General features: G+C 43.4%; 2 protein-coding genes and 1 pseudogene across 7 annotated transcripts in view; 2 read left to right on the top strand and 1 right to left on the bottom strand.

Annotated features, from left to right (window-relative positions):
- KALRN (kalirin RhoGEF kinase) overlaps positions 1-6,705 on the bottom strand; it is a 694,375-nt gene extending 687,670 nt beyond the window's left edge. For all 6 annotated transcript variants that reach the window (XM_088024799.1, XM_088024801.1, XM_088024804.1 and 3 more), the window contains exon 1: positions 6,633-6,705. In XM_088024799.1, coding sequence (XP_087880925.1) covers positions 6,633-6,705 — 73 coding nt within the window. The remainder of the gene's footprint in view (positions 1-6,632) is intronic.
- Positions 998-1,066, top strand: LOC114199430 (U4 spliceosomal RNA; annotated as a pseudogene).
- A 52,699-nt stretch (positions 6,706-59,404) lies between the features above and the next one.
- ROPN1 (rhophilin associated tail protein 1) lies at positions 59,405-71,235 on the top strand. The gene is made up of 5 exons (XM_028091331.2): positions 59,405-59,520; positions 63,368-63,485; positions 64,788-64,949; positions 70,512-70,687; positions 71,169-71,235. The coding sequence occupies exons 1-5, from the start codon at positions 59,405-59,407 to the stop codon at positions 71,233-71,235; spliced, it is 639 nt and encodes a 212-aa protein (XP_027947132.1).
- Positions 71,236-72,089: the final 854 nt, after the last annotated feature.

Raw genomic sequence — 72,089 nt, 5'->3', positions numbered from 1 at the left:
ACACCCCCATAGCACAGTACACGGCCACAGCAGGCACCCCATAAATATCTGTCAAACAAATGATTGAATGAAAGAATAAAAGACAGCAGAAGCCCAAACCCTAGCCTCCTGATTCCTGAATTCCATCATGCACCTCTCTGGCATCCTCTCCCACCCTCTAGCCAAAGCCCCACGCAACACCTCTTCTGGAGATCCCCCAGCCTCTGCATAAGCATGTTCACTTAATAATTAAAAAAGCAGGAACATCAAGGGCAACTAGCTAGAATGTCTTGCGCTACCACTGTGTGTCAGAAATGGCCAGATGCTTTTTATACATTTTTCGCATTTAATCCTCCCAACCTGTGAAATAAGCATTCTTAGTCCGATTTTGCAGAAGACTGAAAATGAGAGAGATTAAACAATTTACGCAAGATTCTACCCCTGGTTAGTGCCAGGCCTATCTGATCCAAAGCCCATGATCTTCGGGCTATACCAGGGTTTCTCAACCGCAGCACTATTGACATTTGGGGGCTGGAAAATTCTTTATTGTCCTGCACATTATGAGATGCTGAGCAGCACGCTAGACCTCTACCCACGAGATGCCAAGTTGTGACAATCAAAAAACTGTCTCCAGATATTGCCAAATGTTCCCTAAGGGACAAAATTGCCCCCAGTTGAGAACTACCAGACCATAACCATACTGCCTACCTCCAGAAGCAGAAAGAAGTTTGTCAAGTAAAAGTGTTAATTCTCCAACAGCTGAGAAGGACCCCATGGTCATCTGTTCTAGCGTTTTACTGATATTTATAGTCAGGGAGATTTTTATCACCTTCTCACCTTTATCACTTTCTCTAGCTTCAGTTTATTCTAACACCTCTTCCATTCCCCCAAAGGATGATCAAACACAATTGGACAGAAGGTGCCAAAAATCAAGTTATTGACGACTGGTGGCACAGGATGAGGCTTGGATGCCACTGATATGTTCTAAAATATATTAATGTACAAATAGCCTGTATATAGCTTTGCGCAGTGGCAGTATCATAGCCAATGAGGTTTATCTGAGGCGTGATTATTGCTAATAGAAATAGCCTGTATAAATACATTAGAAATATTAACAACATTCCATCTCTAGGACAACAAAGTCCGCTCAATACTCCCCAAGAAGTTCCTGGAAAATGATGTGACCTAAAGCTCAACTCATGATGGACGGAAGTGAAGAAGAATCAAAAAGGAACAATAAACATTGAATCAAGCATCATTCTGGGGCATTAAGAAGGTGTCAAAAAGAGACATTTTCCTTTGCTGAAAAAGAAACCATTCCCCTTCAGTGCCTGGCATTGGACAGCGGAAGCGGTGATATTTACTCTAAGAATTGCATGCAATGGGTATTATTCCAAAAGAACATCTTCTTGATGACCTGGACATTATGATTTCCAGTTCCTCTGTTCAGGTGGGATGAGGTTATCATCTGAGAGAGAAATTTGAAGAATCATATAGTGAATACAAACAACTGCTTATATTTTACCATGTTTGTTTTACCTATATTAGGAGGAGGTGATTTGTTTTTGTTTTTGTTTTTGATGAATCACAAGCTTTTGTAAAAGATCTTTTTCCTTACCTGCAAATAACAAGTAACTTCGATGGGGGAGACAAGCCTTATGTGTATGAAAGGCCCAAAAACAATACAATACCACTGATGAAGTGAGCAAATGAGTATAAGCAAGTGAGTGTTTTAGGAATTCAGAGGATACAGTTGGTCCTGTGAGCTGTGAAGGCTCCCAGAAGAAGGAGGGGTGGCTCAAGTCTTTAAAGAATGAGTTGGATTTGGAGAGTGGGGGGTGCAGGGATAGATGATGCGCTTGGGAAGTGAGAAGAGCAGCCTGGCTGGAGGTGAGCTATGAAGTACGGACTTGACCCTGAAGACACTGGGGAGTCACTGTAGGTTCATAAACCAGGCAGCAATGTGATAAAAGCAGTGCCATCTGCCTGCAGGTGCCAACCTGGAATGGGGGTGAGAGAGCAAATTCCATGGGACAAGAAAGGAGGCCATGGGCAACGTAAGAGGTCCTGGACTAGAGCCAAGGCTGAAGATGAACAAGGGCTGATGATGAAAGATAATTCAATAGGGTTTATTAGAGGAGACAAACTCCTCACAGACAATACCAAGGTTTTAATTATCATGACTAGGAGAGGGGAGATGCCACTTACAGAATTAAGGAACACAAGAGAAGGAGCTAGTGTGGGGATTTGGAAAGACACACAGAGTTGAGTCTGAGGCTGGCTGAAGTCCAAGGGGCAGCAAAGACGAGATGAAACTGTCTGGACTCACAGGACCGAAGCCCAACAGAAAGGTAGAGGTAGAAGATATTTCCACATCAATCTCTTTTCACTTATCCTCTTAACTCTTTTTCCCTTTGAGTCTCAAAAAAAAGTTTTCCCCTCTGCTCACCAAAACTAAGCTCTTGTATTTGTTAGGGAACCTACTTTTGTCTCACCTCTCCAGATATCTAATGCAACAATTAATCTAGCATCTTCAGTGTTCCCTGCCTATAAGCTTTCTCCCCTCCACCTACAAACCTCTTCTGACTCCCTGGCAAACAAAGGAAAACTCCTTTTCTTGATACTAACATTTCTTTTGACTGGAGCCCAACCTCTTTTTCCTTTCACTGATAAACTGTGCAAGTAATGGGTTCCTACCCACCACCCCACAACCCTAATCTGAATGTCTCTTCTAATACTGTGCTCCCAAGAGTGGTGGCCTGTGTTCATCACACCCAGTGACACTTACCCAGCGCTCTTCTTGCTCAACCTGTCTGCAGTCTGTCTTCACTTCAGATCCCACGTGGACTCCCCGAGGTCTCCAGGATCAAGTCTCCTTTGTTGCCATGTTACGAAGAAGGGGTTTTCCCCCCAAATTCTAACTTTAGTCCTTCCCCTCTTCCTCCACTCCCTCCGTCTGACAGCCAAAGTTTCAGCTGCATCCAGCCTTGACCCAGAAGGCTTCCAAGTCCACATTGCCAGCCAGAATCTCCTGCCTATGCTCTTGTCTTGAGTCCCATTTTTTCCACAAAAAAGCTCCACCTGGCTCCATCGGTCATCTCTAGTTCACGACCTCCAAAGCCAACATCATTATCTGCCCCGCAAACTGGTTCCTATCCTCAGTCAGACCATGTCAGTTGGCACACTGTTAGTCCTCTACACTCTCAACTCAGCTACTTCCATTTCCTCAGAGACTTACTTTTCTTCTCCCCGCACCCCCACCCTCAATAGCTAGTTTGTCAACAAATCTCCACATTTCTACCTCTGAAAATGTCTCTCAGAGCTGTCCCTGACTCCCCATCCTTTTTGCCACCAACCCAGACCACGCTCCCTCCCACTCAGCTCTGAACCACTGTCCTATCTCTCTGGATTCTCTCTCTTTTCTCCACTTCATCAATCATATTACCCCCAGATTAACCTTTCCAAATACCACTTTGTTCAAGAAGTACCCTGCTCAAGAACCTAAAATGACTCCCTACTGACTCTGAATCAAACCCAAATCCTCTTGGGCTTCCCAGACTCTTCCTATCTGGCCTGGCCCCACTCACCTATCCCTACATCCTATCCCTCCCAACTTACCCCTTCTCTTTGGTGCCCAGGAGCCTCAATGTCAATGTCCCAAATTCCTCTCCTCTGCGCCTGTTACCCATGCTGCTCCTCCCACTCTCTAGCCCCCTTCAAGGACTACCTTTGATTCTACCTCGTCTATAGTTCTGTCAACTTTTTATCTTATAGAACCATAATGTTTACTAATTAATCTCCAAGTGAGCAATAACTGTCAAACTCCCTTTTTAAAAGTTTTTCTAGATCAAAGACCACTTTGAATATTTCTTTTGTATTCCACAGCACCCTGGACAGCAGAAGGCTCCTAGTAGGAGTTGAAAGGTCCTTGATGGTTTTCTATTCCAACTGGTTTCTATTCCCAGTTCCCATAGTTGGCCTCCTCTACATCATAAAAATGATCAATAAAACTATTGTGATGGAATCCGCCAATATATAAGAATAGTGGGCTGGGGTGCGTGTGTGTGTGTGTGTGTGTGTGTGTGTACAGGGACTTGAGATTTAGGGAATCTAGCTTACTCAGTTGGTCAAGAGAACTGAAATACCAAAATAATCAGAGGAGGACAAGTAAGGGATCAAAATGACAGAATTATTCGAAACATGCCTTAGTAGAAGCACAGTACGCCAGGGTTTTGGCAAAGCAATTGCAAGTCTGGTCCTTATGCATGTAAAATTTTCCTCCAGGAAGTAAGGTGTAACTTTAGTGTTAGGGACTTTGAAAATGTGTTTGAAGTTTTCTCAGTTGTTCAACTGAATAAATGTATAATCTGTCTGGCCTACCAGTACAGTGCTATGTTCCAAAAAGATGGAGAATCAGAAGGGAGAAGGTTACAAAATATGGCCTTATTCCAGGCTTAAGAATCCTCAGCAAGAGCCCAGGCTAGCAACTAGAGGAGGAAAGATCAGGAAGCAGAGCACAGAGGACCCCTTTGGGGATGGGAGGGAGGCAGTCCTAGACCCAGCCATTGGCAGTATACACCCCCACTTGCAACTTGTTACAGGTCATCAGTTATTTCCAGCCTTATTCATTGAGAATTTAACCTTTCTCTGATTCTAAGTGCACATCAGAACCCCCCACGCGCGCGTGCGTGCACACACACACACACAAAGGCTGCCCAAGGAGGAAGGAGAATATCCTCAACAGGAGTCCCACAGGAGACAGACCCCAGGTCTGCTATTTATTCTGTGTTCTGAGCCAGGGCTAGACAATGTGTTTTGAAAGGCCCTGGGAAAAGTGACACATTGGACCATTATAGGCCATTAACACCATTAACACTGTGTGAAATTATCAAGCCTCCAGAAACTGAACTCAGCTCCAAGGACCTGGGACAGAGAATGGACAGGAACTAGTATTTAGATGGTAAGGAGGAGTGGTTGCCAAAAGATGAAAGTGGGGTCCAGAAAGGGAAGGTGGGAAGGCTCACACTCCAAGAGTTTTTTTTTCCCCTAGAGCTAAGAAAAGACAGACTTTGGCCAGAGATGGGAGGCAAGGGGGGTGGAGGATGTCAGGAGAGACCTCCTGATGAGAGTTTCCGGTTATCACTTACGCCAGGGAACATCTCCCCTAGATGCCAGGTTATAAACTTAGGTCAGGAGCCTCTTTAGAATCCATGTTTTGGGTCCTGCGCAGTGTGTGAGTGCAAGAGACAGAGACCGATCAGGGTCGGGGGAGAGGGGATAAGAATGCATATATAGAATGCAGGTCTGGGGAAGAGGAAGGAAGGAGAGAAGCAAGGCTGAGCCCTGGGAAGCAGGAGAGGATAACAAGGGCTTCCTCTGCTTTTTTCCAGGCCCTGGCATCAGCTCCTGTCCTCCAGTTCTTTCCTTTTCAGACCAACCAGAAAATGAACATATGGGCCAACCAAGTCTTGACTTCTAAAGTCACAAGTCTCCCCAACAAAGTACCCCACCCTCTTCCCTAGAGATGACCTCTAGGGCAAGGCAATGAGATTAGGAAACAGATGGATGTGCAGAGAGCCTTCAGAGCTAACCTGACCCTTGACCCCACCAGTTCATGTCCTCTAATCCAACTTATGGAAAGAGAGGGCAGATGTGCAGCATCCCCGTAACTTATCGCACTCCTTGGGACAAAGATTCCAGACAAAATGGTTCCAGACGTGGGAGATGGGGAACTGGTGGAAGCCACAGGTAAACGGGAGATTGGGGAATCCCTGGCCGGCAGAGAAACAGGGCCACAGGTGGTGGGAGATGAGGGGGTCTGTTCTGTGGAAGGGGCTGTGGAGCCAGGGAACAAGAAGAGCTATAGACCTGGGGGGATGGGAGGGGGCAGGGGCCGCAAACAGCTGTAAAGACAGATCTGGGGGCTCTATACACCACAGGCAAGCAAATTTTCACTGGGTGTGATGAGGAGGACTCTAACTCACACTTCCAGGAATAAGTGATTCTTAGGAAAAGCTCATCCGTTCCCAGAACTGGAGAAGAGGAGGACACGGAGGAGGTCCGAGGCGCCCACTGCCCTCCAGTCTGCTTCTCAAGTCGGAGACGCCGGCTCCCCAAACGCACCAGGCATGACCGTCCTTGGTCCGCCCGGCTCCGGACTGTCAGTCAGCAGCGTGCGCGACTCCCGGTCCCCGCTGCCCCACTCTACGCGTCAGGGCCCCGGGCCCCTGGCCCGAGAAGGGGTGCCAGCCCAGGGCGGCCGGAGGCTGGCTGACAGGCGCTGGGGGAGGGGGGAGCCGAGGGAGGGGCCGGGGACGCCGGTAGCGGAGTCGCGCGCTGCAAAGTGATCCAACATCGCCCCATCCCCGCGCTCCGGGAGAAGGCGGCCGAGGGGACCGCCTCCCGCCTCCCCAACACCGACTCCCGCAAGTGGGGTGAATGCCGAGGGGTGCCTGGCTCCCAGCCCCCACCCCTCCCCAAAACGCAAGCAGCATTGCCATAACAACAAGAATCTCCGCAACTCCAGCCCGACGACGAGGACTGACCCCCGACACGCACACCCCAGCAACAGCCCTCCTTCCCCAAACTTGTCCGACACGCCGCGTCCCAGGCAGCAGCCCTCCCGCGGGCCCCCCGCGCCCTGTCCAGCTTACCTGTCCGGAAAAAGGCGTCCACGTCCGAGTCGGCGGCTCCTCCTTCCTCCGCTGCCCCCTCCGGGGGGTTCATGACTGAGGGAGGCGTCCGCGGGCAGCCGGGGCCGGCCGAGCCCAGGGCCGAGGGCTGCTGGGCGCCCGCTGGGCGGAGGGCGCGGGGCGCAGCGGCCGCGGCCGCAGACCGAGCGGACTCGCGGCTTCGAGGGCGGGCGGCTCGGGCGGCTGGGGCGGCGGGGCTGGGACAGAGGACGCCCAGCCTCCCTCAGGCGGAGGCGCGCGGCGGGCTGGGGGCGCCTGCCGCCGGCTCCCCCATGGTACCCCTTCCCCGCGGGCGCTGGCCGCCTGCTGTCTGGCCGGAGCCGAGCCGGGCCGGGGCCGGGGTCCGGGCTGCCTGGGCGCCCGCTCTCCCCCAGCAGCGGCAGCTGGCTCTCCTCCTCGCCCGTCTGCCTGTCTCTATTGTTCAGCCCTGCTCCACTCTCCTCTTTATTTTTCCTCCTCCCTCCCACCCTCCCTGTCTCTCTACCTCCTCCCTCCCTCGCTCTCTCGCTCGCTCGCTGACTCCCTCCCTCGCACGCTCTCTGGCTCCCCCTCCGGCTCCCGCCGCCGCCGCCGCCGCCGCCGCCGCCGCCACCGCCTCCCCGGCTCCTCCCCTGGCTCCCGCTCCCTGGTCCCGGCCAACAATGACCCGGGCGGCGCGGAGCTGAACTGAAGCTCCCGCCCGGGCCGGCCGCTCGCCGCTGGCCGCCCGTGGCGCGGACGCCTCCCTCCCCGGCGGCCGCGCGCCGGCCTCTCCCGGAGCCGAGCCTGAGCCGCGAGCTATTGTTCGTGGCTGCACTAGGCCAGCTTCCTGAGCCCCGCAGGAAAAGCCCCGGCGAAGGAGGCGGCCGAGGAGGGGGCGGGGCCGCCGGGCGAGTGCGGGGCCGCCGGGCTCGCCCAGGGGCTCCGCGGCCGCGGCCCCGCGCACTCCGCTCTCCGCCGGTGCCGCGGTGCTGCGGCCCCCGCGGCGGTCCTCCGCCCCACCCCGCACCCAGGTGTGTGAGGGGAACCCCACGCTGCCCGCCCGGCGCCTCTTCAGACCGGTCCCGGAGCTGCACTGACCAGTCCCTAGAGGCTGGACTTTTCCCCCTCCTTCCTGACAAAGCTCTCGCCTGTCTCCCTCCCCTCCTGAGCCTCTAGCATTTTCCTCACCATCTCGCCTTAGTTCCTCTCTTTTTTAGCCTTTCGTTTCCTTTTCCCCCTTTTCAGCGCCCCTTTAAACATCTCTGCCTGTCCCTGTGACTCTTTGTCCCGCTCATTCTCTTGCCATGTCTCCCTGCCCATCTCTCCCTCCCCCTGTCACTCTCTTCTGTCTCTCATTTGTCTCTGTCCTGCCTCAGTACTTGGCCCGTATCTCTGAGCTCCTCTTGGACAGCTGTCAAAACTCCCTAATCCCTGGGGGCCTTCTCTGTTTTGTTCCTCTCCCTCGTATGAATGGAGAGATCCAGTTGGCCGGGAGAAAAGGAGGTGTTACAGCAAGCTGAATTTCAATTAAAGTGGGGAGAGGGGCTAGGGCGGAATGGGGATGACAGCAGAAAAGAAAGCAGATGCTGTATGGGGTAATTAATGCAGTGATTGTATTGTGCCAATTGGTTTTTAAGCAATAATTAAACAATAATTACCCAGTATTCTGTTTATAGTTCTAGTGACTGCAGAGCCTACAAAACAGAGGCTCTTTAGACCTAAGTACTTAATGTGGTGTGTTGGGAGGTGTTGCTCCTGCCTCATCCAGGCAGATGGAGAGGCTGTGGCCTGACCTAATGTTTTAAACACACCTAATAGGAAAACCAGGTCCTAGTCTAAAGTTGATGGCCTGCTACCCACCAGCCAGAATCTCCTGGATCTATTTATCTCTAACAACCTCCTTGGTTCCACCTCTCTCTGGATGATCAAAGCACCTGGGACCTTTCCAGATCTACTAATAGGGTACTTCTAACAGCAAATAGAATGAATTATGTAAGTCTTTAGTGAACCCTTTCTAGCTCCCTGTACTCATCACTTTCTTTACTGAATGTCACACATTTTTTTTAAACCCACTGAAAATATAAGTACAGTTGCCTGTCTCCAGTCCTAGGTACATCTATCAGGTTCCATTTCTTAAAAATTATTAATAGTGACTCTGAGATCACTGCCCTGAGATCTAATTCATCTGGTAGAGTTATTAGATGAATTCATCTAATTCATCTAGTATCTCGAATTGCCTTAAAGCATCCTGACACCCCCTTGTCTACCACCTTCTCTGACAGTGAAAGTACTTCTCATTTGCCTTTTCTAAATTTTGCCTCCCCTTAACCCCATGCCTAAACCCTGGCCTATACACCCACATAAACACATGATGACAGAACTGTTATCAACAGCCACCGTTGTGATATTGAGAACTGGAAGCCTGGCAAGAATATTAGCTGATCCCAAGTTCAGAAGAAACATTACATGTTTAGAGGAAAGGTCATATCAAAGTCTCAATAAATGTGGACTAGAATGGGGGGAAACCTTATGTGATACCAATTTTTGAGAGGAAATTTGGCTATTTTTATTAAAATTTTAAATGTAGCTATATTATTATCAAAGAAGATTTCAGAGCAAAGAATATTACCAGAGATCAAGAGGGACATTTCAATTCATCAGATGGATGTAACAATTCAAAGAGTTTTTGCATTTAATAAGGGAGTTTCAAAATATATGAAGCAAAATGGATAGGACTATAAGGAGCAGTAGACAAATTCATAATTACAGTCAGACATTTTAATATCTGTCTCAATAATTGATAGAATAAAGAGACAGATCATCAGTAATTGGTGCACTCAACCAATTTAATCTGACTGACATTATAGAATACTCCACTCAATAGGAGCATATGCACATTTTTTTCAAGTGCACAGGTAATATGTAACAAGATAAACCATATTCTAAGCCCTAAAACAAGTCCCAAATTTAAAAGAATTAAAACCATGCAAAGAAGTATTTAAATTATACCTCAGTTTGGGGGGTTTTTTAATCATACAATGTATGTTTTCTGAGCACAATAGAATTAAATTAGAAATCAATGACAAATATATGGGAAATACCCCCCAAATGTTTGGAAACTAACATACTTCTAAATAACCCATGTTCAACTTAAGAACTTCAAAGGAATATTAGAAGGAGTTTTAAAGTAAATAAAAATGAACACATCATATAAGAACCTGTGAGGAACAGCTAAAGCAATATTTAGAGGGAAATTTAGAGTACTAAAATATCTACTTTGAAAAGAAAGATCTCAAACCAGTGATCTCCTGTTCTACCTTAAAAGCAAATGAAACCCAAACCATAAGAACAGAATTTTAAGAGCAGAAAGCAATGAAATAGATAACCGAAAAACAAAAAAGTCAATTAAACCAAAAAGTAGGTTCTTTGAAAAGATCAATAAAATTGATAAACCTCTAGTCTGACTGAAATAAGGAAACAAGAGAGAAGAATCAAATTTCTATTAGCAGGAATGAGAGAGGTGACATCACTACAGATAATGGAGATGTAAAAAGAATAAAAGGGACTATTATGAACAATTTATTCCAATAAATTCAACAACTTACATAAAATGGACACATTCCTTGAAAGACACAAACTACTAAAGCTTACTCAAGAAGGAACAGATAACTTAAATAGCCATATATCTATTAAAGAAATTAAATTTGTAGCTTAAAAGTTTCCCATAAAGAAAATTCAAGACCCATGTGGCTTTGCTGGTGAATTCTATGAAACATTTAATGAAGAAATAATACCAATCCCACACTCACTTTTCCAGAAAAGTGAAGAAGAGGAAATATTTCCCAACTATTTCTACGAGGCCAACATTACTCTTATGCCAAAACTAAACAAAGTCCAATTAAGAGAAGAAAAGAAAAAAAGGAAATTGTAAACCACTATCCTTCATGAACATAGATGCAAAATTTGCAAAATTCTTAAAGGAACTTTAGCAAATTAAATCCAATAATATATAAAAAATGATAATACAGGGGCACCTGGGAGGCTCAGTTGGTTAAGCATCTGACTCTGATTTTTGTTCAGTTCATGAGCTCAGGGTTGTGAGATCAAACCCCACATCAGGCTCCACACTGGGCATGGAGCCTGCTTAATATTCTCTCTCTCCCTCTCCCTCTGCCCCTTTCTCCCCCACTCAAAAAATAAATAAATAATAAAAAAGATAATACATCATAACCAAGTAGGTTTTTCTCAAGGATGCAAGGTTGGTTTGACATTTGAAAATTTACCAATGTAATGTACCATATGTAGGTTGAATTGCATCCCCCCAAAAGATAAATTGAAATCCTAATCCCCAGGACCTGTGAATATGACCTATTTTGGAAATAAGGTCTTTACAGATGTAATCAATTATGGATGAGGTCATTACAGTAGGTCCTAATCCAATATGACTAGGGTCCTTATAAGAGAAAAACTTGTAAAGGCAGAGACATACAGGGAAAACACCATGTGACAACAGAGGCAGAGGTGAGAATGATGCAGATGTATGCCAAGGAACGCCAAGAACTGATGGTCACCGCCAGAAGCTAGGAAGAAACAAGGAAGGATTCTACGCAATTTCAGAGGGAGGATGGCCCCTGCTGACGCCTTGATTTGGGACCTCTAGCCTCCAGAACTGTGACAAAATAAATTCTATTCTTTTAAGCCACCCAGTTTGTGGTATTTGTTACAGCAGCTCTAGAAAATTAATACACCATATTAAAAAAGAAAAACCATATGATCATCTTAATAGATGCAAGAAAAGCATTTGACAAAATACAATATTCATATCTGATCAAAGCTCTTAGCAAACCAGGAAAAGAAGGAACTTCCTCAACTTAATAAAGAGCATCTACCAAAAAAACCAAAACAAAACAAAACCCCTATAGCTAATACTGCCCTTAATGGTGAAAGATTGCTTTTCCCCTAAGATCAGAACAAAGCAAGGATGTCCACACTGACTCTTATTTAACATTGTACTGGATGTTCTAACAAGTACAATAACGCAAGAAAAGAAATTAAAGGCACCCAAGTAAGAGGTAAAACTGTCTTTATTCATAGACAGCATGATTGTCTATTTAGAAAGTTCCATGAAATCTATCAAAATGCCTCTAGAACTAATAATGTATTTAGCAAGATTTCAGGGTATAAGACCAATTAAAAAAATAAGTTGTATTTCTCTACACTAGCATTGAAAGTTTAGAAATTGAAATTTTAAAAATCACTATTTACATTAGCTTGGAAAAATATTAAATATGAAGGCTAATTCTGACTGAAGATTTGCAAGACCCATACATTGTAAACAACAATACACTGCTGAAAGAAATTAAAGAAAATTTTAATAAATGGAGAGGCATACTGCGTCATGAGTCAGAAGACTCAAAATGGTTAAGACATCAGTTTTCTCCAAATTGATCTGTAGATTTGTCGCAATCCCAATTAAGATCACAGAAGGGTTTTGCGAGGGGTGTGTTTTTTTTGGTTTTGTTTTGTTTTGTTTTTGTTTTTGTTTTTGTTTTTGGTATATATTGACAAGCTGATTCAATGCAAAGAAACTAGAAAAGCCAGAACAACTGACAAGAAAGTTGGAGGACTTACACTACTCAACTTCTATACTCACTATAAAATTGCAGCAACCAAGACAATGTGATTTGATATAAAGATAGAAAAATAGATGAATGGAATCGAATGGAGTCCAGAAACAAACCCACACACTTATGTTCAACTGATTTTCAACTGAATTTGGTGTAATAAGGATAGTCTTTCCAATGGAACCTAGACAAATGAAAACCTGTATTAGTTTCTATGACTGCTATAACAAATTACTTTAATCACAAACATAGTGACTTAAAACAATACAAATTTTACTATCTTACAATTGGGGAAGTCAAAGGTCTGAAATAGGTCTCACTGGGCTCAAATCAAGGTAATAAACAGGGATTTCCATTCTCCTAGAGGTTCTATAGGAGAATCTGTTTCCTTGCTTTTCCCATCTTCTAGAGCCTTTTCTTGGCTTGTGTCTCCCTCCTATTATCTTCAAAACCAGCAATACAGGCCAAGTCCATTCTACACTGCCATCTCTCTGGTTCTCTTTCAGTCCCCACCTCCTACTTTTAAGGACCCCTGCGATTACATTGGGCCACCCAGATAAATCTAGAATAATGTCCCTATTTTAAGGTCATCTGATTAGCAACCTTAATTCTATCTGAAACCTTAATTCCCATTTGCCATGTAACATAACATATCTACAGGTTCTGGGGACCAGAACATAGACATCTTTGGGGAAGGGTACTATTCTGCCAACATAATGTCCGTATGCAAAAGGTGAATGAACTTAGATCAGTATCCCACACAATATACCAAAAAATTAACTCAAAATGGATCATAAACCTAAATGTAAAACCCAAAACTATAAAATTTCTGGAAGGCATTGAAGAAAATCTTGGTGACCTTTGGGTAGGCAAAGATTTCTTAGATATGACACCTAAGTCATAATCTCTAAAAGAAAAAAATGATAAACTTGACTTCATCAAAATTAAGAAGTTGTGCTCCTTAAAAGATATTATTAAGATAATGAAAAGACAGGCCACTGAGAGAAAATACTTGAAAATCACCTATCTAGAAAAGAAAAAGAAAGAAAATCACCTGGTGAAGGACTATATCCAAAATATATAAAGAACTCTCAAACTCCCAAAATAAGAAAACAACCCAATTTTTAAAAATTGGACAAAAGATTTGAATAGAAACCCACCTTAGCAGGTATATGGATGGCAAATAAACACTTGAGAAAATACTCAACATCATTTGTCATTAGGGAAATGCAAATTAAAACCACAATGAGATGTCACAATCTATTAAAATGTCTAAAATTAAAAAGACTTGCTCATCTCAAATGTTGGTGAAAACGTGAAACAACTGGAACTCTCCTGCACTTCTGGTGGGAATATAAAATGGTGCAACCAGTTCAGAAAATAGTTTGACGGTTTATTAGTTAAACATGCACCTGCCATATGGCTCAGTCATTCTTGATATTTACCCACGAGAAATAAAAGCATATATCCATGCAAAGACTTGTACACAAATGCTCATAACAGCTTTATTTATAATAGCCAAAAACTGGAAGCAATCCAAAAATCCATCAACAGGTGAGAGGATAAACAAATTACCGTATATACACTACTCAGTAATAAAAAGGAATGAATTATTTCTATACCTACAATACATGGATGAAACTCAAACTAATTATGCTGACTGAAAGATGTCAGACCAAAAAAAGTACATACATTTATATAAAGTTCTAGGAAAGGCAAAGTGATCTATGCTTGCAGAACACAAATCGTTATCTGGAGATGACCAGAGGGGCAGACTGGGAGAGGAGGAGCAGGAGGGTGGGATGACAAAGGGGAATGATGAAACTTTTGGAGGTGATGGATATGTTCTTAGTTGTGGAGGTGGTTGCATAGGTGTATGCTCATGTCAAAACTGATCAAATTGTGCACCTTAAATACATCAAATTCCAGGGCTCCTGGGTGGCTCAGCCAGTTAAGCGTCTGCCTTTGGCTCAGGTCATGATCCCAGGGTCCTGGAATCGAGTCCCGTGTCAGGCTCCCAGCTCAGTGGGGAGCCTGCTTCTCCCTCTCCCTCTGTCATTCCCCCTGCTTGTGCTCTCTCTCTCTCTGTCAAATACACACATACATACATACATACATACATACATACATACATACATACAATTTATCAAATGTCAAACGTTTGACAATAAAGCTATTTTTTAAAATATTAATTTTGGGGGGCGCCTGGGTTAAGCGTCTGCCTTCAGCTCAGGTCATGATCCCAGGGTCCTGGGATCGAGTCCCGCATCGGGCTCCCCGCCCCTTGGGGAGCCTGCTTCTCCCTCTGCCTCCCTCTCTCTTTCTCTCTGTCTGTCTCTCATGAATAAATAAATAAAATCTTTAAATATATGTATATTAATTTTTGTTAAAAAGAATGTGGTAAGACTCTATGTGCTTACAAGGAAATAGCAGTTATCTTGTGGGGATTACATGGGATTTTCATGGCCTCAGAATATAGACATTATATTTAAATATTTAAAATTTCAAAACATGATTCTTTACAGTGAGGAGAAAGAGACTTGTCACCTGGGGAGTCTTTCTTACATGCAGCACAAGAACGTCAGGGTGGAGGGAGGAGGAGACATGTTCAGGTGCAAGCATTTAGAAAAAAAAAAAAAACAAACCTTACCTTGACAGACACTCCCTTCTCTCCACTCCTCTTTGAAGATTTAAGGGGGAAAAGAACAGAATGGGACAAGATGGAAGAAATATTTAGGGAGGGAGATGTGCCCAGAAGACTGGATGGAGGAGTGTGGCCTCCATAGCAACAGTCTAGGAGCAGGTGGTAAGCACGTCAAGGAGGGCTTGGCTATGGCACTGAAGCAGGAGAGTGTGGAAGTCAACAAGAAGGACGGAGCAATAGCATGTGTTGAAGGCTTATGTGTGGACTAGAGAGGCTATGGGCAGGAAAGAGGGAGTGGTGGGAAACAGGAGTTCAGGACACCTCTGGGCACGAGGCCACTGGAAGAATGATGGCACAACTAAGAGAAGAAAACTGAGGGAAAACGGGAAAGTTATTAAATAAGATATTACTTAGTCTAACCCCTCAGTTCACTGGATGAGAAAACCCTTAACTGGAGAGTCAAGTGACTTGCCCAAAGTCACATGGCAGACCCCAGAACTCATGACTGCTAGACTGTTTTCCTGTTCTCCAGGCTGCTTCCCTGGAACACATGTCCTCCTACCTGAGGAGTCTGAGGGGTGGTGGGCATCCAGGTGGTCATGTCCCACCAGCATTTAGAATGGTCAGTGGAGAGAGCCTGAGACGGCTTGGGAGCTGGAAATATTGATTAAGGAGCCAGGAGTTGGCTGAAGCAGCAACAGCAAATGAGATAAAAGGTTTTGTATCCATTTCCATTAACTTTCCCTCTTTAGATATATTATCCACTTGTATGTCCTGCTTTCTACTCAAATCAAATTTGCCTTGGAACCAGCACCTCTTCCCGACTTTCCTGACTTCATTATCCCAGGGTCACCGACTCGAACCCTGGGAGACTTGCTTGGCTCCCCTGCCTCCTCTACGTCCTGCATCCACACTGTCAGTAAAAGTTTTCCTTTGAAATGGCATCCCAGCCCAGCCCTTGGCTCTGTAATCTTGAATTTCTACAACAGCTTGCCAACTGGCTTCCCCAGGCAAGGTGTGGAAGTAACACCAATACCTGAGAGAAACAGAGACAAAGTCGTAGGAGCACGCTGGCCATGGGGACAGGGGACAAGACTGTGTTGGGAGGCGGATGGGTCCAAAATGTCAGATGCCACGGAGAAGGGCGGGGCAGGGAGGACCAGGGCATGGAGGCAGGATTTGGTCAGCGCAGGCTACAAGCAGCCTGGAAAGAGAAAGTGCAGGGCGGAATCTGGCTGCAGACAGGATGGGAGGCCATGGAAGCAGCAGAGCTGAATCATCGGTCCATGAAGTTTGGGCAGTGAAGAAAGAAAGACAGTATAGTTCAACAGGATGATCAAGTTTCCAAATGTTCATTTCGTTTCGGTTTTCAGAATGAAGCTAGCTATGCAGACTTGAAAGACAGCTGAGAGAAAAAGAGGGAGATAGAAAATTCTGAAGCTGGAAAACAATCAGAGTCCCTCTGAAACTGGAAGGGCGGGTGGCCTTCCCTGTTGCAGTGATCGGCCAGCATCCTGAGGGTTGGCCTGCATGGAGGAAGCTGGTGGAAGATATTTGGGCCTCAAATCTTGATTCCCAGCCCTCCGCCCATACGGCACAGGAAATTTCTAACACAAAGCTGCTTCCTTTGTCACACTATTTTCTGTTTGGAGTAAGCATAGGAAGTAATCTGTCCTTTTCTTTTAACAATTCCAAGGGAACGCCAAAACATCCCCTGCTCTTGGCCTTGCTTGATATACAGTTGTGACAGAACCAAAGTTCTTCCTGACCTCTAGTCTTAATCCTTCCTGCTGCAACTGAAGCAAATTCCCTCTCATCCTGTCTTCAAGGGGATGCCTGTGGTGGCCGAAAAACCTGCCTGGATGAGGAAATCTGCAGCAGGTAAAGTAATATGGATTTCTTCCAGATCCTAAGGAAGTTGTCCTCATAGATTGCACACCCACATTCCCTGCCAGCCTTGCCTAGACTGAAAAGGTGGGGGCACTCAAAAAGATTAAAGAACATGCAAATGCACCCGGATTTCCACTGATATTATAAGAGAAAGACCTCTTTAGTCATCTCAAAGATTCAGATCTGAGGAAGCCAGAAGGAATTCTGCCCCTAATAAACTGAAGCATATCTTAAGCTACCCAAGAAAAGTTATATGCACTTAAGTAGTCACCAGACACATAACCCAGTCAGCCCCAGGAGCCTCTCTGTGTCACTAAGTGGACTCAGTGAAGAGTAAAGTTTCCTCTCTGATGCCATCTCCAGAGGCTAGGAGGATCTGCTAAGCATCCCTTGGGGATATGTCTTATAGCAAGTATTTTTACAAGAAAGAAATCAAGATGTGGAAAAGAGAGAGAAACAGGTTAGGGTGAAAAAGGAATAAAAACAAAAGTGGAAGAGAGATGTTGATAAGAAAACAAGATAGGAGAGCGAGAGCAGTGGAGAGAGATGTAGGGCAAGGGAGAGAATCTCTTCCTGCTGTTCACTTAGAGCAGGATCTCATAAATAAAGTTTTATTCAAACACAGCCACACCCATTCATTTAATTAGTGTCTATGGCTGCTTTTGTGCTATAAGAGCAGAGTTGACGAGTTGTGACAGAGACCATATGGCCTGCAAAGTTGGGAACATTTATTATCTGGTCCTTTACAAAAAAAAGTTTTGCTGACTCCTGACTTAGAGTAATAAATAATGTCATGATTTCCTCTAATACTGGTAAACTCTTCACGGTTCTTCAACTGTTCTTAATGCTTAAAGTTACCTTCGAAAAACTATTATGCTGAAAAAAACGAAGGCTGGAGCCAAGTGATGGGAAAATTATTCAGAGCTGTAGCTTAGAGAATGACCAAAGCAAATTGCACCAAGCTACAAAAGAAATCGCAAAGCTGAAGAACAAATCTGACTCTCAAAGACGGTTATGGATGGCAAATATGTATGTGTAAAATACAATTTTAGCATTGCTAAATACTAATCATAAATCTATATACAGAAATATGTGTGTGTATTTCTGAGTATTACATTTCTGATAGGCATTTTTTTCTGACTAGTATTTAGCAGTACACAATTTCCAACTGTTTTGTGGTGAAAAGGGTTGATTAGTATGGTGCCCAAGGGAATGAAAGGAGTTGATCAGTAGAATATGTGAATAATAATATAAAATTAAAATACGGATAACAGGTGAATTTAGGGAAAGAAAATAGTTTAAGCGTTTCCATTATCATCTTCTTACATGACATGAGGGTACAAGTTTGAAAGTGCTGTTTTTTTATATCTCTATCCAACGTGCTCGATAACATGAGACTGAGGAGGACAAAGGCTGGGAGTAAAGGATGAATGCCACCTCACAGAATGTGAGACAGGGTCATCTAGACCGTTCTGGACCTTCTGCAGAGAAATTAAAGAGCCAGATAAAAACCCCATGTCTCCTGCATTTGGCTCATGTTTTTCCAATCTTATCTTCTTCAGATTACTCCTTTCCATACCCTCCAAAGCCATCCCAGTCTATCTTGTCCAGTCTACACACACACTCATGCTTCATCTCATACACAAGATTATACTTTTCATTCTCATTTATCCAGCAATCCCTGCCCTGTCCCCATCCCTAACTTTCTGCTCAAAGGCATAGACCCCGCTGGTTACCCACCCCAAATCCATGCCTCCTCACTAAGAGAACGGCCATATTATTCAGAAGAGCAATGTGCCCAGCTCAAATGCTCACCTGCCCCAGCTCCTTTGTAGGAGGGGTTGCCATGTAACCCATCTCTTGTCATGAGACACGACTCAGAGAGAGTCAGCTTGGGAGTTGGGGAAAATGTTTGCCCTCTTATACGACCCTCCCTTTCTCTCCCACATATCTTTCTCCTTTTTCTGTTTTCCTTTCCTTCCTTCCTTCCTTCCTTCCTTCCTTCCTTCCTTCCTTCCTTCCTTCCTTCCTACCTTCCTTCCTTCTTCCTCCTACCTGGTCCACAAAAAGAAGGCAGGAGGTAAAGCAGCCGTCTTGAGGCCAGGAGGCAACAAAGCCATAAGCTAAGGATGAAAGGAGAAGAGGAACCAGGGACACTGATGCCACCTTGGAGTTTTTGGACTTCTTGCTTTGTGAGAATAATATGCCTCCATTTAGTTAAAGTTCTGTAGTCAGGTTTATGTGATGAGTAGCCTAATGCAACTATTTGTCATACCCATGCTCTTCCTTCTACCTGGAAAGTTGCTTTCTCCTCACCACATAGGCAGTTTTTGATGTCCTATGTGTTCTTCAAAGCCCACCTTAAATCCCACCTCCTTTTGGAAGGCATTCTATGACATCTCTCTCATAGTCACATAGGGCACAACTGAAATCATTAAAATAGCACGCATGTATCAAGCCTGCTTCATGTCACAAATATTTATGTATGCTTATTCACAAACACCACTGCTAGGTTGAGAGCTGCTAAAGGCAAGGATCCTATTTCACTTATTTTGGAATGCCCTGCAGCACGCAGCACATTGCCCAGAGCTGTCACTCAGTGAAGGATTGTTTACTTTGATTGGAGAAATGCCCCTTCCTTCCCAAGTGTATATTAGGGGTCAATTTAAAACACCCGACTTCTATGTAGATAGGGTGAGAAAGTTACCAAATGGGAAAAGACTTTAGAAATCCTCGTCATATTTTCACCATGCTTTGACAGTTTTGAAACTGTGCAGCTTATTGCTGACTGACAGCCCAGACGTATAAACTAAGTTCAAAAGAAGGAACAGAAATGAAACGAAATTTAAAGCAAGCCTGAACCTATATATACCATCAAAATAGCATGCTGGTTTCACCAAACTCAACTTCAAATCTGTATCTCCTGAAGGTAGATTCCTATCCACAGAAGTTAATCTAGGGCGCCTGGGTGGCTCAGTTGGTTGAGCGACTGCCTTCGGCTTGGGTCATGATCCTGGAGTCCCGGGATCGAGTCCCACGTCGGGCTCCCTGCTGAGCAGGGAGTCTGCTTCTCCTTCTGAACCTCTTCCCTCTCATATTCTCTCTCTCTCAAATAAATAAATAAAATAAAATAAAAGAAGTTAATCTAATGTATTGCATTATGATTCCAATTACACTTCTACCACTACCATTTATTTATTTATTTAATTTATGTTGTTTGACAAGAATTTCTTGAGCATCTACTATGTGTGAAGCCTAGAGTGACCAATCATCCCAGTTTGCCGATGACAGAGGGGCTTCCTGAGATGCAGGACTTTTTAGTGCTAAAACCAGAGTCCCGGGCAAACCAAAAGAGTTGGTTTACCAAAAAGATCTGTGTTTGATGTTGAATAGAAAACAGTAAAAAAAAAAAACAGATATGGTCCCTGCCATAGGGATCTCTACAATCTAGTGGGCTTTTCTTTGGGGGCTGAAGGGGTCCCAGTAATTACAAAGAGGTTTGCACCCTTTAACTATACTTTCAAGTCATTCATGTTAGATTCTATTACACAGTAATCAGGTCCATCCAACACTTCCCAGGTGCTAACACACAAATCTCTCCGCACAGCTGGCTGTCCATGTGAAAGGAAGATGAAGGACTTTGGAATAGGAGAGTAAGCAGAAGTTCAGTTCATGAATGTGGTCATTGTTCTGCCAGCTGTGAATTCCAACCAACTTTAATCACAGCCTGAGCCAGTTGTCTGTTGTTCTTGGATCAGCAGGAATACTCTATCTTCAGGTTCTCAACCCTCTTTGCGACACTAATTTTGACCTGTTGGGTGGAACAGTGCCTTCTTTGGAAAGGGCCAGGAGATCTGAACCTTTCTGGGGGAATGTGGAAGTAATCTGACTGTGGCTTCTGCTGATGTGGCCATCACAGCTAGCTGGGGCATCACTTTTTTTCCATCATCGTTCCATATGCATTCCTCCTACAACTGGATGCTGGATTAAAAAGAAAAAGCTCTTCCACTCTTGGGTCAAGGGCCTATGGATGACTGAGTTTACCTTGTAGAAGGTCAACCCTTCTTCTAGATTGGGAGTATGAGTTTAACAATCTGATGGTCCTATCCCCCATAGTCACCACCCACTCAACAAGGTTGAAGGTCCTGGTTCCTCCACTCCAAAAATCAGTGGAATAGTTCTGACTCTATTGGGGACTTTTCCCCTTCAGTCCCCAGACTTCATTTCTGCTTGACTTTAATAACAACCACCAATTGGTTTTCTACAATTGGCTAGACACCATGCTAGGTATGTTTATATCCATTACCTTATTTAAGCTGCACAACAACTCAGAGTAGACATTGTTATTCCCACTTCCAGATGAGGCCCAGAAAGCTTAGGCAACTTTCCCTGGGTCACATATTATAAAGGGACAGAGTAGAATTTGAATCCTAGTCTGTCAGACTCTTCTGAGAGTTGGTTTGATGACCTGAAAAGGAACACATCTTGTATGCTTGAAGGTAAGTGTGAGAAGGGCTTCAGGAAGAAAAGCAATTTTGTGTCTGCTGATTTCCAAATCTTGCTTGCCCCTTCCTTCCCAAGTGTATATTAGGGGTCAATTTAAATGCACGTAGGACAGAGAACGCTGCAAATCAGGGAGGAAGGCTGGGCAAAAGCCCTGGTCTACTACTCTGCATTAGGTCAAATGTAAACTTAGTTTGTAACTATATACGAGTTTGTGCTTTGAAGCAATGAGGAATTAATTTAAAAACTGCCTAAGAAGGTTTTTTTAAGGATATTTTTTCCCAACAAACAAAACTAAAATGCTTAATTTCATTTCCCTGGAACTTTTTATGGCAAAGATGCTCTAAGTAGCCTAGAATTACCCTTTGGAAAGATACAGATCAGAGAAGGGAGGGAGTCCTCCCAGTCAGCTTTATCATTGAGGCACAACCCTGAGGGCCTCAGAGCCTGACTACATCACTGCCCTTACTACCCATCAATGCAGCGGTGGGATGGGGCAGGGATCCCAGAAAGAGCATTTACAAAGGAGGAAAGTGATGCCTAGAGTCATGTATCCCTAGCGTCCTGCAAACCACCTGATTCACAGTAGGTGTTCTATAATTTTATGGAATAAATGAACAAATAAATAAACTAAGTACTTTTTCAGAAGGTCACACAGCAGGGACAAAACTCCAATGTCCTAAATCTTAACTCCATCCTTGATCTACTTACATCATCCTCTAGCTGAGCCTGGCCAACTTTAAAGTGGATATTTGGATGTCGAAATGAATAGGGCACTGTGCCTGACTTAAGCAATATCAAAAATTTAATTAGAGATGAGGAAAAGATGGAAGTGGTGACGACCTCCTGTTATCCTGGTGCCAGGACCATTCGGTGTGGTTGGTTTGATTTCTAATGAGCATCTGCTCCCCCTCACCAGTCCCTTTCCACTCTCATACAATGCACAGTTCATGTTACAAAGTCAACAGTTCGTTATCATCTATGTGGTCATTCCCCCTGTTGTTGTCTCTCCCTGGTAATTGTTTAATCTGGCTTCCCCACCACATTTCTTGGCTGCCTGCTCCCTCCTGCCCCGTCAGTCAGGTTGTACTCAGGGAATGTAAAGGCATAGAAAGCATTTCAAAGTCAATTATAACTGGTTGGGTGTTTATCTACGGCTCTGGATTATCTCCATGCCCTATATAGATACACAGTATAGGCTGGTCGAACAACCATCCACAGATTAGGGAAACTCCTAAGATTGGTACTCAGCTCTCCACTGTCAGTGATAATAGAAGGGTGAGGAGTGTGGATGCACAGAAGATACATTTTTAAAAATCAAGGTACAATTTATACCTGTTCTAACTGTACATTTTAATGAGTTGTAAGGTATCATACATATACCTGTGCAACCATCACCATAATTGAGACAAAGCACATTTCCAGCATCCCAAAACATTCTCTTGTCCCCCATCTCAGTTAATCTTGCCCTACCTTGGCCCCAGGCAACCAACAATCTGCTTTCTTGTCACTATAGACTAGATTTGTCTTTTCTAGGGTTTTCATATAAATGGAATCATAGAGTATGCACCCACCAAAGTTATTTTTACTTGACTTTGGAATCGCTTCTCTGATTTTCTTCCCAGTGATGTCCGGTTCAGGCTGATATTAAAATGAGTTCACCCACAGTGATTTGACAAGGTGGGCAGAGCTAGGACTTGGAAGAAATCTGAGAGGTAAGAAGCAGAGGCTGATGAGAATATAATTGGCAATGAGAAGAATGTCGGCTCTTCACAGCATTGGTAGAATATGACAAAGAGTGTGTGCCCACTTTGTGCCCTGAACCTATTTTCAATGTCACTCAATACAGCTTCTCCTACACCTAACTGCCTAGGAATTTTGTGCTCTTTGCCTTGAATGGGCACTTTATTTGGGAACTCCAGACTCCAGCCAGACCCTCTCAGCCACGGAGTCATTGCACCCTCTGGTGTAAACCCCGGGGATCTCTCACCCCTGTGGCCTGAGGCATTCCCACCTCCGCACGCCATCTATCGCCCACTGCAGCACCCACCGCCCCAGCCCTTAGGTTCCCCTGGCCCCCTGAAGCAAGAATCCAAGAGCAGGGAAGTGTCAGACTCCCTCCAGCTGCTGTTAGGTCCCTGGATCAGAGGCTGAGCTTGTGAATACGGGAACATAGAGGAATACCAAGAGATTCACTGCTTGAGAGAAGACAGAACAGAAGAAAGGAAACCCCAGAGAAGACAGAGCAAGCTAGACATGGAAGGTGAAGAGGTGAAGGGTGGAGGCACAACCCGGAAAAACAAAGCAGGAAGCAATTTTTTTTTTCCATCTAAGAGAAATCCTAAAAATTCACCCCTCTGCCCAAAATAAAAAGATTCAGACCCAGGCTATGAGAATCCTTGAAAAGTGGATTTTAACATGGAAATGCTGATAAATCTTTTAAACAACCTATACAGCACCCCCCTGCCCCCGCCCCAGGTATTGCTGGACCGGCTTAATCCCTTTAAACCTCCAGTAACTTCAACTATGGTGTTTAAAGTCTCATAAATCGGCACCAGCTTAAAATAGGGAAATATAAATCATGTTCAGGAGCTTAGGGGTAGGGACAGAAGATGGGCACTCTAATGCCATTTAAAACCACAGCACAGGCTTTTCATCAAATTATTCCAAGAAAAGCTGAAATGGAAAACGCTCAGGTTTCTGAGTTGTGGTTCCATACGTTCTCAATTTGTTCTTTTTCCTTCTTTTCAGGGGGTGCAGTGGAGTGTGAGGGAGTGTTGATGAGCTGTGTAGCTGGAGAGAGAAAAAAAAAGTTGTAAAGACCTATCTCATTTAGTCCTATTTTTACACAAAATAAAACCCAAAACAAACAACAACAATTTTTACTGCCAGAAGTCATTAGCAAACAGCACTATTTCTAGTAAGGCAGCAACAAAAATGATGTCTGGGTTTTGTTAAATGTTTAATTCATGCCAGAAAGTAAAAATTGTGGCTACGATTCTACTAGTAATTGCTAGTTTTTCTTTTTCATTCCTACTATATGCCAGGCACCTCCTGGGTGAAGAGAGCGGGGTATACTCTCTAACTTCATCCTCACAGCAACCCCATGAGAAATATTCTCTCCACTTTAGATGAGGAAACTGAGGTTCAGATTGTTTAAGTACCTTGCCAAAAGCCACACTGCTGGTAAATGATGGAGCAAAAATTCAAACCCAAGTTTTGCTTTGGAAGCCCTGATCTTATCTCCAATGCCACCTCCCTTCTGTGGTGTAATGGATGCAGCCCACAGACCACCTGGGTGAATCCCAAATATCATACTCTGAGAACGGATGTGCTTTCATCTCTTTCTGGACCTGGTCCAATGACCTTTTCAAACCCCAAAGTCTTAGAAAAGTCTGCTCTGTTAACTGAATCTTTACTCAAAGTTCAGACCATGTAGAGAAAATCTGAGTTCCCCCACTTGTGTTGCTTCTTCAAATCCCAATTTTCCTGCACTGATGTACTACCAAGTGATCCTGGGAAAAGCTCTGAACTCTAGTCTCCTCACCTATTAAATAAGGACCCAGAAGACCTACCTTCTGGGTTGTTGGGAGCATTAAAGTATGGGAACATGGTCTGGAGACCACAAAGGCCAGGCAATTGCTGGGTCTTATGATGATCATGGTACTTTAAATACAAGAAGGAGTAACAGCCTCACTAAAGTCTAGCTTCACAGGGAAGAGAGAAGAGAGAAGACATTTGAACCACTGGGATGAAAGCCAGAACTCACTTCGAAACACTCATGATTGAAAGACATGCATTTGGAAGAGGGAAAATATATGTCTCTCTACCATCATTTCCCAGAATGTTTTCAGTGGGGTATTAATGTTTTCTCAAAAGGTCTATGGTCAAAGAGATTTGGAAAACACCATCTCTCAGAGATCACAATGCACCTTGTTGTATTAAAGGTCCTGAGAAGTCCTGCCATAAAATAGTCTCTGCTTTACCCAGCAATTCCTAAACGCGTGGCCATAGGAACTTGAGTTTTGGGTTTCCATCTCAAGCATCTCCCAGAACATCACGGAGCATAGTTTAGGAGATGCCACTCTCCATAAAGATGGCTCACCCTGCCCCCATCAGTACAGCATCTCAGTCAACTCTTTCCTTCTTTCATTTAAATTTCACATCATATCACAATGAGGAGATTCCCCAATACCTGTGAACATGCTTGCACAATACCAGGCCTGCCCAGAGGACAGTATACACAGCATGCCCCCAGATCTCTGGGTGCAGGCCCCACTGCCTTAGATGAGAAGACAGAGGAATAAGAGGAAGGGTGGTTCTCTTTAGCAGCTCTCCGGCAATGTGTGCATAGTGATGCTAACTTATCCTGGAGAATTGTCTTAGTTTGGGGTCCTCTAGAAGCTGACCTTGAAAAAACGATTTGAGAGCAAGTAGTTTATTTGGGATTTAATCCAAGGAAATACCAGCAAGAGAGTGAGGAAATGAGTCAGGGAGGGGAAGACAGCCAATAAAAAGTGAATTATGAAGCCAACCACACAGTGGACAACTATTGCTTAATTTTGCTGGGGAACGGTATAAAACACACACCTCAGAATTATCCCACCCAAAGGATGAGGTTGCTGGGATATTTATACATCATCTCCCATCACTTATTGGTTGCAAGATGCTCTGGAGGATGGGGGACATTTAATCTTCCAGGATGTCTGAACTGCCATGGACCTCAGGCCTAGTGACCTTCCAGGTTTCCAGATGAAGTCCTCAAGCACCAAGATGCAGATACTGGCAGTGGGAAGATGTGCGGAGCACACTGAAATGGTAAGGCCTGAGTGATATGGGTCTGCTTCTGTGTCTCTTATACTTGCTCCATATTTCCAGAAAATCAAGTTGGAAGTTCAGTGTACCTTTACCCCCCTGAGCAACTTTTCCAGGTAATTTTGAGGTACAATGCCATGCTAAATGTGCACTTGAGTCCATAGTCCCAGACCAAGAAGATGACTGAGCCAAGAACACAGGTGACCAGTGCCTCTTCTTTCCCTTGATGCAGTGTCTCTCGGACTTTTTCTGGCTCCACATCACTAGTATTTCTCATTACAAGCAGTGATTCTCAAAAGCCGAAGGTAGGAGGAAGCCACATTCCCCCAGAGGTGGTACATGAGAATCTGTCTTGTTACTAGCAAGAGCCCTCTACTCCTACATTTTTTCAAGTTCCCAAAGGAAGTCTTTTATGCACTCAAGAGCTTTTCTTTTGTTTTTCATCTCTGTCCTCACTTATTTTTTCTGTGACCACACTGATGTCTGTGCCAAGGCTAGTGGCTGTAGGAGCTCCTAGAGCTACAAACCTCAAGGAATCAGTGGTTCTCTACTCCCCAGAGTCCTCCCTGGTTAAAGTCTTACTGAGTCTCTGTGAAGTGGGGACACTTTACTTGTGTAGAACACTTTCCCCCACTGCTACCAAGGTAGCACCTCTGTTTATGTTCCTCTGCTCACAACATCAGTTGTGAGATCGTATTCTTCAGATCCTGTTTAGTCGCTAGAACTTGGCTCATCATAAATACCCAGGAGAGATACCATGTCCCCTCCTGCTTCCTTTTTTCTCCCCAGGAACTTGAACAGAATACCTTCCCTCTTCCTTTAGGCAAATCAGCCCCTGGCACACCTGCCCACTTTTCTTTGGAGAGATACGAATCTCCTTTAGGTTCCAGATCAGATAGCTAGTCATCTTCTATATCTTCTACTAGGGGAGAACCACTCAGTGGGATTTAAAAATTCTTTTTCTCTATGTTGGTGCATCTGTGAGCCCAAATAGCTGATGATGTATTCATGGGACTCCAGCTAGGTCTTAAAGTTTTTTCCCATTATAGGTAAAAAGAGATACTGACCCTTCTAGGAAAAACCCATGGATCCAAGAATCTCAGAGATCAAAGGAGGAAGTTAAGATTATGTGCAAGTGGTATAAAATCTAAAGCTATACAATTTCTAGAACAAAACAGGAGAAAAATCTTTGCAACTTTGGGGTAGACAAAGGTTTCTTAGTATACAGAAAACATGAACAATTTTTTTAAAGAAAGAGTTGATAAACTGGACCTAAACCAAAATTTTTATTTTTTAAAAAGATTTTATTTATTTATTTGACACAGAGAGAGAGACGGCGAGAGAGGGAACACAAGCAGGGAGAGTGGGAGAGGGAGAAGCAGGCTTCCCGCAGAGCAGGAGCCCGATGCGGGGCAGATGCTTAACGACTGAGCCACCCAGGCACCCCATAAACCAAAACTTTTAAACATTGCTCTTCGAAAGACGCTGTTTAAAAAATGAAAAGTTATACCACAGAATGGGAGAAATTATTTGCAATGCACAAATCTGGCAAAGGACTTATATCCAGAGTAAATAAAGAACTCTTACAACTCAATGATATAAATACAAACAAAACAATTTTAATATGGGCAAAAAATTTGAAGCAATAGTTCACCAAGGAAGATATATGAATGGCCAATAAACAATAAGGAAAGCTCAACATCATTAGTTGGTATTGCGTATTAGTCATTATAATAATTAAAACCACGATGAAATACCATTACACACCCATTCACATGGCAAAATATTAAAAAAATCTGACCATACCAACTGTTGGCAAGAATGTGGATGAGCTGGAACTCTCTTAACAATGCTGTTAAAAATGTAAAATTATAGGGACGCCTGGGTGGTTCAGTCAGTTCAACGTCTACCTTCGGCTCAGGTCATGATCCAAGGCTCCTGGGATCAAGTCCCACATAATGCTCCTTGCTCAGCGGGGAGCCTACTTCTCCCTGTCCTGCTCCCCCTGCTTGTGCTCTCTTGCTCTCTCTCTCTTGCTCTCTCTCTCTCTCTCTCTCTCACAAATAAATAAATAAATAATTTTTTTAAAAAAGTGTAAAATTGTACAACCACTTTGAAAAAGAGTGTATCAGTTTTTTAAAATGTTAAGCCTGTCATTTGATCCAGTCATTGAACTCCTATTTATCCAAAAGAACTGAAGCAAACGTAAAAATTTGCATGTGAATTTTCACAGCAGCTTTAATCATAATAGACCCAAACAGAAAATAAGTTAAATGTTTCTCAACAGTTGAATAATGAAAATGTCATGTAGTCATACAGTGAAATACTATCCAGCAATAAAAAGGAATAAATTATTGATATGTCAATACGATGAATGAATCTCAAAATAATTATATTGAGTGGAAAAAAAAATCCAGACACAGAAGAATGCATACTGTAAAATCCTATTTATAAATGGGGCATCCTGGTGGCCCTGTTGGGTAAGTGTCAGACTCTTGATTTAGGCTCATGTCATGATCTCAGCGTTGTGAGATCAAGTTCTGCAAAAGGATCTGCACTCAGCGTGGAGTCTGCTTGAGATTCCCTCTCTCCTTCTCCCCCTGCCTCTCCCCCTGCCTGCGTGCTTGCTCTTGCTCTCTCTCTCTCTCTCTCTCTCTCTCCCTCTCTCTCAAGTAAATAAATAAAATCTTTTTAAAAATCCTATTTAAACAAAATTCTGGAAAATGCCAACTTTCCTATAGTAACCAAAAGCAGATCCGTGGATCCGTGGGGCTAGGGGCAGAGAGAAAGGTGGACTGCAAACATGGACAAGGAAATGGGAATTTGGGGGATGACGGAAATGTTCTATGTGTTGACTGTGCTGGTGATTTCCCAGGGGTATGCATCTGTCAAAACTCATCAATTGTATACATTTTGTCAAACTGTATAAACTTACAACGTAGCAAAGAGAGTTAGAGAAGAGAAGGAGTTGGAAGCCAGGAGCCCCCTCATGTCCTCAGGGAAGTTCAGAGAAGACCTCTTTGTTGGGTGGGAGGTTGGGTAGGAGGCTGCAGAATGGACTGAGTGTCAGCTAGCTGCAGTCAGAAGAAGGGAGCTCTCTTCTGCCCTTAAGGACCACTCACTGGTGGTTAGTCGGAGCCCCAGTGAGCACACATCCTCCCTGCCTGAAAGGCTTTCCCTTTCCCCACCGCAACTGTCACTTCTTATAATACTCTCTTCTTCAAAAACTATTTTCAATTTATCCCTGCCCATTGTGCAGCCACAGCATGATCTCCACTAAGCCATCCATCCTTCATTTCACATCTGCTGGTTGCCCCAGCTATATTTGCTCTGGGGGTTAGAAATTGCCAACAGTCGGCAAGGAGGTGGAGAAACAAGCCCCTCATTCACTCTGGCATAGCCATTCTGAAGGGCAATCGAAGACCTTAAAATCCAGCAAGCTGACCCCTGGGGATACCCCTGGGGAAGTTCTTCGTGGAAACACAAAGAGATGTATTTAAGGAAGTTCACTGCCACACCGTCGGGGGTAAGCTAGGTGTCCATCTCTAAGGAAAGTACAAGTAAAACGTGGTATATGAATACACCAGGATAATGAACTAGATCTCCACACGGCAATCTGGATTGATCTCAAGAACAGGGTTGAGAGGAAAAAGTAAAAACAGATTGAGATTTATAACATGATTCCATTTATATATTACACACCCACATAAAACAGCCTTGTGTATTTTTGTAAGGGTGCTCATATAGCTAAATAAACATCTGTCAGATGGATTGGAAAGACTATATTAAATAAATTTGAATGGATGCCTATGGGAGGAGGGCAGTGGGATTGGGAATGGTGGACGAAGGGAAAAAAACAAGAAAATAAACATATTTTTCTTAAAAAAAAAAAGAGAGTCCTTCTATGGATAGATGATATTCTGTGAACCGAGAATGGGATTAATGCAAGCATGTGCACCTGAATTCCAGAAGATATAAAGAAGAAAAAAGATAGATATAAACAGATGATCAGTACCCACATACACACATACACACACACACACACACACGTACATACACACACATACACGCACACACAAACACACACGCTGTTTCTGTGTTTGTTTCCATATTCAAAATGAACAAACTAACTATACTACTGGTGTAGTATATTACTTTCCTACTGATGTTGCAGCAAAGTGCTACAAATTTAGTGGCTTAAAACAGTATAACTTCAGTGTCAGATAGTTCTGTGTTGGTAGGAAGTCCAACACAGATGTCACTGGGCACAAAAGCAAAGTGTGGGAAGGGCTTTCTGGGGGCTCTAGGGGAGAATCTGCTTCCTTGCCTTTTCCGGCTTCTAGAGATGCCCCACATTCCTTGACTCAGGGCTCCCTTTCTCTGGCTTCAAAGCCAGCAAAGGCAAGTCTGGTTCTTCTCACATTCCTTCCCTGACTCTGACCTCCCTCTTCCACTTTCAGAACCACTGTAATTACATCGGGCTTACCTGGATAATCCAGGATAATCTTCCTATCTGAAAATCAGCTGATTAATTTCCCTTTGCCACATAAGGTAATAGATTCATAGGTTCCAGGGATGAGGACATTGACATTTTGAGATCCATTATTCTGCCTACCACACCTTTACATAGGGCAAAGAGCAAAACCACAAAACCACATACTCTTTCTTATTGTGACTTGGTTATTCAGCCAAATAACAAAGAATCTCTTGAGTCCTACTATGTGCCAGATCTCTGTGGTGAGAGCTGAGGTTACAGTATGGGTCAGAGATTGGGAGTTTGGTAATTTTTCCTTCTCTTTCCAACAAAATTCCCATCCTGGCTTATTTTAGCTAAGGAATAAATGAGAAGTAATCTGATTAAGCTGTCCTCATTACATTAAATGACTGGCCTATAGTAACCCTCTAGAAGAGACATTTATATTCTCTGTAAAGGAGCACCCTAACCCAGGGCTTCTTAAACTTTCATGGGCCTACAAATCATGTGGGAATCTTGCCCCATGCAATTTCGATCCAGTAGGCCTGGCATGGGGCCTGAGCCTCTGCTTTTCAGACAAGCTCCCAGGTGATACTGCAGGTGGAGGAATAGTCCTTACCTCGAATAAAGCTCTACTCTTAAGCGATATTCAGTCTGACCCTGCCACCAATGCATTCTGATGAAGCCTTGCCTCCTAAGAGGTAATGGTAGTCAATAAGTCAACCACAGCACCACACTTTGTCACTATGACCAAAAACACCTGTAGCAGAGGGGACACTCTGCCTTCTGGTAATAATTTCCCACAAGGATGGTTTCTGACCAAGATTCACATTCATCCCGATGGGGGAGGGGGACACATGTTGCAATCCTTAATATAATGAGTCTCCAGGACTCCTGGGCCAACATCCAAGGCTTACGCCCCCTACCCCCAGGCAGTGACTGAGTGATCCTGTACCCAGATTCATACCGACTGTTGAAAATGTGTAAGGTTTGAATTCTTTGAGGATTGTCCTACCAGACAAGGTAAAAAAAGGCTGATAAGATTCCACCTTATCTCTCTAATGGGGATTCAGTTTTACGTACTAGCTCCTTTGGGGAGTGAAGGGGTGACATGGGCAGGAGGGCAGAGTAGAAGCAACAGAATCTCTACAGATAACTTAGAGAATCTTACAGGGCTGCTGAAACCTTAGTAAAATGCATCGACCAATGGGAGGACACATCATGGCCTGAAGTGAATTGATCATGTAATTGTAAAGTAAAAGGAAGTAAGTTCCTATATATGGCTGTTCTTGATTAATGAGTTTAGGCAAAATTCCTTCATAGTACACCTCTGATCATTAATGTATTTGAGTGTACTCTGACTTACAACTTTCCCAGTCCTTGTTTCAGTCTCAGAAAGAGATCACTTGGGGAAATGAAGCAGAACCACACCTATGGCTCCCTACCTTCTATTTGCAAGATAACTAGGTATATCCCATCTTTTTGGCAGAGTGATTTTATACTGTTTCCCTCAAGGCCTCTTTGAGGACCCTCCATTTCATGTTATCTATAGGCCTCCTTCCTACCTTATCTTGGGTGGGTAGTTCCTAAAAACTCTCCAGTATGGCCTAACACTGCTGGACCTCCCTGATGCAAACAGCACAGATCCAAACTTGGCACCTGTGCTATAGAAAGCTGGTAAAAGGCATGACTCTGCAATACTGAAAGGGAGCATACTCTGGCTAGAACAGGACTTAAGACAATCCCATTCATCTAGCATCTAAGCTGGATGTTCTCTAGGAGAGCTGTTCCCTATTGTAGAACAGATTAAATTAGGGGTTACTATTCTCTCCCACCTTAAGCATTCATCCGAGTAATAAGGTGTCCAATTTTATACCTAGCAGCCGCTTTTTAGACCCAGTCTACATATATCACTGTATGGAAAAAGAAAAGGAAGTCTAGATAAGGGAAGAAAATCATTCAGTCTCAAACGGACAGTTCATAACAGAGTCTATATTCAAAACCAGCCCACAGAGGTCAGGTAAATAGTTTGAGGTCATATGTCTAGTTGATAGCAACGCTGGGACTAGAATTATCTCCAATTTCAAGACTTTTTTCCACTACAGCCTCCCTCAACCCTAGCTACCCTTAGTAGATTTCCCCACCCTGACTATGGATTCACTAATGCCTTTGCAGTTATCTAGCTGAGTGCTGGGGAAGAGGGTAAATGGAGCTACCTGGGAATGCTACTGACCAGGCCTGGTCTTCTTTGCTATAGTCCTATTTGCCTTGCCACCTAATTCCAGTTTCATGGCTTAAGCCTTTTAGTACTTCTCCTACCGAATCCCTCTCCCATGCATGATTACTATCTTGCTATTTCAGGTTTCTGTCAGCCTGGGTAAAATCTTCACTCTTTGTCCTGACACTGAGTTTTTCTCTTTGATGTTATCTCATCTGCCTGGGGGGCCGGCTTACCTTCCTACCCGTCCACTGGCATCTCACTCAGTTCCTCCCACAGCTCCGTTTTTCACCACCGTCATACTTCCCACTTCCTCTCTCCCTTCCCCTTTTCTTGGAACTATGGCTCCTGAATTTCTTGCCCCCACCCAAACTGGATGGCTTTTCTCCCTCTGCTTAAGGTAGGGGGATGAGCCGTGAAAGCCCCAAATGCCATCTTTCTTCTTATTTCCTATTTCTAGCACATATCCTATTTATAACTCTGCCTCCCTCTAAGCAGATTGACACAGCACTCTGCTTCATTCCCAGAATAAATGCAATTCAAGAATAAGAGACAAGTCCAGGCTCCCAGGATTCTTCTGCAGTAGAGCACTGGTTAGGAGTTTTTCTGCCAGCATTTGAGAAATGTCTCTGATGGCAACTATGCTTCTCTGAGCCCATCTTCCACTGTTCTGGAAATTCCTTCCATATAGGATTTTCTTCCTGGCAGATTTCCCTTCCTGATTATGTCTAGACCAAGCTTCTATTAAAGGTGGGTGTTATTCCCCTAACATACATTGATCATGCCATAAAAGATACTTACGAAATATTCGTTAGGTGAATGAATGTTGGCATACTAAGAACAGGTCATAACTGAGTTTGTGGGAAGCCAATAGAGAATTATAGCTGATCCACAAAGTCAACAGTACATATAAAAATTCACATTTTTAAAACAAAAACCAATTTCTTATTACACCCAATGTCTCTGGTGTCCCCATCACCGAATCGTTATAAAACCTGAAGGAGCAACATTTACATTTACATTCCACTATTAGGAATTGTGCTTTGCTTAGATTATTTCATTTATTCTACAACCTCTGAAATAGGATTTTCATCCCCATGCGTAGGTAACAAAACTGAGACTCAGGTAGGTGAACACCCTTGCCCTGGAAAGAGTAAGTGGATTCTACCCATGTCTATCTGCCTTCAGAGCTCACTTTAAAAAACCTAAAGGGGATGCTCTGAACACAGCACGTGAGGCAGCAGAGGCTGATGATCTCTGGCTCAGTCTGTGTCTCCCTGCTTAGTTCTTTCCTGCTTGACACATAGTAGGTGCTCAAACAAAAACTTTTAATTAAATTATTGGATATGCCATTTCAACTTAGTTTCTTAACATGGTATTCTGGGCCTGATGGAGACACTTCAGAGGAAATCCACCATCAAGCTTTAGAAGGTTATCACATGGGGATGCATGGGCCAATGCTGTCTGTCTTCATCAAGGAAAACAGATACGGGATAAAAGCTCAGCAGGCAGGGCTTAGGTTAGAACTAAGGGAAACCTTATAAGACATCGAACCAGGCCACTGAGGAAGACAAAAGATTTTGTCTGCAGATGCCCATCTCTCCGGGATGAGTCGGATTCCTGCCTGCTGGGTAGGCTTTGTTTCTGAGGGTCTGCAGAAGCACCAGGAGCTGCACCTCCTGCATTTGCTGCTGCAGAAGCTGTCCTCATTCAGTGGCATCCTCTTCACAGGAATGTAGAGTTGTTACTTCCTTTGATTGCTCTCTGATGCATAGCTTTAATTGTATCCTTGCTTTTATGTAGAGAATAGAATCATATTCCCCAGAGGATAGCTAGGAAAACCCATTGCCAGCCTTGGAATACAAATAGGAGCCTGCCGAAAATGCTGCTTCATGGGTGGGCACAGGGAGAGGAGGAAGGACAGTACCTCCAACGGTCACGGGTTTATGCGTGGAGGCTTCGCCGCCCCTAGTGAACTCTTCTAGGGGTAGAAACAGCACCCATGTTATTCGTAGGCAGCTGCCTGGAAATTGCATAGGAAACTTCCCATGCACAGGAAATTGCCTGTGAGGGAGGGTTTGTGTGGTGCTGAAAAGCTACCATCCCCCCAGAAAGCTGTCCCTCACCCATATAGGAGCCTCTGTAGCCTAGTACCACTGTGGACGTAATTATCTATTGACGGCCTCAATTTTTTATGTATGGTTCTCTATTGCTGAGGTCATATTGTATGTAAATTTTGTAATCTACCTCCTTTAGTTAACACTGTAATTTATAGGCCTTGGGGGGTGAAGGGTGCAGTAAAATCTAGGCATTTTACAGTGGAGGGTGACATCAGGCAGAATTGGCAGCAGTGACCAACACTGCTGCGTTGGCTCCTGGGAACTTGAGTAGTTCTGTCCCACTGGGGTTTGGTTCACCCATTTATACAACTTCATGAGGCAGTGAGCAGTGGTTGGTTCTAGGAGGTAGGATTAAAAGAGTTTGGTGTTTTTTTTTTTAATCTTCTCTCAATTTCTTTTATTTTCTGAATTTCATAATAAACCAGTATGACTTTTATAGTCAGAAAAAATTATTTTAAGTGTTTCCTCTTTCTGCTGCCAAGAAAGCAGTAAGGCATTAGAATCCGAATCAGCTGCGGTGAAGAAGACACCCAGGCTCATCTTATCATGCCTTAGGCTCCCCATCTGTGAAATGGAACAGCCACCCTGGACCCTCCCACAGTAGAGACTATAATACCATCTGTAACCTATATAGAAGGTGACATCACTCTTAGACAAGACGAAGAGAGAAGCAGCCCATTTCTGGGAGGTGGCCGAGCTTCATGATCCACTGCCCCCCACCCCTCCAAAGACCCCAAGCCTGTCAAAAGAAGATTATTCATTCACCTTATTTGTGATCAAAAGCTCCCAATTTAGGCACTGTTGAGAACAGATTGGAATCCAGGTATCTCTAGATCTTGAAAAAAGGGAGTCAAGCTACCTTCTTTTCCCATTGTCCATTTACAGGGCTAACATTCATTAGGTGTAAGAGCCATGGTGCCTAGGGACCACAACACTTTTAGAGGTCCATGAAAATGTTTTAATAGATAATGTATTTGTCATTCCATCAACACAGTTGTAAAATATAAGCTTTCATATTGTTTGCCCCTAAAGGCAAAAGTACCTAAGGCCCATGAAAACCATAATGTAGCCCTATGCAGCCCATATCAGCGTCATATTTCCCAAGCCCTTCCATGAAATCAAGGTGGATTGTGGACCAGAATGCCTACCACTCCTCTCTATTCATCTTCTTCATCTTTCTGGTACAAAAAACAAAAAACAACAAAAAAACAGAACTTGGGTGTGGATTTTTGGCATGAAAATAACTAACCATTAGGTCAGACTGAGACCCCCACAGCAGAATTAGGCAGATGAAGACATATTTAGCAGACAGCAGAAGAAATAGCTTTTTTAATTGCCCACACAAACAACCATTACAACACAGGAAGGATAAGAAGCAATAACTCTAAGAAATGAGCTGGCATTTCCCCCTCTTCTTGAGAACGATTACCCCTCATTCCTTAGGATAAGGTGTCTGTGAAATGTGAATATCCATTTTAATAACTCTGCTCCTTCTTTTCAAATTAGAGTTATAAATAAATAAGTACAATTTGCAAACCATTTGATTACATCCCTGTACTTTCCCAAGATTCCCTAAGGAGGCACTTACACCAATTTGTGCATCATTAAATATTTAAATAAAAACTCGAGGTGAATTATGGGGCAAAATGGCATTTATGAAGCACATGTTTGGGCACAACGCAGCACCAAGTCTTAGACTCCTGCAGCAAGTAGAACACTGGGTCCCTGCAGACCAGCAATAGAACAGTTGAGTTCTGAAGGGAGAGAATCTTGGTTTCAAGGGAGGAAGCCAGTACAGAAACCCCCAGTTTTACTCTGAGTCCCTTATTCAGCAGCCACAAATACACAGAATGCCACCAGGAACCAGGAAGTGAGCACACAATGCAGCCGAGCCGCCAGTCTCACGTGGCAAAGCCCAGGCCTCCGTTGGTTTAAAAACGTTGTGCAAAAGTTGATTCAAATCACCCCAAATACCTATGGTATGAAAGAAAGGAATTTAAAATAAGAACACTCTGTTTATGAAATCAGGTGATCTTTCAATATATTTTATCATGATTTTCCTTGGCAAATGTTCATCAAACATGGCTCTATGCCAAGAGGGTGTGCATGGTAAGTTAAAATAGCCTCCACCCACAGGAATTTGCGATGTGTTTGGGAAATGCGGGAAATTCTAGACGTAAATGGATCACAGCAGTATCGGGCGTACACCCTGGGTGGCACGGGAGCAGTCCCGACTGTAAGTTCTGTGTGGGCACCGGGGGAAAGGTGAATCCTCAAGTGACTGCCGAGGCACTGAGGATCCAGCAGGAAGCAGATGGCACACTCACAGGATTTAACTAGAGAGACTTTAACTAAGGAAATACTGACTGAGGTGTAGGCAGACATAAGCCAACTCATCACAGTGGTGAACGCAGGGACTAGCAACACTGGGAAGACATGGCCACCGTTGGCCTGAAGGGTCACTGGTGCAATGGAAGAGGGGATGCTCTACACGAACTGAGGCTATCGAGGGACAGGAAGCTCAGGCTGAGATTGGGACGTAAAGACCCAACCTGTGGTCACCTGGTGATACCTCCCACAGGCCAAACCTACCCAGGAACTAGAGGGCAAGGGAGCTAGGAGACACAGTCCTGGGGCACAGATTAGAGCAGAGAGTGGACCCGGAGGGACAAATGGACTAACCCAGCATACAGGCTGGACACCGTGCTACAAGCTTTAAGAGAAAGGGTCATTTCTTGGCAGAAATGAAGGGGGAGAGCATCTGAGGCAGAGGAAGACAGGCATATATATAGGTAATGGGAAATACTTTTTTTCTGCCAGGAAGTAATGTATACAAAGTGCATTTTCTTAAGAAGAGTTAGGCTCTAACATTCAGGAAACTTGGAGGAAGAGACACAAAGCAGGATTTCTCAATCTCAGCACTATTGACATTTTGGGCTGGATGAGTCTTTGGGGACTGCCGTGAGCACTGTAGGATGTTTAGCAGCATCTCTGGTCTCTACCCACTAGATGCTGGCACCCACTCCCAGGTGTGGTAACCGAAGCTATCTTCAGACATCGACAAATGTCTTCTGGGAGGCACAGCAGGCTGCATGAGGAGGGGCAGAGGGGGTGGTGGAGGGTGACTTCCTGTTTGTAGATTGGATAACAGGGAGGATGATGCCTCTACTGGCAGAGCTAGGAATGTGTGAGGCTGGCCTCGGGGAAGGATGATGTCTATTGGGAACTTGTTTGAAGGAAGCCCGGGCGTTTAGACAAGGGACTGAGTTGAGGAGGGAGGCTGGGACTAGAGGTGCGAATTTGAGTCATCTACAGAGAGACAGGCTTCTCTCCTCCTATGGATAGAAGTTCTCCAGGAGGAAGGTAGAGAAGCCAACCACTGAAGTTTTCTTTTTTTTTTTTTTTTGGCGGGGGACAGGGTGATGTGCATATTTAGAATAATGTGAGATGGAAATAGCAGGCGCCAGAGGCAGGAAAACTAGGCGGTGTTCTGTGGCGGAAGGCAGTGCAGCCCAGTACCTGTCCCTCTCACCAGCCCATCCACCCCAGGGCTATGTCTACCACAAGAGATCACGTTTCTCTAATGTGGGAACAGTCCTGAGGAGAATCAAAGCTGCCACAGAAGCCACAAGTCTCAAGACAAAAGAGGAGCCTTGTCTAGCCACCCCCCACCCCCACATAGTTAACAGTCCTCTATCTTCTTAAATCACTCAAATCCTGAAAGAAGTAGACTTTGATTAGGTGGACATTTTCACTTATGTGGAATAAACAGTTTGTTCTTCATAAGTGAGCAATTATAGGAAGTGTTGTTCCCCTAGAGTCCTGAAGGAAAGGTTACACACAGAGGTAAGCAGGAAGACCTGAGGATCCAGATCAATAAAGGGTAGCCATGCTTATCTGTCTCTGTCCTTCTCTCTGAAGAGGGTGAACCTTCTTGTTTTTTCCCTCTCCCAAAGATGCACGTTGTGGTAGGCAGAATTCTAAGATGGCCCCTAAGATTCCAGCCCCCTGGTGTACATGCCTTGTATAATCCCTTCCCTTTGAGTGTGGGTGGGACCTGTGGATGTGATGGGATTATCATTCCCATGATTAAGATTATGTGGCTAAAGCAAATTTTCAGATGTAATTAAGGTACCTAATTAGTTGACTTTGGATTTCTCAAAAAGGATATTGTCCTGGGCGAGCCTGACCTGATCCGCTGAGCCTTTAAAACAGATGGAGAGAAAGCAAACCGCCATGTTGTGAACTGCCATGAAAGACCTCATTGCTGGGACCAGAGGGAGGCTTGTAGGAGCTGAAAGTGATTCCTGGCCAACAGCAAAAAGAAAACAGGACTTCTGTCCTATAACAACACGAAACAGAATTCTGCCTACAATCAGTGAGCATGAAAAAGGACCCCGAGCCTCATACAAGCTCATAGCCCCTGCCAACGCTTGTATTTCAGCCTGGTGAGACCCTTAGCAGAGGGTTCTGCCCTGGGGACACTGAGATCATAAATTTGTGTTGTTTTTAGCTACTATGTTCGTGGTAATTTGTTATGTAGCAAAAGAAAATGAATGCATGTATGACGAGGGACTAATGTCCACAGGGTGGACTGGCTCCATGAGGGGACTGACAACCACACCACACAGCTGAGCCCCACAAGTATGCAGGGCCTGGGCAGGCCGACTGTGGTGTGACCCTTGCTGTTCCCTAGACCAAGCTTCCCCATGACCCTAGCAGGCCACATAACTCATTTCCTCCTGTGAAATGGCCAACCTAAGATCCGAAAAAGTGAACCACAACATAAGCCACACAGGATAGGTAGAACTTACTTTCTGAGCTGAGATAGCCGTGGCCCTAAGGCTGGTAAGGATTCCTACCCATGGCACCAGATCTGTCCCTTTCTTGGCCAAATATAACTTTAGCCTCTCAGAGACTGAGCTAGCAAAGCTGAATGGACACTGATGTATCACTTCTCAGGAGGACCTCTTAGAAGCAGGAAGGAGAAGGAAGAAAGGTGGAAAGAGAAGAAGAAAAGAATTTTATTCAGTAAACAAATATTTATAGTGCTCATTACATGTGTAGCCCTATCCTAGGCCCCAGCAACATACAGTGAATAAAACAAAAACCCATGCACTCCAGTGAGAGAATATAGACCAATTAATAAAACAAAATTTTAAAAATATAGTATGGAGTGATAATAAAGCAGAGGAGGAGTTGGAAGGGGAAGGGTTTGGAAAGGGATATCAGGAGTATAGTCTGGAGGGGCGCCTGGGTGGCTCAGTTGGTTAAACATCTGCCTTTGGCTCATGATCTCTGGGTCTCGGGATCAAGTCCCGCATCCAGCTCCCTGCTCAGTGGGGAGTCTGCTTCGCCTCACCCTCTGTGCTCACTCTCTCTCTCAAATAAATAAATAAAATCTTTTTTTTAAGAGGGTATAGTTTGGGACATGTTAAGTTTGAGAAGCCTGTTGGACACTCAGTGGTGCTATCAAGTAGACAGTGGGATGTTCTAGTGTGGAGCATGGGGAAAATTGGGGCTGGAGATATCAATTTCGTATCTAAAACATAAGACCAGATGAGATAAAAAAGGAGTACATGTGGATAAAGAAGAAGTCCAAGGGTAAATCCTGGGGCCCTCTGACTTTAAGGTATCACAGAGGGAAGAAAGAACCAGAGTCAGAGTTCAGGCTTCTGTAACAAAATACCACAGATTAGGGGGCTTAAACAACAGACATTAATTTCTCACAGTTCTAGAGGCTGGAAGTTCAAGATCAAAGTGCTGGCAGAGTGGTTCCTGGAAGGGCCCTTATCACGGCTTGCAGAGAGCCACCTTCTTGCTGTAACCTCACATGTCAGAGAAAGCAAGCTAATCTCCCTCTCTTCTTAAAAGGACACCAAGCCCATCATAGGGACCCACTCTCATGACCTCATCTAAACCTAATTACCTCCCAAAAGTCCTACTGCCAGATCCCATTACATTGGGATTTAGGGCTTCAACATATGCGATTGGGAGAGGGGGCACAAACATTGAGTCCTCAGCAACTAACGAAAGAGATGAGAAGGAAGAGGCAGTGAGGAAGGAGAAAAACCAAGAGAGTGTGATGTCCTGCAAAGAGTTTCAAGGATCAGAGACTGACCATCAGGGTCAAATGTTGGTGACAGGTTGAGTTGAGGCTAAGAGATAACCTTCGATTTAACATCATGTCATTTTGGGATCTTGACAAGAATAGTCTCAGTGGAGTGATGAATCAGGTAGATTCAAGAGAGACTGGAAAGAGAAATTAGAAGCAGCAAGTACAGACAACTCTTTTAATGAGCTCTGCAGTAAAGGGAGTAGAGCAGCGGGGCAAAGCTGCAGGGGAATATGGATGGGAGAAATTAGGGTGTATCTGGACATTGATGGGAATGAAGGGAAAATGTACAGTCAATTTTCAATTACACAAGAAAATAGAAATAGTGTGACCCATTTGATGAGTTTACTTAAATTTTACGTAATAGCTGAAACATATAAGAAAGAACATATATATTCTGAAGCACAATGAATACCCACAAAACCACCAACCACACCAAGGGCTGGACCACCACCAATCATTTCTTTTTTTTTTTTAATGTTTTTTTAAGATTTTATTTATTTATTTGAGAGAGAGAGAATGAGAGAGAGAGAGCACGAGAGGGAAGAGGGTCAGAGGGAGAAGCAGACTCCCCGCTGAGCAAGGAGCCTGATGTGGGACTCGATCCCGGGACTCCAGGATCATGACCTGAGCCGAAGGCAGTTGCTCAACCAACTGAGCCACCCAGGCGCCCCACCACCAATCATTTCTATTTATGTGCTCCTCACTCTCCCACCCTCTGCCTCTCAGAAGAAAGCAACTTCCCTGAATTCTGTGGTTATCATTTCCTGTAAAGTCATATTCTCTTCACTATATTGTTGTATTTATTACTGATAGATCAAGGAAGACCTTACCTCTGTCCTTCAACCTACCTTCTGCAGACGGACATTCAGACCACTTTGGTCAGTATCACAAAATTCCTCTCTTATATTTCACCTGCTACACTAAAAGTCTATTTTTCATCTTCCATCTCCAGCTGGCCACTGCTTTACCAGAAACACCCCTTCTTTGACATGAAGACCGTTATTATTCATTCCTCTCTGTATAACGTCCTCCACATGAAAGCAGGAATAGACAAGCACACCTTCTTCCCTCCTAAGCACACAGAACAGACCCCACTGGGGTCTTTTTCTCCTGGAAGACACACCTGCAACACTCACACCTGGAAGATGTACCTATAGCACTCAAACCTCCAGCCTCCCCATCTAGTCCTAAGGCAGGTGCCCATGCCTGGTGGCCCCTCCACAGGGGGCTCAGGAAGGCAGGTGATGGCCAGTGGTTAGGTTCCTTTTATCCCCAAATCACCTATGGGCAAGTGGCCAGATCATCCAGGACTGTCCAAGTATACAAGGACCTGCAAAACTTTGACAAATGCCAACAGACCGAGCCCTTTACAAATGGATGACAGCAGGTTCTGAAAAGCCTTCTGCATACATAAACCAAACACCCAGCCCCCGTGCTTACTCACTGATGCTTGAAATTGCTTTGAGAGACAATGGCTTTCATCTCACAACTAGAGAAATCTTTGAAGGCCCTGGATGAACTAACTCAATGATTTAGACTAGCAATACACTAGTGTGTAAAAGGACTGAAAGACTTGATGATGCAAGGGGCACTTTTAAAAATGAGTGTTAATAAAAAAAAAAGAAGAAGGAAAGAGTGTTAAGTGACAAGAGGTGTAGCAGAGAAAGATTGGGCTTTTCTTGTCTGCTTGGTGAATATCTTCTTTCCCTGTTGCCTCAGGCACCTCGAGCTCTGTGCATATCCACGCTAACTCTGTCCCCCTGTCTTAGCATTATAGAGATTAAGGGTGAGGAATCTGGAACCACGCAACGTAGGTTCAAATCCTAACTCTATCACTTGCTGTGATCTTGGGCAAGTTACTTGACCGCTCTGTGCCGTTTCCTCACCTGTAAAAACCGAGATGATAATAGTACTTGCCTCATGGGGAGATTGTAAAGATTAATACGTGTCGTGCACTTAGGGATCATTCTGGCACACACACACAAAAGCACTGCAAGTGCTTGCTACTATTATTCGCAAAGGCTCCTCCTCACCTGCCCATTTTGCACAAGCCAAAAGATCATTTTAAGCTCCCTCACTTCCGCTCTCTAACATACAAAGCCCACTGTAAATTGCCACTTTGCCAAAGACAATTGTAAATCCCTCAGGTTTCCTAACGCCCCCAGCCCTAACCTTAAACAGCCAGGCCATCCGGTCCTCCCACCACAAGCAAAGCCCCGGCAGTTCCCGACTCTCCCAGGCCTGCGGAGCCGAACTTCCGCAACCCAGACCCCGCGGAAGGCCTAGAGGGCTGGGGCGGGGCGGGGCGCGGCGGGGCGGGGCGGGGCGGCGGCTCTGTGACGTCGCGCGCGGGCCCCTCAGCCGCGGTTGCCAGGCGAAGGCCAAGCGCTAACAAAGCGTGGTTGGTCTCGCGCCACCTCCCCAGTCCCTCGAGGCCGAAGCCGGTACCGTCTTTCCCCGCCCAGGTTCTGCGGCTTTCCCCTCGGCCAAGGGTGCGTGGGACTCGATCTGTCCCCACACCTCCCGCCTGAGGCCAGAAGCGAGGTGTCGCCTCGTATCAGACAGCCCGTTTGGGAGCGAGCCTCAGGTAGCAACCCTAGAGGGGAAGTGGATGGAGGGAAGTGCCCTGAGCGCCTCCAGGGCTGCGCGGCGCTGAGAGAAGAGTCCTGCCCATGGGCCCAACTGGATTCTGAATCCTTCCTTGGTCACAGAGCAAGAGAGGGTTGTGATCTTTAAGAGAATGCGATCATGGGTGATTATTGCGCTCTGCCCAAACTGTATGTATGTTTTGTTCCCAGAGCTACTATTTTATAATTTCTTACACAGAGGACAGTGATTCGAAACCAGAACAGAATCTGGGATCAGAGCCCTCTCTAGCCAAACCACTTTTTCCCCCCATATTTATGGGGGGGATTGTCATGAAGATTAATGGGTGTGAGTACACTTTAAAACTGCTATCAATCTTTCATTTTCCTAATATCTATTGATCACTGACTGTGTTCCAGGCTAGGCATTGCGGATTCCATCGTGAGCAGAAACTGGCTGTCCCTACCCTCAAGTTTAGTCTATTGGGGGTGGCAGATGTTAATCGCAGAACTACACAAATACTATGAAATTAGAGCTGAGCTACGTGCTGCCAAGGAGAGGTCCTTAAGTGGTGCTCTGAGAAAGTGTAATGGAACTGACAGGTCAGGGAAAGCTGAGCTGAGAGATCTAAGAACATGCGAAAAAGTGGGGGGTTTATTCCAAGCAAGGGTAACCATATGTCTAAAACCCACCGTCTCCTATTCCAAGCCCAAACAAGTATATACAATAACCTGGTCCTTGGTTCCCAGAGCTGTTCATAGAAACTGCCTCTGAGATTCTGATGTTGGAGGCTTTAATTCATGTAACTGTGGCCTTTCGTTATTATAACTGAAGGTCTGAGTAGCCTACACCAATAAAACCAAAAAAGCAATTCCAGAAACATCTATATCACATACTTGATAAGACCTATATTCTTCAGCATCCAACACATATGTGTTGACCTGCCATTCCACATTGGGAGGCATGTAGGCTTCACAAAAAAAGGAAATCTATTGAATTTTAAAGAGTTGTGGGGGCCTGGAACAAATAGATGAGGAAGGCCTACCCTACTGAGAGCTTTAAGAGTAGAAAAGCACTTTATAAAACATTAGAATCATGGACTATTAAGATAAAATGGACCTCTCTTCACTTCTATCTGATGTGAATGAATGATCTATATTGCTCAAAGGCAGAAAAGTTGGGCTCTGGTGCCTCTTCAACCTAACGAGTCTATGATTCTAAGTCTGTGGCTCAAAAGTACATGGAACTCCTGAGAGTAAAAGGGAACATGGGAGGAGAATGTGACCTGCCCCTCCTTCGGTGTTTTCCATTTACCACAGTGCCACCATCGACCCAGTCATCCAAGCTTGAACAGTGGGGAGTCACCCTACACTCCTTCTCCCACAGTGGTTACCAAGTCCTATAGCTCCTGCCTCTCTTATCCTTCCCCATTGCAACTCCTAAAAGGCAATGATGCGCTCAAGAGTTGTTGCCAAAAGTGCCACCATATTCTTTTAACCAGGCTCCCTGCCTGAAGATTCACTCCATTCCCCTCAGCCCATCTACACAACTGTTGATGGATCAGTGTGTGTTTCAGTGTCCAAGAGAGAGAAATCAGATACAAACTTAACAAAGAAAGTTCAACATAAAGAATTTTTAACTACAATGGGATTGGAGTAATGGAAGATTAGCTAGTAAGATGTAAAGAGAGATCTAAAGTATACAGGAATCACTCATATAAGGAGCAACCACTACCCTGGAGACAGATCACCCAAGAAGGAGCTGACTTCCCAAGAGCTTGTCAAAGAGGGCGTGGCCAGAGTTTGTGAGGTGTCAGGCAGGCAAAAATCCATGGTCTAGAATGCTGAAGAAGCCATTTATGAAAAGAATATGACCATGGGTGATTATTGCTCTCTGCCCAAACTTAGTGGCAGCACTCTGCTCCACAGCTTCCCCAGAGAGGGGCCAGGGGAAGCTGGTGGCCACTGGGTCCTGCTGGCTGCCATGTACAACTAGCAGTCAGACATGCAAGAACCAGAGGCTGGAGAAGCTGTGCACTACAGGATTGTAGCACTGCAGAAACTGCCTGCTCCCGATGCCTAAAAAGTGGAGCATGTGGATCCCACAAGAGAAACCCTTTCCTCCTCCAGTATCCCTACCGACAGAGTTTGACGTGCCAACTGACAAAGGAGAAATATTTAAAGGACCTAATTCCATTTTTGCCGAGGAGGCAATGCAGGGTATATTTGGAGCTGAGAGGCAATAAATTGATAACTGGCATATCAAGCTAACACCAAATCTGATTTGTGACTCTTGTGCTTAAATCCTCAGTGACTCCCTATTGCCTTCAAGATAAAGTTCTCAAGCCTTAGCACAGCATCCCAGGCCTTCTATATTCTGGACTTGGGCTATAGTTCCAGGCCAAGGCACAACTGCTCCAGCTCCACCCACCCTAGCCCTCCATAATTACTCACAGTTCCCTGAATTCGCCACATTCTCTGATGCCTCCACACTTTTGTCTAAGGAGTCGTGGCCACAAAAAAATTCCCTCCTCGTTCTCATCAGTAAACAGATGCTTATTGAGTGCCTACTCTATACCTGGCACTATTCTGGGGACTGAGAATACAACAATGAACAAACCAGGCTTCCCCAAGTCTCTATTCAAACATCATCACTCTTCAGGAAGTATTTTCTGATGACTTTCTCCTACCTGCCAATGTTAGATGTCTTATCTGGGAGATTCTGTTTTCCTGTATCTATGCAGACTTTTTAACACTTATCCTACTTTATTTTATTTTTTTAAAGGTTTTTATTTATTTATTTGAAAGAGAGAGACAGAGCACGAGATGGGGGAGGGTCAGAAGGAGAAGCAGACTCCCAGCTGAGCGGGGAGCCCAATGTGGTACTCAATCCTGGGACTCCAGGATCATGACCTGAGCCAAAGGCAGTCACTTAACCAACTGAGCCACCCAGGTACCCAACACTTATCCTATTTTAATCGCTTATTTTTCTATCAGTCTCTTCTTCTAGCCTAGATGCTCTCTGAGGGCAGGGTGTATGACTCATTTATTTCTGTATCCCAGTATTCAGCACTAGTCCTGATACATAAGGTTTTATTGGAGTAATTACTTGCTCAGGATCACATAATTAGTCAAAGATAGGCCTAGGACCATAATCCTGGTCTCCTGTCCAATAGCCAATTGTGCTTCTTCACTAGTATGGGTGTTATAGCTCATCTAGCTATGAAGGACAGTTTGTGTTGGGAGAGACAAGCGTAATGTTGAACATCATCAGGAATGGCAAAGGAAACAGGAAAAAAACATAGCCCTGTCTTTTTTTTTTAAGATTTTATTTATTTTTTTGAGATAGAGTGAGAGAGAGCACAAGTAGAGGGAGCAGCAGAGGGAGAGGGAGAAGCAGGCCCTCCATTGAGCAGGGAGCCTGACTCAGGGCTCGATCCCAAGACCCCAGGATCATGACCTTAGCCAAAGGCAGACACTTTTTTTAAAATTTTTTATTGTTACGTTAATCGCCATACATTACATCATTAGTTCTTCATGTAGTGTTCCATGATTCATTGTTTGTGCATAACACCCAGTGCTCCACGCAGAATGTGCCCTCTTTAATACCCATCACCAGGCTAACCCATCCCCCTACCCACCTCCCCTCTAGAACCCTCAGTTTGTTTTTCAGAGTCCATCATCTCTCATGGTTCGTCTCCCCCTCCGACTTACTCCCCTTCATTCTTCCCCTCCTACTATCTTCTTCTTTTTCTTTTTTCTTAACATATGTTGCATTATTTGTTTCAGAAGTACAGATCTGTGATTCAACAGTCTTGCACAATTCACAGTGCTCCCCATAGCACATACCCTACCCAATGTCTATCACCCAGCCACCCCATCCCTCCCACCCCCACCACTCCAGCAACACTCAGTTTGTTTCCTGAGATTAAGAATTCCTCATATCAGTGAGGTCATATGATACATGTCTTTCTCTGATTGACTTATTTCACTCAGCATAACACCCTCCAGTTCCATCCACGTCGTTGCAAATGGCAAGAGTTCATTCCTTTTGATGGCTGCATAATATTCCATTGTGTATATATACCACATCTTCTTTATCCATTCATCTGTCGATGGGCATCTTGGCTCTTTCCACAGTTTGGCTATTGTGGACATTCAAAGGCAGACACTTAACAGACTGAGCCACGCAGGTGCCCTGATAGCCCTCTCTTATATTGAAAACTATGGTGCATTCCCTCCAAGCCCTCACATATTGGAGTTTCTGAATCATAAGAAGGCTATAATGAAATCAGAAGTAGGGAGGCCAAGTAAAAGGAGGAAAATGATGTGGAAATATTCTGACATTTCACTCTGAAGAAATGAAGGCTAATCAACTAATGAAAGATAGTGTTAAGGTGGCCCCAGGTTTGTACACCAGATCCCCAAATTAGGGGACGTGTTGCACAACTTTAGAGAGCACAGTTCATATGGCACTCTGTAAATGGTGTTGCTGGGCTTGTGGACCATGATATGAACGTGAGGGACTTAAAATATGAGCATGGCTAAGTTAAGATAAATCAAAAGGGATACCTGTTCACTTGTGAAACGATAAGTATGTGGAACTCATAACTTCCAAGAGGTGGTATTAGCATGACATATAAGCAATTTTGATAAATTTGCTGATAACAAAGCCAAAAACTCCTGCTCAAAAAAAAGGACAAGGTCAGGTAGGACAGCTCTTAGCAATATTGCTGTTGGCATCTGGTGCTAGGTTGGCTTGACCGTGGATTAAGCCCAGGATAGAAAATGATCCAGATTTCTGTGAAATAAAGTTGGAGAGGCAAAGATAATATGAATAAGATGAATTGTGGAGAACTTGGAATTCAGACAGGACATCATTTTGATGAGAAAAGAAATGAAGATCCACTAAAAATTTTTGAGAGTGATGTGATAATGTGAGTGGCTAAGACATGTTACTTGGGAAAACTAAGCCTCAATTTCCTGGCATTGGGAAAATGATTATAATATTAGAACCTTCCCACCCATAGGGTGTTGTGAAGATTAAATGAGATAATCAATGAGCAATGACTGCTTGTAGGCATTTCTTATGCTGGCCATCCTTCCATTCTCTGTAACTGTATGGAATATAGACAATTACCATAGTTCCAGGACAAAAAATTAGGACATACTCTGACAAATAATTTTTGTTCCACTTCAACATGCTAAAAATGTACTTTTCATGATGCAAATGGGAATATCCAGGATAGTTCAGTGATTTAGGGAGACAGCAGGATGTAATATTTGAGACAAGGGTTGTCCTAGAGAAAAATCCATAATGTGTCAGTACATTATTTAGAGAGAAGGAGGCAGTAGGATGTAGTGTGAAGAGAGCAATAGTGTAGACCCAGATACTTGCATCTGCTCCAACATAAACTGTTACCCTGTGCCAATTACTTCACCTCTCTGTACATCAGTTCTCTTGTTTGTAAACTGAAGATCTTGAACTACATTGTAAATCAAATTAAGCTCCTTCCTTTTTTTAATTTTTATTTTTTAAGTATTTTTTATTTATTTATTTGAGAGAGAGAGAGAGGGGTATCAAGAGAGAGCAGGAACAGGGGAAGAGGGAGAAGCAGGCTCCCTGCAGAGCAGGGAGCCCAAGGCAGGGCTGGATCCCAGGACCCTGGGATCATGACCTGAGCTGAAGGCAGATGCTTAACCGTCTGAGCCACCCAGGCACCCCAAACTCCTTCTTCTTTTTTTTTTTTAAAGGTGTTCCTTTTTGTTTTCCTAACTGACAGTTTTCTTGAAAAAGCTCATCAGGGACTGAAGTGGGGAATGAAGAGAAAGATGGATCAAAAATGGCCATGATACATCAGATAAGGCAATTGAGAGAGTAAAAGTCTGTCTGGGGCGCTTTTATGGGAGAGGAGAACTCTATAGTAGGTATAGCTGGTGGGTACAACTGCAGCGTAGTTGAGAGTCTACCATGGGAAATTTGGGAGGCATCAGAGTAGAGCTCTGGTTGAAGCCAAGAAAATGGGCCTTATCTCCAGCTAGAAGATAGTAGGGTACAGTAGCTCAGGAGTCCAACTACAACAACTTTTAAAACTCTAGGGTAGAAAAAAAAAAAAAATATATATATATATACACATACACTCCCCGCTCATAGGCTCCCCCCCCCAGGACCCTAGGATCATGACCTGAGCCAAAGGCAGACATTTCACAACTGAGCCACCCAGGCACCCCTAGAAAATACATTTTTAAAAACATTGTAGAGAGAGTGGAGAGCTTTAGAAGCAATGAGGACTAGATGGATTAAAATTCCAGGAGGGCATGGAGCCCCTCCAAGGTGAGCTGACAATCACAAGCCATTTTTTTCCCCTCGGGCCATTTGGCAACTCTGGCTGTGGACTGAGGATTGTGCTTGACCCTTACAGAGTAACTATACTGGGGGCAAGAGAAGCCGGCAGGGCTTTTGGTAGTCAAAGAGCAGTGGCATGACAGATTAGAAATTTTCGGTAACCCAAACACACTTTAGTTTTTACACGTCTGACATGTAAATTTAAAAATACTGGGCATGCAAATGGAGCATATAGATTAAGGTAGGCAAAGGATTGCAGTGTGGATTCATTCTGACATCCTTGGACTCACTCAGGTGGAAAATGGCTTCATGTTCTAAAAGTGAGGACAATAGTTGGGTGGGATGCAGCCTTAGGCGGAAAGTCATTTAGTGGAAATTAAATAAGAAATAGAATCACGTTGTTGGAGAAGCAGGAGTGAAGGAGTTTGAGAGTAGAGGAGAGGCGTGGTTGGATTGTGCTGCCCTGGATGATATTGTAAAGATTATTATACTGTTACTGTTTTTAAAATAAAAATAGATTAGTAATAGATTAGAATTTTTCTGTTCTTTCAAATTCACTCAGCAGATCTCAATCTTAGAATCACATGACCATCTTAAAATTTGCTAATGCTTTGGTGTTTTATAGGTGTCAGAAATCTTAAAGAGAACGCCCCGCTTAACAACCCAGCAAGCAATTTCAATTCTCATGACGGAATCCCAGATCCTATTAATAAACTAGTACAAAGTTATGCTGCCTTCGAATGCTTCCTCAGTAAGGAAGTTTCTGCTAGTGATTAGTCAGATGTTCCTACTTCTTTCCCTGGGCTCCTGTTTTCTTTAGAAAGTACCAGGTGTCTTTGGCCTGTGGGATATTCTGTGAATTCTTTTTCCCTGCAAAAAAAGACATTTATTCACTTTGCTAATTTGTCTCAAACTTTCTTGCTGGCTTCTAATATTCTAGGTGAGCAATGTAAACTAGAAGCTAATTTTTCCTTTAACAACCAGTATTTTTACAATTTACTTTCTAATGAACATTCTTTTTAAATTATATAAATCTCAGCTTTTACTAGAAATTGATCTCAATAACCACCAGAATTTCTTCTGTAACACATAATCTTAAAACACCGCAACTTAAACACTGAAAGAAAACTTAAAAAAAGTTTTTCAACAGAAGGACTTGAGCTTCCTCAACCTTTTTCATGTCATAGCACACAAAGAAATATACGTAATGCACACACTGGGGTAAATTGCAGGGTATTGGGAGGTTTATATGGAGCTTATACAAAAATTCAATATATTTCTATTACATAATTATAATAAATAGTAAAATACAGAGTAACAGTAAAGATATAACTGTTTAATTTGAATGAAACTCCCAAATAAACATTTTAAAGCTTTTTAAAGAGAAGTCAAGCTTGCTTTCCTATCAGGAGCTTGCTTTATATAAAGTTTTTTGTTGAAACGAATACATGAGGTTCCTGACAAAAATCTTTCAGTGATGTTCTCTTCAAATTCTTACAGCTACCATCAGTGGAAAAGTTTGCCTCACAGATGTGTCTTGGCAAATAGTAGAAGGGTATTTACAGATTTTTTCCAATTGACAGAAACTCCTTTCTCACTATTAACCAGAATCTGGATCATTTAGTTCCTTCCTTCTTTCATTGAAATTCTCGTGATTACATGAATAGATTTCTAATGCACTTGAACTTTTTCATATCATGTATTTCCAAATAATGTGACACTTAACAGATGTTTTGCTGCTAGTCTTCTTTAGGACTGAAGCTAGAGTATCAGTTAAACTCCCCACTGAACTGCATGTAACCTCACATTTCCTTTCAACCCATGAGCATTGTTGGTATACTTATTTTCACACACTCCTTGAGATTTTGATTAAATTCATTCTGGTGCTCAAAAATGTCAAGTAAGCCAATTTTCTGAAGACAATACTCTCCTCAACAACTCTGCAATAAAGATCATTGACTTTTTGTTTTTAATTTTTCTTTTAGCTCCTAATCTCTAGAGAAAAAGCTTTTCCTTTCATAAGTATGTTGGTAGGAAACAGCAGTTTCTTCACATAAAGCTGAAAACAGAACCAGAACGGCTTGGATTTTATTAGTAACATCCTTTAAGGTGGAATTCACATTTACAGGGGAACTACAGACAAGAGCTCATTGTGGACAAAACAGTGTCTTCCTTGCATCCCAGGCATTGAGAACATGGAGAGCAGATAAGATGGAAAGTCTTCCCACCTTCCTGTCATCACAGATTTCCCACCAGGGCAGGAACTGCTGTGCTTGCATAATCTAGAACATCTGATTTGTTTTAAAGTACTTAGTTACTACTCCACATACATCACCCTGAATAGTTTGTTTGGGTAATTTTTGGCAAAACAATCCACATTCTTCCAAGCATTCCTCTCCAGGGATATTAACTAGTGCTATTAACTGAACACAGTGACTTGACATCCGCAGGTTCACCACTCCGCAAGGAAATGCTTGGATTAATTAGTCTTGTACAGAATGTCATCAATGCATCTTCTAATAGTATTATTCCAGAGTGGCATTTATATATTTCCTTGGCTTCATTTGGTCCCAAATGTGTGGTCATTTCCCAGGCAGGTTGGTAAAATGAGTTATCCTATAATTGTGGGAGACATTTTGGCTTTAGTTCCTAATTATGGGACCTTTTAATTAGCTTCTTGAATCCGATTTGATGTAAACTACTGTTGTAAATACTGTTGTAAACAGTTTCCTAAAACAGTGGTTTTCAAAGTGTGGTTTCGGGGACTTCAGAGGAGACTTGAGACTTTAGGGAGTAGGAGTCCATTGAAGTTAAAACTATTTTTGTAATAATATGAAGACATGGTATGCCTTCTTCACTCTTTTCCTTAAGAGTATACAGTGGAGTTTTCTGTAAGCTACATGATATGTGATATTATAACAGATTGAATGCAAAACAGATATGAGAATCTGATTGTCTTCTATTAAGCCAGACATTAAGAGATTTGCAAAAAATGTAAAACAATGCCCCTCTTCTCATTAAGGGTTTTTTTGTTTCTGGAAACTATAGTCATTTTTCATTGAAATGTTACTTATGTTGATATGTAAAGGATTTACTTTTATTTTAAAATTAATATTTAAAATTTTTTGCTTTAATTTCTAAAATGATAAATATTGATAGATGTAACCCATATTAACAAAAGCTCTTTGGGATCCTCAATAACTTTTAAGGGGTCCTGAGACCAGAGACTTTAAGAATTATCCTCTTAAAGAAACTCTCTGTGTATTATAGACATTTTCCGTTAAGGCCCTGGCATATTTTTTTTTAAGATTTTATTTACTTATTTGAGAGAGAGAGAATGAGAGATAGAGAGCACGAGAGGGAGGAGGGTCAGGGGGAGAAGCAGACTCCCCGCTGAGCAGGGAGCCCGATGTGGGACTCGATCCCGGGACTCCAGGATCATGAGCCTGAGCTGAAGGCAGTCGCTTAACCAACTGAGCCACCCAGGTGCCCAGCCCTGGCATATTTTTCCTGGCACCATTTTCTTCATTTGATAACTTTTCCATGAAAATAAGATACTGAGGCAAAGAAAAAAATTATCAGAGCAAACAACTCTAAATTTGAAATTATCCTAAAAATAATAGATATTAATAAAAATGATTACTACCTAATTTTAAGTTATACTTTATGGTAGGAAAGCAAATAATATATTGAAAATATTAAGGAGACTATGGGCCTTTTTGACCATAACAGATCAATCTGCAAAGAAAATAAGGTTGTCCATTTTCTTATGAATATTTTAAAATAAATCACATAAAATTTTGAAAAATTAAGCATTTGATAAGTAAGGTGGGAATTCTGAAAATATTATTTTATAGTCAAAGTGCTAGATTTCTTTTTTAAAAAAGATTTTATTTATTTATTTGAGAGATAGGGAGAGGGAAAGCATGTGCATGCGAACCAGAGCGTGAGCACAAGGAGGGGGAAGGGCAGAGGGAGAGGGAGAAGCAGGCTCCCCGCCAAGCAGGGAGCCCCACGTGTGGCAACATGGGGCTCAATCCCAGGACCCCGAGATCAGAACCTGAGCTGAAGGCAGACGCTTAACCAACTGAGCCACCCAGGTGCCCCAAAGTGCTAGATTTCTAAGAATATAAACAACTGCTTATAATCAAGTGGAGTGAAAATATTTTGAAAAATATTTTTCATGAGGTATTAAAGAGCTTCAAACCCCTTTACTAAACCAATTAAATTATTTTCCATTATTATTTGTTTTTAGAAACTTTTTTTATTTCTATAAACAAGTAATGTCATTACAAAATTTCATTAAGAATCAGGTTTTGAATATTTTACATCAAAAGCCAAGGATAACTAACTATATAAATCAAGTCACAGTTTCAAAGAGCAAATGGTGATGATAATGATGAAGCACCTATGCCTCTTTGTTGGGAGAAAATACAAAAAATAAGCAAATTAAATGAAGAACTACGTATTTGAAACGTATGCACAAATGATTATCACTGGTAATAACCACATTACAATTAAGCAAAATTAAGCAGACTCACGGAGATGGTTCTAACATGACGGATAAAGGGGAAAACCCTGTATACAAGCATCTCCTCTGGCAGGTGTTATGCATAAAGCCTTAAGCACAAAAACAATAATTACTGAAATCTGGAAGTTTACTGACTGAGCCCAACCGTTTCCAAATATAATTTCAAGTGTTCTAAATCAGTGAATGGTTGTAAAATGGTTGTAAATTTTGTATCACTATAAAAAGTTTACAGCCATCAGTCTCTCCTGGAGACACCTGTAACCCATTTTGCCATGGCCACTTGTGGAAAGCTCAGCTGTAGAGATCTGTAAAAGGCAGAATGGGATGAAATGGTAAAATGTGTATTACAAATAATACCTGATGAGTCTCGAGTCTTCTAGGAAGGCCTATGGCATAGTAGGACTCAAGATGAACCTTAGGGGTGTGTAGAGTTTGAATAGATGGAAAAAAAGAGAGCACTTCAAGTAAACCAGCCAGAATTAGCAACATCCTGAGGGAAATAGAAAAGCAAGATAGAGTTCTGTTAACAATGGGTGAGCAAGTACCAACCTGCAGATATGTAATCTGGAAGGATTGGAAGGTTGCCAGAGTAGACTACGTGTTGGAAATTTGTGTTGGTAAATACTAGCAGAAAATTTCTAATTTGAAATTGTGTGTAAATCGTAGAGAACCTTGAAAGTCAGGATGCACTTGACTGCCATTTTTGAGCAGGGCTCTCTGACCTATTAACAGCAACATAGAAGATAGATCTGGACACTCTCAGAATAGACCAGGGAATGACCTGAGACAGAGATACCGGTTAGGAGCCTGCACAGTAGGTGATGAGGGGCTGAACCAGAATAAAAGGAGTAGAAATAGAGAGGAAGGGATGAATTGGAGACACACTGCAAAGGAAAAATCCATGGGATTTCGTGAGATTCAAGAGATTGAAGAGAGTGGATGGCCCCAGGCTTTGAGGCCAAATGACTGAGAAAATAGTGCCATGATGTTCAGACACAAATGTGGGAAGGGGACTTCGTTGGGAGATGGAGAATAAATTTTGGTGGAGATGGGTCTTGGAGGCAGTAGGAAGTGAACAAAAAAAGCACAGGGGAGGGGCCAGGGGACGGAAGAACAAGTATGATCAACACCGGACCGGACGAAGCTAGGAGAGGATGCGAGCTCTCCAAAAACAGTGACGGAAAGACAGAAGCTCAGAATGCTGAAGACTGAGCTCTTGGGGAGATCGCAAACTCATGTTTAACATGAGGAAAGAGGGAAAAAGTTACGGTGACAGGAGGCGCACAAAGGAAAACAGAAAAAGAAGAATGGTATCTGCCATCAAAGGAACAGAAAGCCTCAAGAAGGAAAGGACACTCATGTTTAACGGGGCACCTCCCGCATCAGACTGTGTGTGTGTTCAAATCCTGCCTCTGTCACTTATGGGCTATGTGTCCTTTCAAAAGTTTTATTCTCTCTCTCAGTTTCATTATCTCTAAAATGGTGATAATAAAGTCTACCTCATAGGGATATTTTGAGAATTAAGTGAGAAAATGTATCCAGAATACTTAACATAGTATCTGGCACAGCCAGAGGTTAATAGATATAATTGATGACTTTTAACGGAAAAATGGGGTGGTGAGAAAGCGGAAAGAATTGCAAGAGGTTAAAGAAGGACTGATCATGGAGAAAAAGAGATTGGCCCAAAATGGAGAGAGATCACAGAATGTTCTTAGAAGAGGCACGGGGTAAAGGCTTTGCTTAAATCTGCTCTGTACTGACCAAGGGTTATCATTTTATTGTTATCCCGGAAGCCTAGTTAATTAGGGTTGGGCCATCTTTTCATTTATGTAAGGCCATTTTTTGTGTGTGTGTGTGTCTTCGCTTCTTTGTTTTTTTTTTAATTTTTTATTGTTATGTTAATCACCATATATTACATCATTTGTTTTGGTGTACTGTTCCATGATTCATTGTTTGTTCACAACACCCAGTGCTCCATGCAGAACGTGCCCTCTCCAATGTAAGGCCATTTTAACCTTTAGAATAGAAATAAAACAATTGCACAACTAAAGATCCTGTCAAAATATATACAAATAGTCTAAGGTGCAGCTTCTTTGAAAGAACAGTCTGGCACTGCCTCAAAAAGTCAAAAATAGAATTACCATCAGATCCAGCAACCCACTTCTGGGTATATGCCCAAAAGAATTGAAAGCAGGGACTTGAAAAGATATTCGTATACCCAGTTCATAGCAGCATTATTCACAATAGCCAAAAGACCAAAAACAAAACAAAACAAAACAAAACAAAACAAAACAAAACAACCCCAAATGCTCAACAAGATGAATGTGGTATATACATATACAATGGAATATTATTCAGCTTTAAAAAGGGAAGAAAATCAGACACACTCTACAACATGGGTGAAACTTGAGGACATTATGTTAAGTGAAATAAGCCAGATACAAAAGAGCAAATACTGTGTAATTCTACTTATATGAAGTACCTAGAGTAGTCAAATTCATAAATACAGAAAGCAGAATGGTGGTTGCCAGGAGCTCAGGGGAGGGGGAAATGGAGAATTATTGTTGAATGGGTACAGAGTTTCAGTTTGAGAAGATGAAAAAGTCCTAGAGATAGTTGGTGGTGATGGGTCCCCAACAATGAGAATGCATTTAATGCTTCTGAACCATACACTTAAAGGTGGTTACAGTGGTAAATTTTGTCATGTGCATTTAACCACAATTATATATATATATATTTCCAGACAATATGAGCAAAAGTATGAGCCCTTTGCTAGATAAAATGGATTGAAAAGTTACCAGAAACAATCAATTTGTAATGGTAACTTTTAAATTGTGAAATATTTCATACCTAAAAAATAAAATGCGTAGGGGAACCTGGGTGGCTCAGTCAGTTACGTGTCTGACTCTTGATTTCGGCTCAGGTCATGATCTCAGCATCATGGGATTGAGCCCTGCATCAAGCTCTGTCCTTAGGGGAGTCTGCTTGAGATTTTCTCTCTTCCTCTCCCTCTGCACCTCCCCCCACTTGCTCTCTAAATAAATAATTAACATGTATTTGTAACCCTACACGGTATATTTCCTTTCCATCCAGCATTGCTAGATTCACCCATAGTGATGTCTCACTGAGAACTGCGTTGTGTTCTCAGTGAATTGAAGCTTTTATCATTATGACCCTCCTTATTCCTAATAATGCATTTTGCCTTAAAATCTCCTGTCTGGTATCAACATGTCTACATCAACTTTCTTTTGGTTTTATTTGCCTATTTATCCATGTATCCTTTCACTTTCAGTCTTTCTGTGTCCTTAGGTCTTTTCAGATGTGCCCATAGTTGGATTTTTTAAAAATCTGGTCTGACAATTTCTACATTTTAATGGCCACACTAAGACCATTTATTTTTATTGTGATTACTAATATACATGGATTCCTTTCTATCATGTTGTTCATCCACTTTTCCTATGCTCTCCCCACTCCTTTCTTGTCTTCTTGCGGGTCGATCAAGTTGTTTTGTTGTTGTTGTTTTTAATTCCTTTTCTCCTTTCTACTGGTTTGCTGGTTATATTATTTTTATAGTAATTACTTTTGAAATTTTACTATGCATACTTGACTTTTTACAAAGTCTAAGTACATTCAGTAAATGAGAATGGAGTACTACCAGCCTGAGGCCACTTTACCACCGATCTCAGGCCACTTTAGTTTCTTGTCTTGGGATTTCCCAACAAGGTCAGTGGTATAAATCTAAAACTTAGACCTAGTTCGCCGGCAAGACTTATGGGAGACCATCTAGCCCCCAAGAAGAAGCAACAATGTAGACACATTTCCCCTTGCCCACAGGCAGATATTTTTACTGTTTATATTGAGGGTGTGTGAACCTTGGAGGGTCTCAGATTTGGGGGTGGGAGTAAGAGAGTCCTGCAGTTTAGTTGTTCACCTTTTGTGGGCCTTTGACCTGGTCTGTTTGCAACTTGCCTGATCATTTGTCTGAAAGGGTCAAGTTCCTGGCATCTACATTTGCCCCTTAATTTCTTCATTTGCTTACCAGTCTGGTTTCTGCTTTACTCAATTTATTTGGCATTTTTAAGGATTTCCCTCACTTTCTTCCAAGTTCGGCAAGGCATTCTAATCTAAAAGATGTGTTTGCAGGGATTTGTCTAACATGTAGGTGTGTTTTGAAGATGGGGGGCTTTTTGGATTATCTAGTCTCTTTTTTTCTACTAACAGCAGACAAAACCTTTTAATCTGCTGTTTGTATACCATCTATGGATTTTTATGTTTTCTTTCAATTTGTCCTGGAACTTTTCGAGTGAAATGTACAAGTTTTCTCTTTTACAATTAAAAAAGATAAAAACATGCAGTTGTAAGGAGAGATATTCACCAAACGGCTGTTTAATGATCATTTTTATTTGGAAATAACCTAATATCAAATAATAGAGGATTCAGAGTAAATTTTGCTACAACTTACTCTGCCATAAGAAGTGTGTGCGTGTGTGTGTGTAACATGGAAGATATTCATGACCCCGTTTCTATTTATACAAACACATATATATTTACACTGAAAAAATTCTGGAAGGAGACATCCAATATTTGGGGGTGACATCATTAGGGAATATTTTTACTTACTTCTTGCTGATCTCTACTTTTTAAATGAAGAAGTACTGTGTGGTTTTTATATAAAGGGCATAATTATTTACAAGAACAGAAAGCAACGATTAGTAACCCATTTTCTAACTTTGGAATTGTGTTAACAATAGAATGCGTACACCTTGTGAGGTAGTGAACTGCCCGGTATGGAGAGTGTCAGAGGCTGGGTGGCCTCCGGTCCAGGATTCCTGTCGTTTTATGATTCAGAGATTCCCAATTTATTTATTTATTTATCTTTCCCCTGCCATTAGGTGGACCAATCAATGCCTCAGACAGATAAGCGAATATGCATCCCCCCGGAGCTGCCGGAATTGCTGAAGCAATTCACCAAGGCCGCCATTCGGACCCAGCCGCAGGATCTCATCCAGTGGGCTGCGGAGTACGTACCCCTCACTTCAGCCCCAGGTTCCCGTTGGAGGTGGAGGCGGAGCGTGGAGGAGGGGAGGTCCTCGCGAAAACCGAGGAGGTTGTCATGGCTGCAGCCTGGGAGTCGGGACTGATGAGCATCGGCTTTGTTGTATTCAGCTCTCGAATTGCTTTGGTGCTTTAAAATCCATACATAAATACATCACACTGGGTGAGGGTGGGTAAGGGTGGGTGAGGGTGGGTGAGGGTGGGTCGCCCGCCCCGAAGCGACCCAGACTGAGTGATAGGACGCCAGAGCAATCGGCCGAGTGTCCTGGGGCGCTCAGCAGGAGTTAGAGTCCCACAACCCGGCGGCACACGCGCCTGGTGCGGTCCCTGCACCCCCTCCCCGGTCCCGGCGGAGAGAAGCGCTGGGAGCCCCTCGGCAGCCCCGCCTGCCTTCCCTGGTCCGAACCGGGGCCTGGTCTCCGGTCTCACCACTAGAGGGCAGCAGCGCGCCTCGGGGAGGGGGCGCCGAGGCCGCAGGCTGGCCGGTGCGCTCTCAGTCCCAGCGGGCTCACCTCTGCGGTTGCGCCTTTTTGGGACATCTTCCTCCACTGCCGATCAAGCTCATTCTTGCCCCAACCAGAGACGTTCTGTAGCTTGTCTTTGGGCAAATTGTTTAGTGTTTGTTTGAACTCATTTGCTCCCTCAACATGTAGATGTTCACGCGGTGCACACTGCACCCTGGAGAAAGAGATGAGGCAACACTGAGTGCTGAGGGCAGGAGAAGCGCGGGCCGGGCTGCAAACACTGTGCCTCAAACTCAGGTGCCCCTTTTCAGGAGCGACCTCCAGAGGCTGTTCGGTGAACGAGCTTACCCAGCGAGAGCTCGCTGCTGGCCCGGCATGAAACAGCTTTTTGCACGGAAAGCCTCGCAGCTCTGAAATTGCTTCTTAGGCACACATGCCCGATTGAAACCGGGGATCTGGGGCTTGAGGCAGCAGTTGGGAACTAGCCATACCTCTCGGATCATTTCAGGCCAGTTTTACTGCTTAATGATGACCTCCTTAGTAGCTTTCAGCAGGAGAAGGGGAGTCAGAGATGCAGTTGAGCCTAGCTGGTGGGCTGGAGGAAGGGAGAATGTCCTCAGCATGAGGTGTATTGAGGATGAAGCTTTTACAGATGGAAGGAAAATAAGCCAGTGGTGCTCGTAAAAAGGGACATAATGGGGTTGCTTTGCTAGTAATGAACACTGTTTAGTTTTCCATTCTAAATTTTATATATTATCTCCAAGACTGCACTTCGGCATCAGAAGACTAATTTCTTTTGGCATACTCACACAGACTTTGTTTTACACTACACAATAGTTTAACCCCCCATTTTATTATGCTGCTGTTTTATAACAAGGAAAATGACATTTCTTGCAATTGTCCCTGACATTTATGGGAGAAAACGTTCCACTGTTGTAGCCTGCTTGCTCCCATTTTGTATCATGTGCTATAAATTTTTTAGGTATTCGCGAAGAATCAGTTTGTAGTTTAACTACAATGAAAAAGGAGAGCATGACCTGAGAGCACTCTCCATCTTTTCAGACATGAAAAGCATTTATCAGATGGTTTTATGAGACTCACAAGCCTTTTAGCACTTTAGAAACGCCACAAAGTATTTCCAAGACAAAATACGTGCTTAATTCATCACAAGCAAGAATTTCCCTGCATATGTGCTGTCCATGAAGAGATCACCTCCCAGACATCAGCAGGACATAAACTTGTCTTGCGGTATGTGTGACCACAAGGTTTTGTAACATCTGTGAATAACCATGGAATTGTTCATTGCAAATGAAGCTAAATAACGCACAGAGGGCTAAATCCATGACTTCGACCTCATTTCCGCATTCTCTCACCAACTTGGCTGAAAAGTCCAAAGACATTGCTGCTGAGTATCACTCTCTATTGGGGCAGTCACTTCTGTCAAATGATGTGCTGTATTTCTGTCCCTCCTGTTTATGCCACTCAAGTTTCTATAGCCCACCCCTGTTGTCACCCTGAACCCACACCTACCCCAACCCAGATCTGTCTGTGGAAATTGCGCACGCGCATGATAAAACGTATCCAGACTGTGTTTCTTCTGCCCTCCCTGCCGCTGGCCTCCAAGGGGTGCCTGGAAAGCGTTGTTTTGGTCCTTGTAGCTTTAGTTCTGCATTGCTCTGTGGCACAGAGACAGGCAGTGGTTTATCCCCATTATCGTATGGTTTGACCCCAATATGGGCTTCTACAAAATTCCCTCTGTTATTCTTTTTATACTACCTGGATCTGGAGAAAAATGATGAAAAAAAATGCATTCATGAAAATTAAAGCAGAGAGGGGCAGAGCATGTGATCCTGGGACTGTTAATAACAAGGCTTTTGACGGAGACAAACCCTTCCAGATAGCATTGGTGACCCATGTGTCAACTCCTATGTCCATTCCCTGCTACAGGCAGCCCTTTTTATCTTTTTTAAAAAAGATTTATTTATTTGAGAGGGGGGTGGGGGAAAGGGCAGAGGGAGAGGATATCCAAGCAGACTCCTGCCGACCGAGGAGCCCAACACAGGGCTCAATCCCAAGAGCCATGAGATCAGGACTTGAGCAGAATCCAAGAGTCTGATGCTTAACCAGTGGAGCCCCAGGCGCCCCAGCCCTTTTCAACTATTACCAATTCTGAAACAAGACTCGGTATTTTTTCCATGTTGCACCCAGAGTCCACTCCACGAAATGTCAGTGAGCAGACAGATTTTATTAAAATTTTTCAGGAAAGATAGAATTTTACTTCACACACCCCGCATAAGATCGTTTCAACCCTTCCGTGGCTTGTCTTCTCACCAGAGCCTCCCTCAGTGTCCGGCCAACCTTCTCTCTCTTCCCCCTTGAAGCCCAAGCCTCATGACCTCCAGCTAGAAACCTTTCCTGGCTCACCCCAAGAGCACCTCCCCCTCCTCCCCTTTCTTGTACAAGTCACTTTAGTGCTCTTCCAAATTTTTTCCAAGATTGCATATTACATATTACCAAGATTACATATTACCCACTATCTAGATTACCCACTACCAAGATTACATATTACATATTACTCACTACCTAATAACCAACTTTAAGCATGTCAATAGCCAAGTTACTGAAAATAAAGATTTTATGTTTGAAAAATAGTTCCTCTAGGTACCAGGATTCTTCTTCCATAAAGGAGAGTGGGGGATTTAAAATAACAATGATAGTTTTCTAACTCCTATTTTATATATATATAATCATATAATATATAATCTATGTATATGTATATGTACATATATGTATGTACATATTATATATTATATAATGATATGTATTTTATATAATAGATTTGAAAGGAGAAACACAAATTACTGCTATATTTATGTATTATATATGTATTATGTGCATATATATTATGTCATATGTATTATCTTCTATATAATGTATAATACATATATATTCTATATCTCCTATTGTATATATGTATATGTGTGTGTGTACACACACGCGCGTGTATATAAAACACTTAGGGGTGGCGGTGGCTGGGAAAAAAATCCCAGACTCAATATGCTTCAGGGAATTCCATACCAAAATTTGTATTGATTATTCCTCATCCTTAGAGACAAACAAATCTTTTTACTCCCTAAGTGTTCTTTATACCTTGAGTGGCAGGTAACACATTCAAACTTTTCCTGTACATAAATGAACTAAACAAAGTGTCTGGTATATAGAAGCTCCTAACAAATGTTCTTTCCTCCATCCCCGTCCCTCAAGAAAAAGGGGAGGGGGTTCTCAAAGCAGCCAGAGGCCACTGGAGTGTAGGATGTTCTCCCCACTCCCTAACTTTTTTTCTTGTAGTTATTTTGGGGCTTTGTCCCGTGGAGAGATTCCTCCAGTGAGAGAGTGGTCTGAGCGAGTGGCTTTGTCTAACTGGGCAGAGCTTACACCTGAGCTATTGAAGATCCTGCATTCTCGGGTAAGGGCTATACCACAGCATCAAGGGGGAGGTTGGGGCAATGCCGAGGCCAGGTGGCTACAGACAAAAGCCCACCACATCCCCTGGCCAGCTAGCTGGCCACTCGGTATCATAAAATCCACTAAACCATGCATTGAAAGCAAATCTTCTCTTGGAGAAATAGGAATGATACTGAAATAGGCTATAAGCTGAGTCATTAGTGGGGTCATCCCAGATTTCCCTGAAGCTGGCAGAATGTCCAGGGGATCAATTCAATACTAATCCATTCTCCCCAGAAAAGCACAGATCTACACTCCCTTGACCATGTCTCCCTTGTTGATCAAGACCATAATATGATGCCAATCACAGTTTGGAGAGGGGCGTAATTTAGTTCCCCAGTTAAAGCAGGTGCAGATATAGCCTAGCTTTTAGGGAAACTCCTGGCTCTCTTCCCTGCCACATCACTCTGGGAGCTTTCCAGGGAATGGATGAGGAAGGTCTGACTTGAGAAAGCTGTAGTTTGGCCAGTTCCCAGGAAGTATGGTTTAGCTGACCACCATACTCTGCTTTAAAAACCAGGACAGAGAGCTTTGGGGTGTTTGAGGACTGATAGCCAACTACCTTGCTCCCAGAGGCTTGGCATTTCACTAGAATCAGAGGGCCAGGGATGGTGTATGCTTCATTGGGGTACCTGTAGCCTTACCACATTATTGGCCAACAACTGGCCATCTGTTCCCTTTCTCCTCTTAACCACCAAGCACCTTATGCAACAGATATGGCAGAGACCTGACATACCTGGGACCAAGCAATATTAGCATCCAGACCACAGATCCTATATTATTCTTGGCAAAGCATGAGGGGTGCATGTGAAATTTAGTGCAAAGAACTCCATAGAACCTAGAAGCAAGAGACTTAACATCTAGTTCTAATTTCACCACTGATTAGGGGTGTCAGACAAGTCCTCTGCCCCTTGGTTACATTTTCAGGTTGTCCTATCTACTTTATAGAGCAACCTAGGGATAAAACAGTGACGATAAAAGCAGCAGAAAAAAAATTAAAATTTAATATAAAGATATCATTTCCCTATAATTTTGACATCTAGAATTAAAATGATTGAATTATACCTCAGCGTGCTTAACACTACACTGAATATTTCTCTACCCTTGCAGAGAGAACCACCAGAGTCCTCCCCCAATCCCACCTCCACCCTCAGACCCCTTGCTGTGTGCTGGGTCAATGCAGGCCTTGCTGGGCAGTGTCTCTTGGGGCATTCTCTCATTCTGTCCCTCCCTCTCTGTCTGTCGTCTGTCCCCTGGCCTGCAGGTTGCTGGCAGACTGATTATCCATGCAGATGAGCTGGCCCAGATGTGGAAGGTGCTGAGTCTCCCAACAGATCTGTTTAATAGTGTGATGAATGTGGGCCGCTTCACGGAGGAGATTGAGTGGCTGAAGTTTTTAGCTCTTGCTTGCAGTTCTCTTGGAGTTGTAAGTGAACTTTACTGCTTTTTGTTCCTTATGGGAAAAGCTCTGTCTGGGCCTGTAAGAGTAGTACCTCTGTACACACAGTCCATCTCCTGGGCTGAGGACGAGCATGCCTGTCTTGTCTACTTCCCTTCCTCTCTGAATTAGGTCATTCCTCTGCTCCTCAGCCAGAAGCAGCGGGGAGGAGGAGAGAGGGGAAAACTGTCATCAGACCCTGGGGAGAATTTACTAGAATGTGGCTTCTGGATTATTTATGAATTTCAATCATTGCCCTCAGATTTATTTCCATCACCACTCCACTCATATTCCTAAAGACAACCAAGAGCCAGAGGCAGGAGATTTGCTTATACTTGGGTTCCAGACACCTAGAAGGTATACCAACAGAGCCTTTAAAAAAGAGGGGCAGCCTTACAGAAAACTACTATTTGAGAAGCATAATTGGATACAAAAATCAGAGATGAGAGAGCAGGAGAGGAGAAATGAGGCTATTTCCAGACTTACAGTTACGACACCATCACGGCTGTAGGATGCTCACATAAATTCATGCCTTTTCTAAATTTGACTTGATTTACAATTGGAAAAGGAATGTTTCTGTTTTAAAGGAAAAGATACTGCACCCAGTTCATATATATATTTAAAAGCTTTAGGTATCATCTTACATATGGACTCACTCTTACTAAGCACCATTATAATAGATTAAATGAAAATGAATCAGAAACATGGCTTTTTAAAAATCCTGGAATATGTGCAAGTTTGAAAGTTAATGAGAAAATTATTGCCTCTGCCAAAAGCAAATGGTACACAAAGATAGTTTGAATCCGTCAACAAATCTAAACACCATCTTATTCTTTCTTCTTGAATACACGTGGGATGCATATCTGACATTTTTGTTTCTGACAAAAGTTTTGAGAAATATTACCTAGTGCAACTTTTCCTATGGGCTTCCCCTGCAACTTTCATTATAATCATTTCTTTAGAGACAAGGAGAGGAGAGGCCATTCATGGTTTTTTGTCTCCATTGTCCTGTAGAGTAATATGATGTAATGAATAAATTGCTCTCCTCCAAAGAGGAGAGGAAAATGCAGCCTGGGCAGATGTTTTGTCTGTCAGCACTATCACACTTCTGTGGAAATAGCCCCAAAGATTGGGGGAAGTCCAGGAGGAGAAATTAAAATTGGACACATTTTATTGAATTCTCATAGGGTCACAAGTTTACTCACACTACACGCAGAGATGGCTGGGGTGGGGAGGCGGGAACGTACTTTATCTGTAGTTAACTCTGACCTTCCTGATTGATCTACCCTACCCACAGAGGGCTGAGTAGGAAAATAAGTAGATTCAGTTCAATCTAGGAATTTTAGTCTGATGCAGTACCGGAAACAGCTTTGAGGTAAATGCCCAGTCTCTCAGAGTTTTCCACACGACTCCACTCTTCAAGATGGCAGTGGAGTGTGTAAAGAGGGAAATGGTGACTCCAGGACTGCAGAGCCACCAAGCAAAGGGTTTCCCACATCTCTTGGTCCTTGGAAATCCATGGGAATAAATATTGTCTGTGTGGTTCCAGCTGCTTGCAGCCTAAGTCCTGGGTCTCTTCTGTCTCACAGCATGGTGTCCACGCCCCACCCCCGCCCCGGCTGCCGGCTCATCGCCATTCTGGCAGGTTCTGAGGGCCTCTCTGAACCCTTTCCGGTTGCCCTCATCTGCTCCCTTGCTCCAGTGGTCTCCTGCACAGACCCTCACCACCTTGTGAGATGTGTGAGTCCTCTCCTTGTCCACATACCTCACAGTAACAAAAAGTGACTGCGGAATACTAAATTCCACTCCTCCCTCTGCTGAGCTCACAGGGCAGCTGCTAGGTTTACTTTGGTATGTCTGCCTCCCCCACTGGGGAGGGGAAACCATGAGGTGAATTGCATCTTTCTACCTCCCTTCCAAAACGAGGAGGTTGGATTAGATGTTTCATAAAGTTCTTTCATCTCTAACATTCTGTGATTCTATTCTGTCTTCTCTACTTCCACTGTCTGCTTTAGATAACAGTGAGGTCCTGAGGTGTCTGACTGTGCCCCTCATCATCTTGACATCATAGAACACCTAGAGGTGAAGTCAGCCTGAAGGGCTAGTCTGTAAATAGAGGATGCCCTGTGAATCCAGGAACCAGGCCCATTATACCCATCTGTTTCATGTTAGACTATTGCTGGGAACTTCAATGTGTAGGTATGAGGCTGTCAACATCTGGTGGAGGCTTTGCAGTCTAGTTAAACCACATATCCTCAGAGCGCCTGGGTGCCTCAGTCGGTTAAGCATCTGTCTTCGGCTCGGGTCGTGGTCCCAGGGTCCTGGGATCGAGCCCTGCATTGGGCTCCCTGCTCCGCGGGAAGCCTGCTTCTCCCTCTCCCACTGCCCCTGCTTGTGTTCCTTCTCTAGCTCTGTCAAATAAATAAAATCTTAAAAAAAAAAAGAAAAAAAATCTTTTAAAAACCCCATATATCCTTAGAGGCAAGCTCAGGAATTTTTCCTTCCTTTGCCAATTCACCAGCCAGCCATGATCTCCGTGCCATTTAGAAAAACCAGTTCCCTCCTTTCGTCAAATGGCAGGGACTTTCTTGAGCTCTCCCAGTTTACACCCAGGATTCAAAAGACTGTGGCATGCAGACCTGGATTCCTCTTCCCTCTCAGCACTCCTTCCTCTAGACTAGCCTGTATCCCTTCCTAGTTCCTCTGGGACTGATTATAGAAAAGGGAGATTGTGTTCACTGGAAGGAAGGACATGTTTTGTTAGCAAACAATTCACTTTCTGAGCCTTTCGCCTCTGGGTTTGTGAGTCTCAGAAGATGCTTACAGGCTCTCTTTATCAAGTGGATCCCCATCTGACCAAAAAGTCTTGTGCAACAAAATGCAGATCCTTGTTTACTTTAGAGTTATTTAAGTTTTCCAAAAAGCTCTAGTCCAGAGAATCCTTTATCCATTCACCCATGTATAAAATATTTTAAAATATTTTACAATTTTATGAGGACAATAGAACTTAAAGGTTTGTGTTTGAATGATTAACAAAAGGTACTGTTTAGAGTAGAAAGCATCTTTGTAGGGCTGTCGGAACAAAGTAACCCAAACTGGATGGCTTAAACACAAGAAATTTATTTTCTCACAGTCCTGGAGGCTGGAAGTCTGAGATTAAGGTGTCTGAGGCCATTGCCCTTGGCTTGTAAATGGCCATTGTCTCCTTGTTTCTGTCTTTTTTTTTTTTTTAAGAATTATTTATTTATTTGAGAAAGAGTGTGAGTGAGTGCGGGGAGGGGTAGAGGGAGAGAGAGAGAAAAACTTGAGCAGACTTCTTGCTGAGCTCTGAACTCAACAGGGGGCTTGAGCAGAAGACCCTGAGATCATGATCTGAGCAGAAACCAGGAGTCAGACACTTAACCAACTGAGCCACCCAGGGGCCCCTCCCCGTTTCTTCACATGGCTGTCCCTCTGGGGACATATGTATCTGGTATCTCTATGTCCTAATTTCCTCTTCTTACAAGGACAGCAGTCTTATTGGCTTAGGGCCCACTCTAATGACTTAAACTTAATTACCTCTTCAATGGCCCTATCTCCAAATATAATCACATTCTGAGGTACTGGGGCTAGGGCTTCGGCATATGAATTTTGGGTGAACACAGTTCAGCCCTGAACAGCACCCCAATCTGGATGAGCCTGCAGGAAGAGAACAGCAGAGCAAAGGCAGTAGGGGATTTTGTTAAGAAAGGGAGCGGAGAGGATGAGCTATGAGTGGAGATGACAGAGTTCATTGCACACATGAGTGCAGATCTCCCCAAACCTCCTGTCATGCTGACTCCACGTCACACTCGTGCCCCTCCATCTCACCGGCAGCCTCTGGGGCGCCTGCCGCTCACCCTCCTCCTGGAAGCGCCCAGCACACGGGCACAGTGCTACACAGCAGTTTACACGTGAGGACTCCCAAGGGCAGGCGAGGGTCAATGAAAGGGGCCCGCTGCAAGCCCCAAATCGCTTTGACATACTGCGGTTCACCATTTTAAAATTCACGTACACTGAGGATTCCATCTCATAAAGTAGCAATGTTTATCAGTGTAAAGAAACAAAATTTGAATATTAAATCAAGTAAAGTTAATAATTAATGCAAACAATGTTTAAATCATTTGCCATCGGGTAAAACCATCTCTCTAGGAAGATGGCCAAGTTGATTCAGCGTCTTCATATACCTGCTGATACATCCCCACTTACAGCCCTGGGTAACACACACCAGTTAAAGAAGCATCCTGTAGACACCCACTCTGTTCAGGGGGAGGAAGGGAACAGAAGAGCCCACTGCAACTGCAGAGGAAGAACAATGCTGGTCAGCCTTCCGCCAGCTGCCTTTTCCCTCCCCCAGGCACACCCAGCTCACCCCTCAGGACTCGTTTTTCACTGATCCCTGGAAGGTGTTTAAGGATAATCTGCACATCATCTGTTTTGGTCAGCTACCCTGGTAGACATGCTGACCTATGTTTGCTAATTCAGAACTAAACAATCCTGTCTTCAAATCACTTCTTTCCTTTACCCCCGTCATTTCACAACTCGTTCACTTGTGAAATGTATATAAAGAATAGGTTTGCATGAAAGACACAAGTGAGTAACACCTAATTCTGAACATGATCTTTTAATGTTGAAGTTTCGTTGTAAGGAGGACTTGCTCCTGTACCATAAACCTTCTGGCATCCATAGTCTTCTAGTTCTTCCCCAGCAACAACCAGGTGAATGTTACGTCATATAAAATACTAGGTGTTCTGATTATATGGAGCTACATGTTTCAGAAGAACTGGTTTTAATGTTCAGCATCACTTTTCCTGTAGCTGGGATTCCTGCTTCCCAGGGACTGACCCTTCTCCTCCCTCCTTCCCCTACTGTGGCATTGCTCCAAGCACCACGGAGCATATGAGCTATACTAGTTACCTCAACTCTTCAGAGGTAAGATTGGAGAGCAATAAAAAATAAAAAGAAGAAATAATTTTAATTTTTTAGAATGTAAAATCAAATTCTCCTTTAGCGAGGTCATTCTGATGAAAGTAATAAATATCTTAAAGTATTCAGCAATTCATAAACTTAATTCCTTGAGAGTATCCCTCCAACAAAGAGAGGAAAGGAAAAAAAGAGAGACACCCAGTACATCAATATTTTTTAGATGGAATTAAATGATGTTTGGGTGTCAAAAATTCAAGCTTTCCAGAATATTACATCATTCCCACTTCATTTTATGAGAGCAATATTTTTTTGTTTTCTTTCTTGTACCTAAACTGATCTTAGTGGGGGCGCCTGGGTGGCTCAGTCTGTTAAGCCTCTGCCTTCCGCTCAGGTCATGATCTCGGGGTCCTGGGATCGAGCCCCACCTGTGCCCCCTGCTCAGAAGGGAGTCTGCTTCTCCCTCTCCCTCTGCCCCCACCCCCACTCCTGCGTGTGGGCACGCACGCTCTCTCTCTTTCTCTCAGATAAATAAATAAAATCTTTAAAAGGATCTTAGGAATTTAGTTTGGAATAGTGACCTTCTCATTTTATCTTATAACTTTATAGACCATTGCCAAAACTCTGAAGATAGTGTGTGAAGTGTTATCATCTGACCATGACAGTGGACCTCCCCGGATCCCATTTAGCACCTTTCAGTTTCTCTACACATATATTGCTGAGGTGGATGGGGAAATCTCTGCCTCACATGTCAGTCGAATGCTGAACTACATTGAACAGGAAGTGTAAGTAAAATGTTACCCATCAGAGGGGAAAGAATACGGGGAAAACAAACCTAGCAGGCCATGATACAGTGAGGTTACTACATTATACTGCTCTGGGGACAGAAAAGTGTTGTGAAGAACAAGAACTAAGGACCCGAGAGAGAAGGGGAAAGGGCAGGGAAGAACGGTGTAGGACAGTGATGAGTTGGAAACGCTACTTCTCAGGCTGCCACCTGAAAATACCCAGTCACAAACTCAGGGGCCGGACCCACGCATCTATCTGCGTCTTAGCAAGCTCTTCAGGTGACTGACTCACGCTCAGGTTCACCTAGTAGGGGAGGAGTGGAGGAGGAGAAGCAGGCTGCCAAGAGGCCAGAGAAAAAGAAAGTCATGAGGGCAGGAGCCACACAGAATTCATCTGAAGTAAGAGAGTTAATATACTGTCTTTTTAAAGATTGATTGTTCAACGAACTAACCCCAGATATGTATTTTTCCCAAACAGAATTGGTCCTGATGGTTTAATCAAAGTCAATGACTTTACCCAAAACCCCAGGGTTCGGCTGGAGTAAAAACACAGTTTTGGCCATTTTAAAGGACGATAACAGAGATGATTGTGCTTCAGAATGACTGAACCCCACGCACCATCTAATGTCAATTTTCTTGTACAACAGGTCCACACTAATAAACAATTAGGCAAACATATGAACTCAGAAATGTGTGGAATTAAGGTGTAAAATTGTTGGAACAAAACAAGTACATTAACAGAAGATGCATATCCTTCCCACATGGACACTGAGCAAAAGTGGCTAACCAAGCATGGATAGAAAATGTGTCTCAAGTCAAAGCCAGGCTGTCAGATTTTCATAGGTAGCATGTTAACCAGACACAGTTTTGATGTTTTGTGATTATGAAGCACAGAGAAGTATCTTCTACATAGTCAATCCACATTTTTACCAGTTTAGTTCTCCATTTGTTGGTATGATGCTAGTCACTCACTCACTCACGCACTCGCTCACTAATATTTGTTGAGTTTAGCTATATACGAGGAATAGGATGCCAGATAAAACACAGGACACCCAGTTAAGTTTGAATTTTGGATAAGCAAATAGCTTTTTGGTATTGTTTTTGTTTTCATGCTAAACCTGGCAACCCCAGCTAGGAACTATGCTGGCTTCTGGGCATATACAAATAAATCATATCTGAATTCTGCCCTCAACGAGCTCACTGTCTAACATGAAGACAAGACATGAGCTCAAATCACTTTTTTTTTTTTTTTGAGAGAGCACACACAGGGGGTTGGGGGCAGAGGGAGAGGGAGAGACAGAATCTTAAGCAGGCTCCATGCCTAGCATAGAGCCTGACCCAGGGCTCAACTTCACGACCCTGAGATCATGACCTGAGCTTGCCCCTAACTAATGTAGCC

This window comes from Eumetopias jubatus, unplaced genomic scaffold (assembly GCF_037043125.1).
Source record: "Eumetopias jubatus isolate StellerSeaLion01/CBP00866 unplaced genomic scaffold, mEumJub1_p1.0 scaffold_1, whole genome shotgun sequence".
Classification (NCBI taxonomy): domain Eukaryota; kingdom Metazoa; phylum Chordata; class Mammalia; order Carnivora; family Otariidae; genus Eumetopias; species Eumetopias jubatus.
The sequence above is the reverse complement of the archived record's forward strand: the minus strand, read 5'-3'. Positions and strand labels throughout refer to the sequence as shown.

Coding starts and splice junctions, on each gene's coding strand:
- ROPN1 (XM_028091331.2), top strand. CDS start 59,405: ATGCCTCAGACAGATAAGCGAATATGCATCCCCCCGGAGCTGCCGGAA. Junction 59,521..63,367: donor CTCATCCAGTGGGCTGCGGA/GTACGTACCCCT, acceptor TTTTTCTTGTAG/TTATTTTGGGGCTTTGTCCC. Junction 63,486..64,787: donor TGAAGATCCTGCATTCTCGG/GTAAGGGCTATA, acceptor CCTGGCCTGCAG/GTTGCTGGCAGACTGATTAT.